Consider the following 72089-nt stretch of genomic DNA (forward strand, 5'->3'; position numbering starts at 1 on the left):
GAGTTTTGTGAGAATTTGTTGCTCTCTTGATTCTTCTCTATATACAGTCTCCTCCTTCGAAATATGCGCTTCAGTTTCCACATTTTTATATCCTCTATAATCAATGGTTGCACGAAAACAATAATTTTTTAGCAACAAAAGTAAATGCTTTTATAATCAAATTTACCTTCAGAAAAGCGTAAAAGAAGTCAAGGATATGTTTTCTTAAAGAATGCCTTTTCTCCCAATGGCCTTTGCGCACTTGAGCTATTCCGAACTTGGTCGATTCGAATGTTATTAGTTTCCCTTGTGTTTCTTATTCAATTTAATATTAAAATTACCTTTTTGCTTCGATCTTTTTTCCTCGTGTTTTGGACAATTCAAAGTTGGTTTCAGATGAGTCATTCGTAAAAAGTCTATTTTCTCAGAATTTCTGGCTAATTTGAGTCATCCTTTCTTTCAAACCGGGCACAACTGCGGTCTATCACCATGGGCAATTTACTGCCGATAGATTTGTGCCTCCTTTCTTTATTCCATAGTTTCCTCATCTTTTGAAGAATATAACATGTAGCCAACACTGAAAAATTTAAAATCAACAAAATACAGTATAAACATTTTTGTTGCGGCTCCAAATAAGTTTCAAGCAATGTTTCCTTTATCAATTTGACACACTAGCTTTTCTCTTTCCTTGGGCAGCTGGAGCTTTACCTGCGCTTGGGTGACTTCATTAATACCTGCAAAGAGTAGATGCAAATGCCACTACTCAGGAAATACGAAGGTTTGCATGAGTGGCATTCTCTACATGGACGGAACGTTTAAAAGGTGGAGGGCTGAAAACCCTGTCACTTGTCTAATAAAATGTGTTGGAGATTCACGTTTCTCTATAACTTTATTGTTTACTAATTTTAAATACTCATGTAGCTTAGCACCATTTTGCCATGTTCAACCAAGGCCCATGCGCTTACTGAACTCTGACATAAAAAAATTTGTGGTTGCCTTACGGATGCGGACATTAGTGAAGAAGTATATAATAAAGACACACACACACACACACACATATATATATATATAATTATAAAAAAACTATCCCGACATATGGGCCCCTAACTATCATACCATTCACAGCAACTGAATGAAATTTTGGCATAAGGTATTTTGAGGTATGCGCTCAAGAATGATATGGAAAACAACAGTGTCACTCTAACAGTTACGGTTACAGTGAGAAAATATCAATTGGCAACACCAAGTTTTTTGTATTGGAATGCGATCTCCATACTGAAAAACACTAAATAGCGTTGGAATGGCACCTGTAGCACGAAAATCCCCGGAGCTAGGCAAGGAAAAAGTAAAAAGGACTTTGCCGTGCACCAGAGCATTAATGTTCGTTTCATTCGTCACACCGTTCCTTTGGCTGAGATCCCAGCCTGATTAGTCCTCCACAAGGTCATGTGGAAAACACAATAAAATGCTTTATTTTATGCTGCTTCTCTGTCCTTATTGGTTGTCCTCACTTTTAGCCTATCTACCGCCGGTGATTTTCATGCTACAGTTGCCGTTCGAACGCTATTTAGGGTTTTTCACAATGGAGATCACATTCCAATACAAAAAAACTTGGTGTTGCCATTTGATATTTTCGAAATTTTCTCACTGTAACCGTAACTGTTAGAGTGACACTGTTGTTTTCCATATCATTCTTGAGCGCATACATCAAAATACCTTATACCAAAATTTCATTCAGTTTCTGTGAATGGTATGATAGTTAGGGGCCCATATGTCGGGACAGTTTTTTTATAATCACCCTGTATATACATATATACTGAATCTTCCATGAAAGGGACGAAAACGAGTATGAGAAAGCAACAGAGGTTCCTACTCCAACACACGCAGAAGCTACGGACATTTTACAAAGAATAACCCTATTAAAGGTCAAAAACTGTATCTTTAATTTTCGAAATCAACTTGAAGATTTTGTGAAATGATTAAGAGCATCCAAAAAAATAAAATTTACAAATGAAATAGTTTGTGTGAGCATTCACGGTATATAGGAAGAGTAAATGTCGTTCAGTACATTTTTGTAATTATTGAAATTGAGAGGGTTTTTTTTGGTTTTTTGTGAATGTATAGTTATCCTATATTGATAAACTGGATAATTCGAACTTTTTTGCTGTTTGTCCCCTTGAGCTTTGAATTTTGGCAAATACATGGTCAGAACAGCCATTATACCAATTTCTTCTGTCAGTTATTATTATTATTATTACGACCATTTTTTTTTTTTTTTTTTTTTTTTTTTGGTATTTTAGAAAGTACATCTTTGCTAGCATTTCAGTAAAAAAAAAGTTTCTATGGGGGTGAACCTTAAAGGGTTAACTTATAAGAATATATGTATACAGCGATACTTCGGCTAACGAAGATAATTCATTCTGTAATGTGGTTCGTTATCCGAAACTTGATTTTCCCTAGATTTATTTGTATGGAAAATCGCTTAATTGGTTCCATCGAAACTGCCAAAAATTGGAAGATAAGTTTTTCAAAACATCAATTAAATGCTATATAAAAAAGACAAAAACTGGCAGAAGAATAAAATGAAGTTTTGCAGAATTACATAATTGTATATGAGAGAATTTATAGGAAGATGATTTATACTCAAGATCTTATTTAACAAATACAAATACCACAACAGACAAAATGCCCAACGAGGTGGCTGAAAAAAGATGCCCATGAAAAATATGGATGTGGAATATATATATCAAACTGTATCGAAAATACAACAACCCAATAAGAGCAGTAAAAAAACCAATAACTATGATAAAATATAAATATACAGCCCATAATAAATTATGCTTGCCTGATTTGAGAATGGACAGCTCCCCGATTTATCCCGATTTGTTGTTCATCGTATTTCTTCTTAAACGTGTCAATTATGTTGGAATTTGTCCCTCACAGGAATAAGCTATTAAATTTATATTTACAATCTTATTAGAGAAGAACTCCCTGCGACACCACACAACCTAAAATTATCCCTAACCAATTGATATTGGTGTCCCCTTGTCAAAGCAGTTGATTGACGGTGTATTAATAAATCATGGTCCATTTTATCCATCACGTGAAAAATTTTAAACACTTCAATCATATCCCCCTGATACCTGCGCTCTTCCAATGTGAGCATTTTCAAAAAATTAAGTCTCCCTTCACAGCTTGAGCTCGTGTGCCATCAAGAGCACGCGTGGCTCTTCTCCGCACCCCCTAGACCAAGTCAATGTCCTAAGTGTCAATTATTTTACGTTATGTATACAACCAACACCAGCTTTAGTCTGCTATAACTCAATACAGTCTACTTCCTACAACCCAGTTGAGCTCGTAAGTGTCCCCCAATCTGTTTATGGTTTAGTCAGCTCATTTCTATGTCTGATACATGGAGATAAAAAAGGTAAGCTCTTATAATGTCCAGATTGTTCAGTTTGTTGCTGAGAGTGCTGCACTGGAAGAATGCAGGCAACTTTTTCTCCACCTTTAATGCATTTTCTATTGGCAAAATCTTTCATTTCTTACATGAATTGATTCAAAAAAATTCAGAAACAGAAGTGAAGATACATCTGGAAAAAGATACCGAAGTGGACATATTAAGTGTTAATCGGGCTCAAGTGGCAATAATTGTAATGATGATTGTGTGGTGCCAAAATTGAGCACACGTCGTGGCTATTTAATGCCAACGCGTGCATCCGTATCATTAAAAAATTTTGTTGCCGAATCCGTTATTGTTACTCGAGGCAGAAAAACCTCAGCAAAAAAAAAAATTTGTTAGTCAAAAACTCGTAATCCGGGGCGTTCGTCAACTGAGGTATCACTGTGCATAGAAATGTTACATGGTGTATGCACGATGTCCTAAAATAGACCGTCGGTTTATAAGAAGCAATATCAGCAAAACGCTCGTTACGTTATTCTATCAACAGATTTGTGCAACAAGCCACAAATGTTATTGAGGCAGGCGCGTTCATGTAGATAGTTCAGAATGTTATTGGCAGATGGTGACACTGTCTGATGGCGATGACGGCAACATTACTATACGGATTTGCACCGGTGCAATTTCTTTCGTTGGGACCACTTGCTCTCTGCACCAGAAAAGTTCTTAAACGTCGACGAACTTGAATGATATAACCATATATTAATCGTCACTTCAACAGTGAATTTACAGAAATTATCAAAGCTCGTTCATCAATACCCGCCGTCAAACCGCTACACGGTCGTGTGGGCATGTGTTCAACTCTTACCGTGAGAATCCAGGGTTCGAACCCGATGACATGCGGTTTTCCTACTTCAAGACGCGAATGCGAACTACTCTTGTATATATGAACAAGTCTTTCTGCAGATAACAGGCTGACCTTCAACATGATACTTACATGAAATGAAAATTCAGACATTTGTCGTTTTATTTCTGTATATGAAAGCCAGATGGCAGGACCATATAACTCTTACGTTATAAATAGGTTAGACCACGCCTTATGCACACACACACACACACTGCATGTGCAAATTCCCCGCATGCGATATTGAACGAAAAGCGTATAGGATAGATGTTATATGGAAACGTTTGGAACTTATCGTACCCGTCTTTGTAACGGAATGGTCACTATAGCAAGAGTTCGTTATAACGACAGTCAACTATATAACTGAAACAATAATACACTTTTTTAATAATCGAATGATTTCCTGGTATTGTTTTTTTTTTATAGCCGCCAGTTCATTTAACTCAAAGAATACCTTCTTAATGTCTTAGATTGAAAAATGTACACGAAGATAACAAGAAATTATTTATAATATTTTATGAGATTTTGAAGCAAAGAAGTTTCCAGGGCAGAGTAAAAAGTTTCAGTCCACTTTTTTTTTCTTTTTTTTTTTTTTTTTCAATCGCTTTCTTTAAGGTTAAGATTCCAGAGTACGATTTATGGTTCTTTAGAGCTCTGGAATTTTACTCTTCTTCCTCACGATTTTTATTTATATCCGGGGAATGTTGGCTGGAGCATGAAGATGAAGCGGAATTTCGCTCTGTGAGCTCGAAATAAAAAAAAACGGAAGAGTCTCTTTGTATACGAATATATATATAAAAATAATATGTGGTGCACAGTATGTACCACATATTATTTTCCCACTTCTAGTTTATTGCCTTTCTTCTGTTCTGGAATTATTCAGAAATACTGAGCAATCAAAACATTGAAGTCATGTTTTTCTTTCGTAAAAAATTATTTTCCGTGTTTGATCTTTTCTATTCTCTTTTCTTTCTTTTTGAAGCCTATTTCTTGGTTGTAACTTTAAATAGCACCATGAAGCCAATTGTCCACTGAAAGCAACTTGAAGCGATAAAAAAATTGCGCGCAGCTGTCTGTATTCGATAGTCTTATCCCATTGCAGAGAAACAACTAGACCGTCGCCCGTTAGCAGCGGTCTTAAGCTAGTGATTTCCTTCTACAACGGAAGACGACGAATATTTTCGATCCGAATGGGATTTTGCGCCTCTTGCCGTATCTGCGCAGGCGCAGTATAGTTGTTCACTCTTTCTTTCTTCCTCCTTTCCAGCGGGAACATGGATGCTGAAAAATTTTGGAATTGCTGTTCATGGGCTGTGATTGTAAGTAGTAACCGATTATAAATGTAATTATTCACCTATTTCCAACAAGACCGCCTTCTCCGAGTTTGCGTCAGATGTCTCATTAAGTATGGACAATAAATTTTCTCGTAAATTTTAATTTTGAATTATTTTTTGAAAATCATTTGACGAACACGCTCGTCTGTGCATGGAGTGCAGTCGTGAACTGAGCAGCGTGTAAAGATGGTTTTCAGTGAACGACGTCAGACGCCCTTTGTCGTCGGACTCAATGTCGGTTGTTGCCGCTTGTAGTAGTCCTGTGCAAACGCACGTCTTGTTTACGCTCGTAGTAGCTCCCAGTGGACGAACGGCCTAAAAATGCCAAGCAGCAAATACTCAACTATACGATTTGCTAATTTATTCATCAGTCTATCCTCATTACACACACAGCCCACTTAATGCCATCGTACGACTGGTATAACGTATACAATTGCAGTCGGCTCCGCTTAAACTAATATCAATGGTTCCGGCGTGCAATATCCGATAAAGCAGTGTATTCGAATTCGTGGAAAACAATTTAGTTGCTATTTAACACCATTAGTACAGTCGAATCCCGTTTTAACGAATTTCGTTATAGCGAAAAAATCTCATTTTAACAAACACTTTTCTAATCCATTAGAAAAATTTATATGGGAACAATGTGAAAACTTGAAATTCCTTTATAACGAATTTTCGTTAAAACGAAGTGATTTCTCCGGTCTCTTGTAGTTCGTTATAACGGGATTCGACTGTATATTTTGTATATTGGGAACTGATGAAGGATCAATCTCAATAAAGCTTCTGGAATTACCCAACACCAAAATGAAAAAAAATATATATTGAATTACATCACTATAGGCTAAACAAAGAACAATTATATCAAATTTACATACTGAAGACAACTTGAATTTCGTGACAACTTGAACAACTTTTTAATTTCGGTAATTTAAAATTTATTAGCTAGTTTTGATAATGTCCCTATGGGAGGAAATTTAAGGATATACTGAACCAAATCATCATCACACTTTGGTAGCATGGCCCACTTTTGTAAGACTTGCCAACATACAATGTAGAGAAATGTTAAATGTACCTAAACAGGTTTCCCCACCCCACTTACGTGTTTTGCGTTTCAGAAGCTGTAAATTTCTTTTTGTTGTTATTAGAATAAGTTATCTATGGGAAAAAAGATAATGCTTGTTTGGGTTTTTTAGAACCCAAAAATCTGCGACAACTAAAGGGTTGGAAATTTCTGCCATAGAGGCACAGTGACGCATGAATTTTGGTGACCTCAAATCTTAATTCTGAACTGTTTGACTTACCAAAACATAGCCCTGAGCAGTTTCAGTTACACAGGGTGTTCCATAAATTCGTAAAATATTTAAAAATTCATAAAAATTGAAAAAAAATGGTAATGTTCGAATGTTGTTTGAGAAAAAGATACTCTCATGAAAGAGGACTTTTTTTGGTACGGGAAAAAACAAATTCGTTAAAATTTCTGTCGATAGACGGCGCTACATGAAAGCAATTCACTGGAAATATGCAAATTAGAGTCCTTTAAAATACAGGGCGTACGATTAACAGCTCATTCCTGAAATTTCCTGTTACTGCCGCCAACATAAGGTGTTCATTGTGATGTTTGACATTGGTGGATAAGTGAAGATATTTTACCTCAGCCACGACTCACTGACAGAAGCTTTACAAAAGTTTCCGACATACAAGAGATTGAAGAAAAGTGCTGGTCCAATCAGGTCAATACGAGACACTGCATCGACAAAAATTCGAACTAATTACGGTTTGTTTGTTACCAGAAACAAAATCCCCTTTCTTGAGAATAAGTTTTTCATAAACCGCATTCAAATACACCAATTTCTTCAATTTTCACAAACGTTTAAACTATTTACGAATTCATGAGACACCGCTGTATATCTAAAAACGAACCAGTGACCTTCATTTTTCACCTCTAACGCTGCTATGGAAAAATTCTTGGATCAAAGGAGTAATTTCATTGCGCAGTTGCTGTATACAAGCGTATGGTTAAACTGTAAATATGTCCGATTAGCAATTAATTTTCATCCAAGAATGATGTCACGAAGGTTTTTAACAGCTGTCTGATGTGAAGGTGAATTCCGTTAAGAAGAAAAATTCAACTACCTTTGCGAAGAATCGAACCCATATCCCCTCACTTGTCTGGTGAGCGCCCTTCCCCGGGGTACAATTCACAGCAAAAAAGGCAGTTTTGAATTCACCTTCTTTCCTAAATTCATCTTCGCATCAGCCAGCTGTTAAAAACCGTAGTAATTAATTTTTCCGCAAAAAATTCTGGAAATATAACTGTCTAGTTGGGTTTCGAAATGGCTTAAATTTTAAGAACTTTAAGAAATTTTGTGTGGATAGAACTTTTTTCCTAAATAATTATTATTTAAATTTAAAAAGAAAACTTGTGGCATGTAATATTATTTCTTATAATGCAAACCACATTTTGTAAGAGAGAGAAATATAACTTCTCCATTCAAAATACATGCATAAGTTAAAACTTTTCAAGATTTCAGAACATTGGAATCTTGAGAGTTTTCCTATTTCTTGAAACCTAACTTTTCTGAGGGAAAGGCGGATATTTTTGGTGCCACAAAACGTGCCTTTTAAAAGGGTAGAGTAATTGTATGTGTTGGAAACAGGGAGGTGGATCCTTTCCATGGAAATAATAGCAGCATCTGCCAATGTTTGATCATTCCACAATCTATAAAATACTTCAGTGGTCTCTCTCTGTTCAGTATTTTAAGGAGGAGGGGAAAAATTTTCCATCGCTTCAAATACATAATGGCGGCTGCTGCTCTATTTAAAGAAGAGCGGTTCTCTTAAAAATCGATTCGGAACTTTTGGCTTCTGAATCTTTTAACAGAAAACTTTCCGGGATTTTGGTGGAGAGGAGCGAGCAATTTTCTCTCTCTCTCTCTCGTCACACAAAAGACTTTTCTGTGTGGAGCCTACCCACAACCTTCCTTTTTAAGGAATTCGTCTCCATGAAATCGACAATGACAAACGCTTGAGTTCCTAGGGCTTCCCAACCGAGCCACTCATTTCCTATGCTTACATACATATATATTGGATGCTATTTCTCTTGTGAATAATTAAGAAATTTCTTGATTCTACAGTTCGATACTTCCGTGTCGTCGCTCGCTTTTACGGTTGGGCTTTTTGGTCTTCATTTAAATGTTTGAATGAGGCATTGATAAAGATGCTTCGCGATTCATCACCATAAATGTCTAATCGCAAATTGTTCGAGAAGCGACTTTTGCAGTTTAAAAATTCTTTGGAAAATTCCCTTATTTTATCGGAAAAGTTATTGACTCATTGCCTTTTGAAGATTTTGAAATTTTCAAAAATTTGGAAATGATCATTCCTCTAGTAGGAAACATTATTGAGCGTGAGATACAGTATTATCGATATACTATTTACGTGAGTACGTTCAACTCTTTACAAGGGTAATACGAGCTTTGATCTGTTTGCTTTTCCGAATGTGGTAGCACCTGAAATATCTCGAGAATCAGAAATCTAAAAGGGGTTATTGTAAGCTAAAGATACTTGTATGATTTAAAGATATACATGGTGTCCCGAATTCTCAGCTCATATTTGTAAAAACGTTGACTTTAGAAACATGCATTTAATTACAAAAAGTTTTCAAACGACCTGCAGTTACTCAAAATGTCTTAAGTTTCTCAAGGAGGTCATGCATAAAAATTAGAAAAATTAACTTTTCATGTAGACCCTGTGTGCTGAAACTTCCAATTAAGGGAAATGTGAATGCGGTTCTGAAAAGTCATTTACAAACAAAATCATATTTTTAAATGTCATATTAACGGAGATATTTCGCTTTAAAGTTTCCAGTAGATATCGCAAATGATTGAGGTTAAGATTCACAAATTGCGAAACGTAAATTAAATTCAAAGTTGTAAAAATTCGGTTACTGTCAAAATAATTGTCAAGAAGCACAATTGTTATTCATTGTGATTAAAATTTGGTTGAGTCCATATTCTATTTGTATATACACTGCTGGCCACCGTAAATGCAACACCCTGAAGGAAGCATGCAAATAATATGAAATTTACAACATGCATTAGCGGAGGTGAGATATGCAAATGATTATAATTTCAGCGCAGACGCACATCACGCGCGCATGTGGCGCCACTTCAAAGTGCTACTTAAGGCTTGGAGATTTGGACGATTTGAAGTACGGCAATTGTGTTTTTCTTGTGGTTTTTTCAAAAAAACGATCAATTATGCCTCGTAGAAAACAGCGATCATCTTTTGATCAAGTATCCGAGTTCGACAGAGGAAGGATAGTGGCCTACCGAGATTGTGGATTATCTTTCAGGGAAATCGGTAGTCGTGTTGGACGAAACCAAACAACTGTAATGCGGATATGTGATCGTTGGATGCAGGAGGGTACGACGGACCGACGTGTTCGATCGCATCCACCTCAGTGCACCACTTCACGTGATGACGGGCGTATTGTGCGTATGGCAGTGACGGATCGCTCAGCCACATCACGAACCATAGCACAGCACATTCAGTCTGTACCGCATCATCCAGTGTCTGCGCGTACCATTCGACGCCGTCTACAGCAGAGTGGTCTGTCCGCAAGACGTCCATTGCTTCGTCTACCCTTGACGCAGAACCACAGACGTCTCCGCCGCCAATGGTGCGATGAAAGAAGGATGTGGACGGCACAATGGAATGAAATTGTCTTTACTGACGAGTCACGCTTCTGTCTGCAACAACACGATGGTCGGATTCCTGTCTGGAGACACCGTGGAGAGAGGATGCTGACCAGCTGCGTTATGCACCGCCACACTGGTCCTGCACCGGGTATTATGGTATGGGGCGGTATTGGATATCACTAGAGCCCGGATAATATGCAAATGCATATGTGCATATGCATTTGCATATTTTGGCCCTTTCCAGCATTAATGCATATAAATGCATAAAATCAAAGAATTTTCAGAATAAGTGCATATTTGTGAAGGTTTATTGAAGCTAAATCACTTTTTCGTAGTTTTCAAATGAATGTTGCTCAGAATATTTTCATAACATCGGGGTTTTTTCCTGCAGGTAGGATTTTTTTTTCCAAATATCAACTGTTTCAGCGTAAGCGTCAAAAATGTTCAATTCTTTTAGAAATTCTTTTTTTACGGTTATTTCGTTACTGAACAGCCACGACAATCCAGAAATTGAAAATGCTTAAATAAAAAGTATTTAGAAGTTATTTATACATACGTAGTATATGCTTATGTGAGGAGGTGAATGAATATGCACTAACAAATAGAAAATATGCATTTTAAAAACACGCCTACTCTTTTTTTTGCATAGTAATTTTTTTAGCGCATATTTTCCCATTTTTGGTACATATTTTCGAATTTTTAACTTTTTTCACGATTTTTCAAATACAAATACAAAGGACACAACAGGCAAATTGCGTATAACGAGGTGGCAGAAAAATATATGGATGTGTGTGTAAAGATGGCATATATTTGGCATTTTTAATGCATATTTTAGCCTTTTTAAGTGCATATTTTAGCCTCTTTAAGTGCATATTTTAGCCTTTTTAAGTGCATATTTGCATATTTTTAGAGCATATTTTGCCAGTTTTTAAGTGCATATAATCCGAGCTCTAGATATCACTCTCGCACTCCTCTAGTACGCATTGCCGGTACTTTAAAAAGCCAGCGCTACATCTCCGAGGTGTTGGAGCCAGTTGTCCTTCCTTACCTTCAGGGCATGCCCACAGCCATATTTCAACAGGATAATGCGCGACCACACGTGGCACGCATTGTCCAAAGGTTCTTCGTCAATCGCCAGATTGAATTGCTTCCCTGGCCAGCTCGCTCTCCGGATCTTTCGCCGATAGAAAACATGTGGTCCATGGTTGCTCAACGATTGACCCAGATTACATCCCCAGCTGCCACACCAGATCAACTTTGGCAACGCGTGGAAGCTGCTTGGTCTGCTGTACCCCAAGAACACATCCAAAGTCTCTTTGAATCAATGCCGAGGCGTGTGGCAGCGGTGATCTCCAACAATGGCGGCTACTCTGGCTACTGATTTTGGCAGGAACCACACTTCACAGAAGTCTATAAATTTAATCATTTGATGCTTGGTCAACATGTTATCTACAAAATAAATATTGTTGCGATATCTCTTGTCTTTCTTGGTGTTGCAATTTGGGTGGCCAGCAGTGTAGTTCCAAACTTTTGAGCCAATAAAAACTTGCCAACACAGTGATGAGTTACCAAAAGGTAGTAGTTTTGTATATATAATATCTCGATATATATTGCACTTAAAAAATATGAAAACTTTTTGAAATGACTTTTTGAGTCTACATTTCAATACAGTAAAACTCCTCTTAACGGACACCCCTCGCTTACGGCCATATAAAAAGTTCCCCTTATATAATAAAAGTATGCATTTTAAATCCATGATTAACTGCCACCCCTCTTTTATTCACGAAATTTTTTTTTTCAAGAGAGGTTTTACCGAGATTGGAAATTTTAGCAATTTTAGCACATGGAGACGGTATGAAAAGTTAATTTCTCTATTTTTTTCCTGTATAAGAGCCCTCATAGTTTGAGATTTCAAGTTACTACACATATCATTCGAAAACTTTTTGTAACTGAGAGTGTTTCTGAAGTCAACAATTGCAAATATATCTGCTGTGCAAACAATTTGGCACAGCCTGTAGTTTCAAATTATTTTTAACATCGATTCTTCATCTTTGGGCATTTTTAATTCATTTCTTCATCTTTGAGGATCATCATTTTACATTACTTTCAACTAAGAAATCCGTATACCATATGTGTTGAATTTTTTTCTTATAATCAAATTTTAATGAAACAAGAAGAAATTATCTCTGTTTATCGAACAGATTAATAAATGTTAAAACGACCAATTTAACATTTTTTGCCTATATGTATATATATCCGTCATTTTTTTTAATAATCATTACACAAATACAAACATATAATGCAGTAAAACCTTTCTTTTGCGGTCACAGGCGGGACAAAAAAATCAATCCTTAAAAGAGGAGTGACCGTTAATCAAGGATTTTTAAATGCGTACTTTTATTATGCAAGGGAAAATATCATTTGGCAGTAAAAGAGGGGTGACCGCACCTGAGGGGTGTCTGTTAAGAGGGGTTTTACTGTACCATCATAGGATACACACATGTAATTCAAACAGATACTTTGTGATCCCGAGCCACTGTGAAACCCTTCCAGCAACCCTGCTGTCGGTGTTACACTATAAAAGTTTCATAAAAGAACTTTCATAAAACTTAAATAGAGTAATACCAGCCTACAGGAATTAATTATTCAATATTTTTTGGCAACAGCTGTTATATTTATTCGATATGTTTTACTGCATTTCTGTTTATATATTTTTGAATGAAAGTTTAGTATAAAATTATTTAATACATCAATGTATACTCGTCAAGTTAATATGCTTAAATTAAATTACTTATTAGACACTCCACCGTAACGTACGACAATCGCTGTCGACTTCGATTTTTTTCTTCTGTACAAGCTTCTATGCGTGGGATGTTTTTCTTCTTTCTCGTTTCATACTCGTAAGTCAAAACGAATTTCACAATCTCAATGTAAACGAATACATCCTGCTGGTAATTCGAAACAGTTGGAAACCGAGACACTGGGAGCACTGATTTACTAGTTGAGAATAATACATATAAACGAATAACCCGTCTTGTGCGATGATTAAATATGCATTATACTTGCATCGCAGTTATTTTTCTTTAGATGATTGTTTTTAAAAATGTGATAAAATACGTACACCTACGTGATTTTCAAATAAATTTAAAAAGGCTTTGCGCAGAGAAAGGAATTGTAAAAAAGATTGGCTTTTTGAAATAAGACACACATACTTTTGTGTTCTTCAGTTATTTAAAGCTTGAAAAGAAGTATAATTATCGCTGACTGTTTAAAGAATTCCGTATCCATAGTAGTTAATTGAAACAAGACCGTTCACACTCGATTTTTACTCGGACAATTCGAGCTTAACTAACAAGTATATTGAATTAAGGAGAGAGATTTCAACCGATTTTATTTGAATTGATTACACTTCATCAAGAGAAACCTTATAATTAAAAATTAGGAGCCACTAATCGCTATTTTTGATTTTTTTGTAGCAATTATAGTAATTTAATGTACTGATTTTATTTTAATTTCTTTACTCTTATTATTTATTCCGCGCCAATGGAATATATATCATTTGCTGGGAAAAGAAGGGGAATAACTGGAATTCTTAGAAGTGAAGAGGAAAAGGATTTTAGTGAGCGAATGATTAGCTTTTCTCGGTGATGGAATTTATCGTTACTTGTTCAAACATGATGAAAATCTCACCTCCGGAAAAGAGAATAAGAAGATAAAAGACAATCTTTTACTCTGTATATAAGGCTTCTCCTTTCTCTGAAGATAAATATTTACACTATGATGACTTATCTAATTAATTAACCAGAGGAAGTGGTTTTTGGTAGACCAGATGTTTGGTTAGCCTTAGCCCCTGTCTCAGCCTTCTTCCTTCACTCTTTAAGTGACAGCAGTTCTTATAAGTGAAAGGATTGCTGGGGAAGGGGGGTGCCTTCACTAATACCGTCACGTTATCTGTAAACAGCTTCAATAAAGCATCCGTGTAGTTTTCTGGTAGAAGAATATTCAGCATACGAGGGAATTCTTGCAGATACTAGTATCGATGTACATTTAAATATAATATAGGATAGGAGAATTCAAGTAGTTGTCAAGAAATAAAAAAGTCTATGAAAACTTATATTTGCTGGATAATAGTTAGATCGCTGACTACATGTTTTTTTGTTAGAAAAATATTGTGAAACCGTCATGGCTTTCTTAGATCTGTATCGTATGTGAAATTAAGCTGAATTCGAGTTAGATTGTGATGTAACGTCAAATGTAAGTATTAAAATTTACAACTAGTTAGTATATTTTTAAGGTATTTAAATATATGAATGAGAAAAACAAGACTAATTTGTAATAAGTCTACTAATTTCATTCCTAAGTGGTTTATGATAATCCAAATGTTCAGTAAGTCTCAGCCTTCTTCCTTTGCTTTTTAAGTGACAGAAGTTCTTATAGGTGCAAGGGTTGGTCCCTTCAGTTCACTAATACCCCAATCCGTAAACAAATTTAATAAATCGTCCGCGTAGTTTTCTAGTAGAAGAATATTCCTCATACGAGAGAATTATTACAGATTATTACAGATTCTAGAATTATTCTAGATTCTTTCTCTATTACAGATGTGCATTTAAATATGATATAGGAGGGATATATGGAAGTAGTTGCTAAGAAATACACAAGTCTGCGAAATATAATACTTTCTGGGTATTGATTAAATCAGACTACGTGGACTACATGGTTTTTGTTAGATAATATTGTGAAGCAAAGGGGTATAGTTTTGTTAGGTTTTTAAAACAATCAGAAATCGATCTGAATTTGATGTGGAATGAAATGTGAAGTCCCCTAAATGAAAATATTAAAATTCACAGCTACTTAGTTTGTTTTTAAGGTATTTAGATACAGTGACGCCTGCGCTAACGAAAAAATTTTGAGGCTTTTCTTCCTCGGTTAACGAATACGGATTCTGCAACGAAATTTTCTTTGATATGGATGCACGCGCTAATATTAAATAGCCGTATCGTAAGCTGAATTTTCACGCCCCAATCATCGTCAGAAATACTGCCATTTGAGTCCGGTTAATTCATGTCTACCCCGGAATCTTTTTCCAGAGATGTACTTACACGTCTCTTTCTGAAAGTTTTTGAACCATTCCATGTAAAATGAAAGATTCGGCTAAAATATAAAATGCGTTAAAAACACGTGAAGACGCCTATGTTTTCGGAGCATGTTTTTTCGTTCTTTCAGTGCACTCTTAAGTATAAAATAAACAGTTTGGGCATTCTAGAAACTTATCTTTTCTATCTACATGTATCAGACAGAAAAATTATATGACCAAATCACAAATGAATGGGACACCTACGAACTCGATTGGGTTGTGTTGGTAGTGTGTGCGTGCGTACATTAGTGTACAGTAAAAAAATGATCTTATCTTCAATATCTCTCATCTTCCTGCGGATTCTCAATTTTGAAGTTATTCATCTAATACTTCAGTCAATTTTTGTCTTTTTTATAGCTCTTTCCTTCGGTGTTTGAAAAAAAAATTTATATTTAAGTTTTGGGCAGAACTTGGAACGAATAATACGATTTACCATAGAAACCCATGGGAAATCCCGTTTCGGCCTAAGAAGATTTCGGCTAACAAACGTTATTCCGGAACGAATCATCTTTGTCAGTCGAGGTATCACTATATATGAAAAAAAAACGACTCATTGGCACTTCTTGCTTCAGGCAAGAGTACTACTTTAAAACACAAATTTCTTTAAATGTGATTTCTGGTAGACCACATATTTGGTCAGCCTTAGCCGCCTCTGTCTCAGCCACCTTCCTTTCAGTTAATGATTTTGTCTTCCCCGAACGTCTGTATCAGGAATGCCTTGACCGGTGTAGCAGTGTGACTAGTTGCTCCATCTTGCATAAACGTGACGGCAGAAAGTGCATCTCTTTCACGCAAACATGGCGCGACCTTATCGCGCAGAAGTGTTAAATATCAACGCTGCGCATTCACCGTAGCTGTTTTCCACCCATTTACTGGACACTGCGTTTCAAAGAAGAAGGGTCCTAAGATGAACGAACCTATGAACTCACACCACACTGTCATTTTTGGGGAATGCAATGGTTTCTGCTTGTACTCACGTGGATTAGACGTCGCCCAGATGCGACAGTTATGGGTATTAACGTCACCATGAAACGAAAAATTAGCTTAATCTGTCCACAAGATGTTAAAGACCCAGGTGGGATTCTGTTCGATTTGGGTGAAAGCCCAACTCGCAAATGCTTCCCTCTATACTGTACCCGCTGGTAAAAGTTCATGTCACGACTGCAATCTGTATGGGTACAGATCAAGGATTCCATGAAGAATATTTCGTATCGAGGATGGCGGTAAACCCAAGCGTCTGGCAGCTTCACGAGCACTGCTGGTCTCTGCAGCTGATTCGGACGCTAACGCTACCATTTTGGCTGCAACACTCTGCGAACGTGCCTTCCTTAAACATGGTCGTCCGGCTCTTACACGATCCTCCAGGGTTTCAGTTTCTTCAAACCGCTGAACAAGCTTTATGAGGCTGTCGGTGTTAAAGGCCCCCCTTTTCCAGTCCTCACATTCTTCTGAACGCGGAATTTACGAAAGGCAATGGTCGCTGATTCCTGATTCACGTAAAACAACTTCACCAACAAAGCTTTATCCTTCGCACTCATCATCCTTGTTCATAAACACGGTTTACAACGGTGAAATGGTTGTAGATTAAGAACACAAGTTCTTATAACCGTCTCATTTGCATATTTCCAGCAAAGTCGCACGTATCAGTGCCATCTATCGGCTGTTTTTTGTTATTTTTTTCCTGACTGGAAAAAATTCCCGTGACCTAGCGATACTAACCATGCAAACCGTTTTTATTTCTGTTATTTTTCGGCTTTTATTCATGTTTAAAGTTTATACGGACTTTTTGACCACCCTGTACATATTGTTCAAGCTACATTCAGACATGTCTCATTGCTAGTTGATTGGACGTCACAATAAGACAGAGTTCTTTTAATGACTAAACTTTTACTGTCACAATGGTTATATTTGCAACCGACAGGCAATACTGTGATGGTTCACAACTTGAACGCTATCTGTCAGTGTAAAACATATAATCATTCTTACAATAATAAGAAATATCAGTTATTTAGATCCTACGTGTTTTCAGAATTTTTGTGTCAGCTCCCCCGTCTATGCTTTTCGAAATTTTGGATTATATCTCCGTTACTTTTGGATTACGATGACAGTGGTAAAGCAGTGATTCCCGTAGTGATCGAGAAACGTAAAAAATCGCATTGTTTCGGGAGCATGGACTTTAGATATTTTTCTTACTCTGTGTTCGGAAGAATCAAATCACTGATTGTTAGAACTACTACATGTTCATCGGTGAGAAGTAAAATTTAAGAAAATTGGTTGGTTTTCCATTTCTAAAACAAATTACATGATCGTGACAACTTTGAATGAAAATCATCAGCATAACACGAATAATACCAGTAAAATCAATTAAATTAAAAAAAACAAGTATACGTATTCTATCAGTAGTATGTGCTGAATTTTCTCGGGGGGGAGGGGTCATATTTTTTTCTTCCCATGGGAGGACACTTTTTTTACTGAAAAAATGCATTATAATCTCAGTTCAAGGGGGACTTAACACCGATTCCTATTATTTTATGTACGTCAATGTGTTCTGTATATCCTGAATGAAGTTCCGAAATTCCTGAGAATATATCCGAAATAAGTGCATTTACGCTTTAGTAAATTTCAATTACGAGCTGTATGAGCTCATTTTGTCCACGACAATCTCAATAATGCATTTTATATATACATGCATTTGCTATGTAAGTTAGTTTCAAGGCTTTGGTGAAACATGCAATTTCGAAATCTCCGGAGGCGGGGGTATTTTATAAACGAGCTCGAACCTCATAAAAGCATATGAAATTTTTACGAATCCCTGCCACTGCGTATATCAGCATATACAGTGTACAGCCGCGAAAGGTGGTTTCAAGCCTAACTAACTCTACGGGTCCTATGTCGAGATGGACTCTGCATAGGGCGACGTCAGAAAATTACGGTAGTTGACTGTTACAACTGTCCCTTACTATAATAGGAAGGCCCTTGTGAATTTGGCTTCTCAGCAAAAATTATGAGCTATACAGAAAACAAAAAGAGACAAACATCCAGAGGCCTTCCTCACATCATTGCAGGGAAGGCACTATAGAGTATACCAATTGTACGAAAAAAGTGCCGAAAAAAACCTCTCGACCGCAAAAGGCGTTCACTTGAATTGTCGACGTTCCTGTACTCTAATAAAGCATTCTATACCCTCACCCTTCTCCTAACCAGATCATGGCCCGTCGCTCTGTCTCAATGAAGAGATATATGCACTGCAGGTTGTGGAAGACCTGAGATATGTTGCAAGATGTACGTGTTATGAACCTAACGTGAGGTTTGCCTCTTTGTAATGTTTGTTATAGTGCTTCTAACTGTCATCCATTTTCGAACTATGAGTGAAGTGTAATCATAGGCGGAGATAGACTTGGAAATCTGGAGGGGGGCAATGCCCCCCACCCCCACCCCCGTATTTCCGCCCATGAATGCAATGATTGAAAATTGTACCCTTGTAGTCATGTTGTTCGCTGCATATAGAAACGTCCTCTCCACTTGTCAATACAAGATTCATCGAAAGACTGGTTATTTGTGGAGATGAAGATTACAAGGAAGAAAATTCATCACTGCCCCTCGGGGACTCGAACCCCGGTCTCTCGCTTGCCAGACGAGCGCTCTACCATCTAAGCTATGGAAGCAGATAGAATATTCCAACCTTGGAGCGTATATAGTTTGTATTTACACATTTGTAAATAGTTTAAAAATTCATAAAAACTGAAGGAATTGGTATATTTGAATGCGGTTTGAGGGAAAGTTATTCTCACACGAACGAAGATTTCTTTTTTTGTACAGAAACATTTTTTAAATGAAATTTTTGTCGATAAAGGGCGTTGTGGAAAATCAAGTCACTGGAAATTTGTAAGTCAGAATCCTATACAATACTGGATATACGATTAACAGCTCATTTCTGCATTTTCCTCAAAATACTACAACAACTTCACCCACCATTAACTCCTGTTATATCGCCAAACTGCAGTTTACTACCGATCGAGTCGGGTCGGAAATTATGACGCTATCTATCTGTGGTTGCATCAGTTTCGGAAGGGAAAAAAACCTTGTCTTTCCTGGGGACTGAACGTGCGGATCCAATGGCAACCTCCATGGGGGTAGACGGGCATCTTACCACCACGCCACTCGGACAGGCAATTAATGATTTTCCTGTTACTGGCGCTAACATAAGGTTTTACATAAGGTAGATAGTAAGATTGGTGGATGAAAATGTGACGAAATTGTTTTACCTCAGCCACGAATCACCCGGTGATTCTTTACAAACGTTTCGGCGATAGAAGGAATTGAAGGAACTTTTTATGAAGCAATTATGTTATTTGATTTCATTTAGCACCCTCTATCAATAAAAATTTGTATTCGATTTTTTTTCTGTCGCCATAAATATTTCCCCTTCGTGAGAATAATTTTTCCACAAACCACATTCAAATATGCCGATTCCTTTAATTTTCATGAACTTTTTAAACAATTTACTACAAAATTTATGGGACACCTTGTACTCAAAGCTTAAACACTAACTAAAAATCGAACGTGTCTGAAAATAACTTTAACAACAACATTGCTTTGACGTGACGGTAAACAAAATGTAGCATCATTCGTAAAGAGACAGATTTCACTCTTTGAGCAAGTCCTAAGAGAATATTTAGTTTACACTTGAATCATTGAAATTTATATTTGAATAACGAAAGATGCGCTGGTGACGTCGCCAATTCGGAGATATTGCGATATTCTCCATTGGAGCGTTACAATGACTCGAAACATCCACTTCACCGAAATCATCGACGCAATTGATTTCACGAATTCCGGTTGAAAGAGTCGTTTATCAATCTCAAACACACTTGAAGTATTAACTCGCGATGGGGTTTGTATTGCTCGAGTCATGTCCGTATTTGAATAATACTGAATGACACAATGAGCTAGCCGTTCTTCTCTCCTGTGTTATATTATTCGTGCTTTTCCATCCTCCTTCAGATCCGTCTTTCGTACATTTCAACAAAAAAACAGCCATTGATATACATCTTACACTACACCATGATATTTAATTTTCCATTTTTGGTAAAACCGAAGGGATTGGTTACGGTCATTATTTATTTCAGCCTGAAAGATTCCCAGATCTGTTGAATGATGTGATAAAATTATATGAATGAGTAATGTGTGTGTATGAACTGGTCATTTTAACTCACAAAGGTCCTATACATATTCGAATACACGTGGCAAATAAATGGCCAAAAACCCATTATACCAATTTCTTTTCATTATTTGAATGCTATTTTAGAAACTACGTACAGTCAAACTCGGTTATAACAACATCGAATATTCCATGAAATTTTACCATTATAACCGAGGTGTCGTTGCAACCGACACCTCTTTTCAAAACCTTTTCCTGACGAAAAATATAATCAGAGACAATCAAATACTTTGCATGAAGTTTTTATTTCTTTTAATGTACAATATTTTATTTCTTAATTTCTTCTACAGGGTGCCTTTTTCTTTCTTTCTTTCAATCCGAAAACACAAAACCAGTATATTATCATCGGCAATTACTACCTATTGAGTTGTGCCGGAAGTTTGAGTGTGTATAACCATCAGTCTGAGTGTGTATTGTGTTGCATGAATTAGTGTTGTCATGCATATTTCAAATTATGAGTGAAGTGTAAATATTGAACATTAGTAGCGTTGTAGGGCTGTTGCTCTCTGTGGCAAGAGTTTTTAACGGGGAGATCATCTCCCATTCGCCCCTTGAAGTTGGGACTACAGAAAACCAACTTCCGGTGACCATCCTTGTGGTGGTGGTGAGGTTCGGACATGGGTCCCCCCAATGCGAGTCCGTCACTATGACCACTCGACCACCGTAACGGCTACTGGGTGCCTCATCGAGGCCTCCTGAAGACAAAGTCGGACCTTAAACATAGCAAGGGTTCGACCCATTTCAACTATTCAATACATCTTTGAACAAGTCCTACACCAGGCGATTTTGAATTTCAGTTCTAAAATTACCGAGACAAGCACGAATTTACTATTTACCACGTGTAAATTCATGTTTATCCGAAAATACAAATATTTCGCTGAGAGAAAAACATTACAATCAATCATTATAGCTGATATTTATCTCTTTTAGAATAAGAACAACTTAAAAATCGTAAATATAAGGCATAAACCAGTTATTTTCTCCAAAAAAAAATTCCTCAACGTTTGAGATACTTTGAATAAAAATCATAAAAATTTTAAGAAGAATTTTTTTTTTTTTTAATTTCTGGGATGTGTGTATGTTTTAGAACATCCTCCATTTATTATAACATAACATTCAGCTTTTACAAACTAACTTTCAAAAAAAGTAATAATTAGCGAAATATTTCCAAAACGTTGCGAGATTTATATTTAGTGCTGAAGAAAAATAAATAAGTAAATAAAATGAAGAAGAAGGTAATCAGGTGATAAAGTATAAAGAAGTTTTACGGATGACTTATGGCAACCAGCAAGTGTTTTGGAGTGCGTTAAAGTTTTAGAAATATAACTTTTTTTTTGGCATTTTTTTCCATTAAATTTTTTTTTATAATTATTCTTCAAAGTCACCGAAATAAGAGAAGAAAAGCGCGTATTTTTAATAACCATTTAACAGGAAAAGAAGATCCTTGTTATAACTCTGAAAGAAAAATCATTTATGAGACTCTCTTCTTAATACCATGGTGTGAAGAAGAATATATAAATAAAAAGTGTTATTTTTTTAATTATTGATTAATTCTTATTTCTCTTAGAATAAAGTGTGTTTTTTTTCCTCGTAGCGCCCAACATCAGCAGCAGATATGCGTAATTTATTTCGAAGATTTTAATTGGTTATACACTTAGATAACTGTTTGTTTTATCCCGACTTTTATTATTTTCTCATCGTTACTGAACGTTATTTTGCGTAAAAATTTGAAGCATTTGTCATTATAATTTACGTATATTTGTTTTTTTTCAAAAATAAATATACATTTAAGTTGATCTAGTATACATATTTTTAAATTTTGTCTATAAAGAATTTAGTTTTAATAAATTAATTCGAACGTAACATTTAGTGTGCACTGACTCATGAGAGCGTCCCATGATATCCTTGAGATGTAGTTTCGAAAGATCAAAGTAAAAAGTGGGGCTTTTTTTGGTATATCAGTTACAGTCAAACTTCGGTAAGACGATATTCTCCGGACCAAGAAAAAAAATACCGTTGTAAAGGGGTTGTTGTATCGAGACGCAGCATTATTATCACGCACCACCAGGTTCAAGTGGTTTTTGACATCTCTTATAAATTGCCGTTGTTAATAGCACTAGAAAATTTACTGTATTAGTTGATTAATGAAATTCACTAAGATCTCTTCACCCTCTAAACTAATTTATTGTACCAAACTTTTGTGTGCTTCACAGAAAGCAGCAACACCGTCAACTCATTAACCCGTTTTATCCCAATTTATTTATTTTGCTCAAATTTGAGAATAATTGTATTTTCTGAGGTATATCAAACCTAAATAGACTAAATATACAAAATTTGAATTTTTTTTAATTTTTTATACATGAAATCTGACCCGTCCTCTAAATAGGACACTGGGATAAAGGGGATAAAATTTGCACTTACAGGTTTTAGTGCTCTCTTCATTGGGGAAAGCAATTTCCGACTAAAAATTTTCACGGTATCCGAATAATACTTCATTATTTACATTAGAGTTCAATTTTCAGTTGAATATGACACTAAACTTGGTGGAAAGGCCCAAAGCAAGCCTGACAAATGGTTTTATCGCATTTCCCACAGTAAGTTTTGGGTTTTGCTTTGCAGCCCTCTCTTTGACAACGGCGCTGTTTTTCCCTCTTCAGTAGAAAATGGCCTACACCATCTTTGTAGATGTCTTCTTTTGCAGTTGGAGGTACACAAGAGATCCTGGATCTACCTCTTGTTCTGCTTACAGACTTTTTTAGATATACCATTGTTATTGCTCGTCGGAACTCCTTCAAGTTTAGGGCGTCGCTTTTGTTGAGAGCTTTGTGGATTATCCATGCATTTACCACTGCCATGTCCAGTGTACGAATGAAAAGTGGCCAGTACCACTTTTTTCCACGAATCTTAACGGCATATATTCCAGCCAACCAGTCGTGGTGATCCACCCCACCCATATTTTTGTTGTAAGAATTTATCAAATTAGGCATCTTCACGTTAACTTTATCTTTGTGTCCCTTTACTCGTCTTTTCACATCAATACATGGTTCTAAAGTGCTGCAATTTGTAGCAACAGTGACAGTACTATTGTCATTCCATCGCACCAGGAAAATCTCGGAATTCTTGTCAAATGCAAAATCATACGTGCCTCTTTCCTTCTTCCGCATAGACTTAGATCCTTCTAAGGGACACTCATGGTTTATCCGATTTTCTCTTACGGTTCCTGTAGCTCGATAACCTTGTTCACCAAGACTTTTCAAAAGATCAATGCTGGTAAAAAAATTATCAAAATATAAAGTGTAGCTTGAAGGATTCAGAATGTTCTCTGTCAGTTTCATCACAACACGTGTAACAAGTGGAGTATCCTTTCCTGCACCAGATTCTTTACCGCAGTAGAGGAAAAAGTTGTAACAATATCCTTCACTTCCACAGAGAGCCCAGAATTTATAGCCAAAACGTATTGGCTTGCCTCGGATGAATTGTTTCAGACTATTCCTACCATAGTACATGATTATCATTTCATCAATGCTTAGATTAGCTGAGAAGTGTCCAAACTTCATAAAATTATTATTGAGCATGTCAAACAAAGGTTTTACCTTGAAAGATCTATCCTCGAGATACTGATTCACTGTTCCATTATCCACAAAGTGTAAATAAGATTTCAACTTTTGGAAACGGTTTCGTGGCATGGCAGTTTTCACCAGGGTAATGCCAAGGTCTTCAGCATCTGACCAGTAGTCACGTTCACAGGTATTTGAATGATAACCAGTTAGAAGCAAAATTCCAAGAAAAACACGTATTTCATCAGCTGTGGTCAAGAAATCGTGTTTGTTTTTTACATCTGTTGCATATCGCACAGTTTCTTTAACTATATGATCGTAAACTTCGTTGGAATAAAACTGTTCAAATAGCTCTGATGGAGTTTTTCCTCCCAATGTAGTTTCCATCTTCTCGAGCAAGTCATTTGCAATTGAATCATCCTGTGTTTTCCATTTTGTATATTGTGGTGATTTCATCTTTACCCAAGAAGACTGATGCTTCTTAGCTTTTCGTCTGCGCTTTGTTGTCGAAACACCAGAGCTTGTGGAAGCTTCGGGCTCAAAACTGTCTCCAATTCTAACCTCCAGAGTTCCAGGAACGTCGTTTACAATAATCTCACCAGCATTTACTTCATTGTCATCCCCTTCATCTTCGTCAGTTAGTTCACTGGCATCTGGCGGTACAACATCAATTTCAAAATCACTCTCATCTGAATCTACACGATTTAGTAGTTCCAATGCTTCCTCCAACTTCAGGAACCTCTGCCTAGACATGACTATGCAGGGGGGAAAAGCTAGGGAGAAAAAAAAAGTTTTTTTCACTCTTAGCTATAAGGGGAGAAATAAGCGACAATTGCAAGCTCATCGTCCCACTGTCCTATTTAGAGGACAGTTATAAAATAATGTGCTACAACTTACCTAATAACAATAAAGCTTTAATTAACCATCAGGATGATAAGGAAAGAGTACTCTTACATAAAAAATGCCTAGCCACGTATCCAAAGTACACTGAGAAGGAATTCTGCAACTGCAAAGAGAAGATACAAACAGCGCCCCCTAAAGCGGGGGATAACCAAAGTTTCCAGATGGAGGAGGGGGGGAACAGACACATAACTCACGCTGGCAGAAGCTTATACATACCCCTACATGTTCCAACTGAAAAAATATTCGCAACAAAAAAATACTGATTTACACATGTTATTTTTTAGCTGTCCTCTAAATAGGACAGTGGGATAAAATGGGTTAACTTGTTTCTTCATTATTTGTATTTATTTAGTTTTTAGTTTATTAATCTTTATTCATTCGTTTTTATTTCTTTATTAATTCATTTTTGTCATAAGGTGGTGCAATATACCGATCCTATTAGACGCCCACGTAAGAACAAAAACAAGTGACGAGTTCAAAACTTACCGAGGGTGAGTTTGAGCAACATAAAATAAAAAAAAGCTAAAGTGGTTTCAAAAAACTCTTTAAAATATATCGTTATAGAAGGATTTGTCGTAATCAAGGATATCGTTCTATCGAGAGGGGGTTAACATTAGACTATAAACGATTCCAAACAAGATTTGAAAAAAAAAAATATCGTTGTATGGAGATTTATCGTTATATCAAGTGTAACTGTAACGCGAATTCACTTGATTTTAGAAATTATAGAAGACCACCAAAGAGAAATAGAGAAAAATTGATTTCATTGCCTTCTAATACAATGGAGTTTGTGATTTTTTTTAAATACAGGATGATTCAAAAATAATCATCGGATTCCCAAGTAATATATTTCAAACGTATTACAGAAAGCAAGGTAAAAAAACTTCGTAAGCAGCAGAGACATATGTCAAGGTTTTTTCCCCACTACTTATAAGGTCCTTCTATATGTCATTTTTTCTATGTGTCCTTCTACTGTGTAGACAGGTAGTCCAATTCATCCCCGGTACAGTATGTCAGTAGCCTATTGGCGTTCGTAAAAAGCATTGGTAATATTTGGTTCTTTAACTCATTCAACGGGACTGGCTGGGGAACCACATGCACAACGAAAAAGTCACAAACAGTAAAAGATCAGGAGAGCTTCAAAATGGCTCGTCTGATGGGACGGCGACTGCGCTCCATATTTTCTGTGATACGCTCGTTGCACTGAAACAAGCAATAAAGATGTCACATATTCCAAAACATAAAACGCTTATGGAATGTTGAATATGTGGAAGTTAAACTACTTTCGCACTTCTTCATACCACGTTTACTATTAAACAGTACAATTTATGCGTTATCAAGTTATATGTTTTTAGAACCCGCTGAGATTATTTTTGAATCATCCTGTATATTAGAGATTGCATTCAACTAGTTTTGCTTTTGAACAGAATTTTTTTTTCAAACTGTAGGCAGAAAACTTCATTGTAGGAAAGACACTGAAAAAAACCTACTTGTGATATTGTCTTTTCTTTGTAAATAAATCCAAAAATATTCGAGATGGAAAAATTCCTTCATTTCTAAGAAATACCACGAAATAATATTGCTAATGAGAATTCTCATCGATGAAAGAGCTTTCAAATAATTGATAAATCTCAAAAGGGAAAAAAATATCGATAAATGTACAGAAAAAAAAACCGAACTAAAGAAACAAACATCTCTATTCTCAAAAATTCTGAAATTAAGCAAACTTAGTGCATAAAGGAATGCGTCGCAATGCATGTTGCTAGTTTAGCGAGATGTTTTATTTTATCTCCAACCAACCACACACACACACACATTTAAGTCTAAGTAAAGCTCTATCATTTTTATTATTTATGGGATTTTTTATGGGATATTTACTTTTATGTCTGGTAAAACGAAACCTTAGGAACTTAAATGGCGTGTATCATTTAAACATACTCGTAAAACATCAGTCCCTTTTGAACCATACCTATACACCGGAGACACGCTCACGGGATTTTTAAAACACAAATCGCCATCTTTTTTTGATGGATAAACTCTTTGGAATCAGGAAATTTCACCTCCGACGTTTTGTCCCTGGAAAAATTTACCCCTGATATTTCGCCTGTACTGACTGTACGAGTCACCATACAAATACAATGCCACAACAGGCAAATTGCCCAACGAGGTGGCTGACTTAAGAACATCATGGATCCCCGAGAATCCCATGGATCCCCCACCATGTAAGTGACTGACTGTGTACTCACATAGTTAGTGACTAAGTGAATGACCAAATGATTGGGTGAGTGACCGTATGAGTGAGTGAATGATTGTATGAGTAGGTGAGTGACGATATGAGTGAGTGAATGATTGCATGAGTAGGTGAGTGACGATATGAGTGAGTGAGTAACTGTATGAGTGTATTGTGTGAATGAGCGAGTGAGTGACTGTATGAGTTTGTGATAGGCTGCATGAGTGACCAAGTGAGTGAGCGATTGACAGTTTGAGTGAACAAGTGAGTTATCATATGAGTGACCGAGTGAGTGAGCGATTGACTGTATGAGTGAACAAGTGAGTTATCGTATGAGTGACCAAGTGAGTTATCGTATGAGTGACCAAGTGAATGAGTGATTGACTGTATGAGTGAACAAGTGAGTTATCGTATGAGTGACCAAATGAGTGGCCGTGTGAGGAAGTGCGAGTGACTGTATGGCTAAGTAAATGACGATATGAATGATCAAGGGGGTGACTGTATGAGTCAGTGAATGACCAATGCATAGCCGTATGAGCAACCAATTGAGTAACAGTATGAGTGATCAAGTTGGTAACTGAACGATTGACCACACTCACTTCGTCTTTCATACGCTCACATACTGTCACTCACTCACACGGTCACCCACCCACTTACTTGTTTACTCATACGGTCAACCACCCCTTCAATTGGCCACTCATACGGTCACGCACTCACTCATCTGATCACTCATTCACTCACTTGTCCACTCATAAAGTCACTCGCCCCCTTCAATTGGTCACTCACGCATTCACTTGGTCGCTCATCCACTCACTTCGCCACTCTCACAGTCAGAGCAAGCGAAATAGCCAGGGCGAAATTTTCGTAAACCAAACTCTATTACGGATAAACCGTTTTACCCGCATTTAATGCTGTTTTTTCCAACTTTCCTCCATTTTGCAGATTCGAATATCTCAGTGAATATTGCACTCGGAAACGTATAATTTTTTTAGTTCGCATCAGCAGAGAGACAGGGCAAAACTTTCTAATCGGGATTTTAGGCACACAGTGTCCGTATATTCAGTAAAATGTTTTATTTTTGCAATTGCAAATTTTAATTTTTCTCTAAGTAATATGCAGTTATAGCACAATATACATATATTTTTTTCCGAATTTGAAGAAAATAAATATTAATGAAACTACATTGAATGAAATTAAATACTTAATGTGTTTGTAATACAGGACGATTATCCTTGAAGTTGCAATTTAAAAACGCTGTAAAGTAATAACAACTGATCAGAATGACTTAAACATTTGTATGACTACTGAAGCATCGGAGTTTTTTTTGGCGAAGCAAAAAAACTTGACTAAACTTAAAACTTAACTAAAAAAGTTACGGATACATAAACTTTTACTCATGGAAACACGGAAGTTCGCTCCATCCTGCGAATTCCCTGTTTCACGAACACGGTGTCATCTATCGGTAAATTTCAAATCGATAAGTTTATTTTCTGCACCAAAAAAAAGTCCATTCTTTAAGAGTTCATGCGAATCTTCAAATTATTCTGACTAATTGTTCATAATTTACAGCGTTCAGGAGAGAATCACAACTTTAATTATAATCATTCTACATGTTTCTAAGTTTTCGAAAGTAATATTAAAATCATCTAATGACAATTACAAATTTCTTGTTCTTCTGTTCGTCCAATAAGAGCCTCGGTTCCCCAAGGATCAGTTCTTGGGCCTCAGCTCTTCTCCATCTACATCAATGACTTTCCTGCCCCCCAAATGGGCATACTGTTTGCGGATGATGCAATTATGATCACAAACAACAGAAAATCTGATAAATGCAGAGAAAATCTGCAGGAGACTCTGGAGGAGGTTGAAGACTGGTGTGAGGATAATGCTGTCGAGCTTAATCATGCCAAGTGTCAGTTCATCTGGCTAACAAGAAGAACCAAATTCACTGGAGCACCAATCTACCTGGGCAGAGAAGCCATAAGACCTGTGAAGGAAGTGAAATGCTTGAGATGTATTCTAAACCAATCATTATCCTTCGTTCCTCAAATAAATCACGTAAGAACTAAGGCTACCCAAACAATGGGAATGATGTCACGCATTACATTTCAAGAATGACTCTTAAAACAAAGTCATATTGTTTAAATCAATCATTAGACCTATCATGACCTACGCCACCCCAGTATGGGCTCATGTTTCAAAAACCAACATGCAGCGTCTGCAAAGTCAACAGAATAAAATACTGAGAACTCTTGTGCGTACCCCAAAGTACATCGGAGGGGCTGACATTAGAAAAGACCTGAAGATTCCAACCATCCTCAGCTACATCCAACAAATCTCAGAGGATCACTTCGAAAGGATGAGGAACTCAGAATACGAACATCTGAGAGAGCTGGTCGATTACAACCCACGTCAAAGACTAAACTTTCTCAGGCCTCAAAACGTGCTGCACGTGCCATGGTCGGTGCGTTAGGGTCTGAACTACTGAGCTGTATAGTCTTTGTCTATCTATCATAATATTTTTGTACTTTTAATTTGCTATCGAAATAATCGATCAACTGTATTGCATAGAGTGGCATTGTGGTTTGATGTACATGACTGATCTTGCACTGCACCAATTTGTATAATTTCGGCTAACACACTTGTTTTTCTATGACTTCTTTTGTATGTTAGATTTATTTTTTATTATTATTTTCTCATTAGTGCATTATGTAGCATTTTGGTGAATTGTACATAAGTGATTTCATTTTTGTGTCCATTATAATACACATTTATCGCATAATATGTATGTGTATGTATATGTGTGTATGTATGTGTATATATATGTATGTATATATATGTGTATATGTATATATATATATATATATATTTTTTTTTTTTACTACTATTGATTTTACTGATCAACTGCTCTATTACATAGAGTAACATTTTGATGAAGTTTGGTTGTTCTTTGTGCATTTTACTATTCTGATGGTAGCATTTATCGGACTGTATGTGTTTTTTTTCTATTAACTTACAAGCACTTCACATCTACACAAACACGCACAAACTTGTCTATAACCCCCTTCATAGCTAGCAAGAGCAGTCTGTTTGTCGCCAGGCAGCCCCTTTGGGCTGGGCAGCGACGAGAAAAATTAAATTCTGTCTGTCTGTCAATTACAAATTTCGTGCAGACTTCTTTATTAGCCTTATAATGATATTGCTTCCGAAGGAATGGTGTATGGCAGTTCTACAAGAAAACAGTAAATGAAATTATTTACTTAGAAATGGTCCGTAAGCAAAACACCGCCCAGTCAAAACAACACCGACTCTTCTTTATGCTCCTCCGAAACGGCTCGTTTCCATGAGCACATTGAAATTTAAAATCCCTGGATGACTGACTATCTGAATCATTGTTGGATGTGACTGCCGCATTTATATGTCACTGACAATTTGGCTACAACTTACGGCTGTTCATTTTTATGCATACATGTGTATCTAAGACAGGGTTTTTACCGTGAGATTAATTGAAATTAAACACGTGATCATATACTGGGCGCGTAGGTAGCAGCACGCATGGAATTTTACTGGCGATTATTTTAGAGGCAAACTTCCAATTATAAAAACAGTATCCACATAATGTGGATACGTCATTAATGTTTCAACGGGGTTGCACATTAAGTTATTCATTAATTTTGCTTTCAGGATTCCAAATCGATTTTCATACCACAACCATTTCCCATAATTTAATTTCTTGCAGCGTTAATATCTTCTTGTAATCATATACATCAAACAACAAAGAAATACTCGTATCGTATCTCATACTATAGCCTTTCGAGTCCAAAAGATGGAAATTGAAAGATATTGGAAGTCAAAACCATGTATAAATACTGCAGACACGTGTTTTTGAATAATATATATGTCAATAACTGTATTGAATTCGGAGAAGTATCTGAAGGAAGTCCTCGTGAAATGCAATTCCTTTCGCTATTTTCCCTTTCGTATTCTGCGAGCTATAAATAGATAGATTGAAATTGGTTGCTTGAGTAAAAAAGATTGATGCAGCTTTTCACACAGCCGTGAACAAGAAGATGTTCAATACCGTATACGTACAAATAACATGTACCGTGTTTCTACTATTATTTTGCGTAGATTTTTTTTTGAATTTCATTCCAAATCAATCGGGAGGAACCGTTAAGGAAGTGAAATATTTCAGCCGTCCACTAAAATGTTTGGAAAAATGTGCTACGTGGACCATCTAGCTCTGGAAACCGGAATTCAAGACAAGATAAATATTTAAAACTGTTGCCATAATTCATCGTGATGATTCATTGTGTCGTTAAAAACCGAGGTATTGATTTTTTTGCAAGAAACAAATATGAAATGCATAGTCAGATGTTATTTGGATGCTTTTTATAATATTAGAATTCAAGCATTGTGAATTCTTTACTTCAAAATACGAAAGTGAGATGGCAACCAGCAAGAACGTGAAACAAGCATTATACTGAAATCAACAATCCCGATCCGTGGGGAGATGCTTTTGCTTATGACGAAAGACGTCACTCTCCCTTGTTAATACGACAGATACAGGAAACTGGCTAAGTGAGGAGATATGGATGTTTCAGGAAAGGAAAATTCATCTCTGCCCTCACGAGGATGGCCCCGTGAGGGCCCCGTGCCTTTGCTTGCTGTAGATATGAAGAAGTAGAAATATCATTGAGGGGTATCCGTTGTTTCGGGGGGGGGGGGGGAATTCGATGTAACTATTTCAATCTACAATGCATAGGATATTGGTTACATCGATTTTGCCGGTCATAATTATTAATAGGAGAGGCACACATACCATCAATTTCTTGAGCTCAAATTCTAATAATTTCCAAGAAATACGTGCCGCGTGGCGGTCGAGTGGTTAGGGATCTGATCTCTAACAGTGCATGTCTGGGTTCGACTCCCGACTTGGATGTTTACTAACGCTAGCGAATTTCCTGGACAGATTGCGCGGATTTCTTGGAAGTACATGAGGATCGCGTCCAAAAAAAAAAATTGCTAAAAATGTATTTTTACATTCTGAATCAGTGTTGCGCAACATCCTAGTAGCTTTCGACTTGTTAAAATTAGTTCTGTAGACCGGCGGTATTCGTGAGACGTAATATGCTAACCGAGAAACAAAATGAATATACTGTATACGAGAAATAATTTGTGAACCAAAAAATAATTATTTTCTATTATTTAGAAAAACATTATTGCCGACACAAAAATAAATGAATAGGAGAAATACCTTTGCAGACTGAGAAACTATAAATAAATGGGCGAAATAATTTAACGCCCGACAAAAAGTTTAATAAATAGGAGAAATAATTTGCGACCGATAAAAACAAATAGTTATTAGAAGAAATATTTCGCCGACCTGCAATAAATGAGTAAGTGGGAAAATAATTTTTGGACAGACAAATAATAAATAAACCAGGGGAATAATTTGCGAACGGGAAAATACAATTCGTAGACCTGCTGAAGGCTAAGAAAGTAATAAAAACAATTGTAGGAATGGTATAATTGTACCTGAAAATTATGAAACGAATAATGAATATTATTCTTTATTTAATGGGTGAAAAATTTAGAGGACCGGTAAGAAATTTTCACGGAGATGCACCGGTCAGAAGACCAGCAGTTAAAGAACACTGTCCTTAATCACTGCACTGTCGTTTGATGTTAAAAAGAAATCTTCAATACTATCATTCTATTTGACGTACTGCCGGAACCTCCACGTCATTATAATCGTATTTAATTGTAATTCTTAAAAATCCCAAAAGACATATGACACTTCTTTTTTAATTTATCATCATTTAATTGGTCGAGTGGTCATTGTGACAGACTCGCACCGCGGAGTACCCGGATTCTAGCCCAACCGTCACCTCAGTAATGGTCGGCTGAAGTTGGTTTTCTGTGATTCCTAACTTCAAGGCGCAAATGTGAGCCGATCTCCCCTTTAAAAAGTCTCGCCACAGAGAGCAACCGGCTTGCAAACAGTACAGATATTCAATTATTACACTTCACTTCTGAAATGGCAGCACTGAAAAATCAGACACAACACTAGATACGCACTCAGATTGTTAGGTACAAACACTTACACTTCTGGCACAACTTGCTAGGTAGTAAATTGCCCATGGCGATAGACCTGATTCGTTCTCGGTTGGGAAGAAGAAACATTTCTCTTATAGTAGTCTACGTACAGGATGGCTATAAAATAACTTTCCCTGTTTGAAGGCATCCGAAGCTAAAGCTAACGAATCAAATGACAATAAATTTCTCTCTGGAAAGCTTTTGGAGATGAATTCCGCAAAAGCAAAGCACCAAAAGTCACCGATAGGGAAGATTTTGGTGCTGCTGTCACGTAAGCACTAGGAGATTTTCATATCTAGAGATTATGCCAGTGGTTCCAAAGTGTGGGTCGCGACCCCTGCGCGGTCACGTCAGCGAAATGGGGGGGGGGGGGGGGTCGCGAGAAATTCTCCAAAATTAAAACGTCCAAATAAGAAATTCGTTTTTATTTTAAAAATATGTCAAAACTAAAAAAAGTCTTTATTCAGCTGAGCTAGTTATCATGCATGCATCATACAATGTAATTTTATCGAATTCTACTCGTACAATAATCAGTACATCAAGTTAATACTTTCATACCTATTTTCTAACATTTTTTGTAAAAATGTCTTCTTTTTTTTTAATTTTTCTTTCCGTAAATTCCTATTTCGATACTGTTATACGTTTATTCGTGAATTCTAGAGGCCATATTCTGTAGAACTAAAATGTTTTTAATATTGAGAATTTTTAATTCTTAACCTTTAGTATTAAAGGGATCGTTCGATTGTCTTACAGCAGCGGTTCTCAACCTTTTTTGACATGCGCGGAGCCCTTACAAGTAAAAACATTCTATGGGGGAGCCCCGTAGGCCAATTTTTTAATTATTCATCAAGTTAGTGATTTATTTTTACACTTTAAAAATATTTATAATTGTTTCTTTTTTTATTTTACTGTTTCTTTTAATTTTCCTCGAGCTTCCACGGAGCACCTGGAGAGCACACAAGAAGCCCCCAAGGGCTCCACGGAGCACCGATTGAGAACCGCTGTCCTACAGATACAAGGGTTTGAATTTTAAACGTGTTCCCGCACAAAAGTCAATTGCCCCAGTCTGTTTTTTCGTCATTGTAGGTGATAAGATACTGGTTTAAGTAACCTGTGATCGCATGTTAAAATTATGTGCAATTTTGTTACGAAATTGAAAGACGGCGATCTGCCAGAAAAAAAACGGTTTTCACTAGCGTCATCTGCTGTCGACTTGAAACTTTATTTTTTTAATTAATGATTATTATAAGGGTTTTTATATACAGGTTTTCAATTTTGTATGCGCCTGAGTAAATTCGTTTTGTTTTTTAGCGTCCTCTATCATTGACTTTTGAATATTACTTTCTGTTATAGTTTACTTTATAGTTTTACAAGTATAAATTTTTATCCTATTGTTTCAGATTCTATATATTTTCTTTTTTTTTCTATCCGAGAAATCAATTTCTCAATAATTTCCAAAATAATTGATTATTTTCATATGTTGTGCCCACCTATAAAATAATCGGATACAGTGAAATATCGGTTAATACTATGTTTCTTCTGCTTTCATAACTCGGTGGGGTTCGAACCCCACCGGCGCCACAGTGATGGTCGGCTGAAGTTGATTTTCTGTGGTTCCCAACTTCAAGGCGTGAATGCGAGCCGATTTCCCCGTTAAAAAGTCTCGCCACAGAGAGCAACAGCCCTACAACGTTACAAATATTCAATCATTACACTTCACTCACAATGTGAAGCATAGATGGCAGCACTGAAACATCAGACACAACACTAGCTACACACTCAGACTGTTGGGTGCACTCACTTTGTTCCAGACTCTGCCATGAAGCTGGACTGGAAGAGATCTCGGCAACGGGATAAGTCCGGTGGCAGAGACCCTGGCGTTCATTCATTCATGCTTTCATAAGCCGGAACCATTAAAATAACGTTAAAAAACGTGACGCTTATCGTAATGTATCTCTAGAGTTTTATTTATTATGTTTTGAATGTAGGAAACAGGGATGGAAAAATTGTCTGACACGCCCAGGGCACGTAAAATTTTTGACCGAGCATACATTTAATATATATGCCTATACATTCGCTTCCTTTGAGATACATAAATTTCCCAAAAACACTGTTTATTCCCAATCTAACGATGATATTTTCGCAATGACGAGAGGTACTGATTTCAGCTTGGATTATTGTCCAAAAAGAATTCTCCCGCTTTTCTTTTGGTGTCATTTTTGTCCAGTGGATCCCGCTTATAAAGTTCCAACTGTACGTGTTCGTTCGACTTATTTTCGTGATCCGAACTTTCATTAATACTCATTGTACTTAATACTCTTCTCGTTTCAAACGTTTTCTCGCTTAAAATACTTTTTCGTGATTCTTTTTTTTTTTTTTTTTTTGAGAAACAATACAAGCCGGATCGAGTCCATTATTTATCTCGATATTATCTTCCGGCGTTAGATTATGAACTAATTCCGAATTTAAATTTCTTGTACCATTTCCATCGGCATGGACCTCCTTCCTGTGTGTGTGTGTGTGTGTGTGTGTGTGTGTGTGTGTGTGTGTATTATTTTTCCATGCGTATTTTCTACAATTTTTTTATTGTCTATTTCCACACCAATTATTATAACCTATCATTGAAAAGCAGATTCAATAGGTGCAATCATTTTTTGGAAAGTTTTCGGACCTTTAATATCACAGCTTTTAGTTATTTTTCTTTTTTACATTAATTATAAACTTTTTTTAATGCCTATTTTTAGCTCCGTTTTTAGTGCCTAAATTTCTGGGCTATAGTAATAAATATTATATGTGAATATAAGGGAGAAATGTGTGTACGTTTTTTGAACAATTTTTGTAGTAGAATTATTTTTAAATCAGACGATTCTTTCTTAATCACCCCTGTATACGAAAATCAAGGGCCCATCTCGCTACAACTCCATCTTGCATAAGAAACACTTAGTACATGAAAAAGCAAATTAAATGTTTATATAATATTTAAACAAAATTGAATATCGTTAAAAGTCAATGCATCGTTTAATTAAAACCGCAACAAGTGTTCCGAAAAGTAGCACATATACTAGTGAAAACCGGATGTACCGGAAAATCGGGGCATATGGTCAGCCTATGTAATGGGGTCCCGATAACTTTTTTGGTCAAAAGGGGGATTGCGCTTCAAAAAGGTTTTGTACCACTAGATTATGTGAATTGCTTAGTGACAGCAGCGCCACTTTCTCCTTTTTTAAAAAAGGGAAGATCGAATTTTCAGTCAGTTCTTTGATTGACTGTTGATTTGTGCTTAATATACAAAATTCTGTCTTTCCTGAATTGCAGCAAAGACAATATTTGACGCAGTTCGAGATCACTCATGAAGTTTACGGTACATTTATAGATCCCTTAAGAGACCCACGGTGCATTTACAGATGACTAAGGTTACCTGCGGCACAGTCTCATATGATTTGAGCGGCCCTCCGTTCAGTTCCGCTTTGCTTATGTTACCTGCCACCCAATTCCAAATCACTTAAGTGGCCCTTTGCTTATTTCCGGATCACTTAAGTTGCTCGCGACACGTTTTCAAACCGTTGAGGTAGCCCCCACTAACGATTGAGCACCCTTGTCGTACAATATTTTGTAGTCAGGGAAGATCAATACATTGAAAATGTTGCACATTGTCCAGGGGGAACCCTAATGTTGATGAATGAGAATATTAGTTTCTGTCATTCATAACTGTATGGTACGTTCAGCTTTTTTTATTACTAAAACATTATTGAAAGTTTGCATACTCCATTGTTCGAGTGTTGATTGTAATTGCTCACTCGTTCTCTTCTCCGACAGTGCCAAAATCTTCCCTTTTGCCACTATGGTTTTTTTTCTCGTTTTTTTGGAGGCTTATCACTCCTCTATCCATCCACAGTCTGTTTATGGAACTAGCCGCAGATGCCTCCAAACAAGGAAGCTTATTTCAAGGCCACCCTGTATAAGTACAGTTGAAAACATGCTTTTCAATCACGATCACATCGTTTTCCAAACTGGCATATTCACTAGTCTATGAAAGAACAAAATGAATCGAAACGAAGAAAACGTGAAAAATGGGAATCGAATGACTAATGAATGATAAGCATACACCACCCAAATTCATCATAAATCTCACATAAGGAACAAAAAAAAAGGCAAGATATCAGATCAATTTCGAAGTATACGAATGTGGTACTCAAGATGAATCATCTTATTCCGGATTGTATTCACCGGAGATATTTTTAGTATCATTATGTAAGACATTCGAGACAGCGTGCTTTCCAAAAAAAAAATCCATTGAATGCGTTTTATTATTAATATTATCATCACTACAACTGCTATTCTAGTTTCTAAATGGAGCCGTATCCAATTTGTTCGCATTAATATCATTGAGGAATATGGAAGAGTTGATCAACTTTGCCCAAGAATATTACGAAGACACCAACGAATAACTAAATACACAAAAAATCCTAATGCATTTCGAAATCAATGGGTGTCCTCTTAGAGGAAAAAAAAGAACCTTCCTTTTTCCTCTGAAGACGACACCCATTGGTGTCGAATTGCATTAGAATTTTTTGTGTTTTTTGTGTATTTGCCTTATTCGTTGTGGTGTCTTCTTAAAATTGCTGAATATGCTGGGAAAACGAGACATGTTGAATTTTTTTGCCATGGATCGTATAAATTTTTAATACCAGGGCAAGTATCGAATAGATTTTCGAAATTTGTGATACGAGTAAATATATATGTAACCAAATATTGATAAAACTTCTATAGAATTTCATCCTTTTTGCATACACGGAAGAGCAAAACCAATATTTCAAATGATGAGCTCATGAAAATTTTTCAAGAACTATGTAAAATATTTGGTAACAGAAAAACTGTTTGTTCCCGCTCCATGGGATGCAGTTGTAGGGTCCTTTATTATTTAATGCATACCGCAAGGAAATGATAAATATAGAAAATATTTTTTTTCCGCATGAAACTTCTTCTGTAGAAAGTGATCGTAAGATCCTGTAACGCAAAGCAGTCGACGCTCGTTATAATGGCCATTCGTAATTGTGACTTTTCCATTATAACGACCGGTACCAAATTTCACAAATTCTCAACTATTCATCTTGGTCTTTTTCATCTGATATAACTGTAACGGTAAATAAGACAAATCCGGTTATTATGCATATTCAGCTAACCATTTTGGTAAGTTTAATAAATTTCACTAAATTTATCACTTTCATCGCTGATTGTACGTGATACCCAAACGTCGTTGGTAAATTTCATAAATGTTGCAAAAATATACCTTTTACCAGTGATTATGCATAAGGTGATATATAAACATGATAAATTTTATTAAATTCAGCATATTTTCTGGTTATTATGCAAGGTCATAGGGTGCAGCCAAAAATTAAAAGTTGTATTAAAACTTCAAACGCACTGCTTCGCAAAAGTTGCACATTGACACATAATATTTCACTCATGAATTTTTCGAAAATTTTTCACTTCATCTTCATTTCCTGCAAGACACTTGAAATTCACAATTTTTACATTAAATTTAAATATTATTGGATGATATTTCAATATGTTATTTTACATAATGACATTATAGGTCTGTACTGTAGCAGCACCTCCTACGGATAGAAGGCCTCTGCACCGTTTGCCATAAACGTCATTCAGACTACCTAGCAAGTTTGCCACATTTTTGAACCACATCATCCTGTTTCGGTTCTTCTTATTTTTCGTAGAATTTTCCTGATTGGCTCACAAATACCGCATAATGATTGGATTTGGGGCATAGAAATCGTCAATTCTAAGCACGATCATTTCTGTTCCTCACAACGATGATACTGGCACGAGCAAGACATAATTTTTTTCCCTGAATATTCTGAGTGAAAATGGACTACTTACTGACGTCACAAGCAGACTGCGGAGGCCTTCTATCTCTAGGAGGTGCTGATTGTTGACATACCCCTTTCAAGCTAACAAAACTGTAAAATGTTTCTGCATGTGTTCAAAGGAAATCAATATTCACTTAAAAAATGAATCATATTATTTTAATTTCCACCATAATTATAATAATTACAACTATCATCGTAAACAGACGTAAAGTTTAAAAGGAGCGAAGAAAACTGCGACAAATCTGCAGAGCCAAGTAGACGGAGAAGAAACCAAGCTTCAAGCTCTGTACTGTAATGGGAGAAAAGATAAGGCATAGACCACATGGAGAAGATGGAGTTCCATCGCAGATCTTGACTCAATCATATTAAAAATTGAATTTTAAATAAAAAAATTTTTGAAAGTTAGATTTTAAGATTTTATTTTAAACTAGCTATAATACTGAACAGTTTCCTTTATTTTGAATCAATTATTATTCAATTACATTGATGTCATGGTACTTTTTCCTGCATGCAAGCTGTTCTCAATTACTGTTTTTTTCTTTTCTAAATTTACAAAAACTCACGTATCCGAGATATATATGTCAAACTTTTTACCAGCATATATATAACTACTATTTCAATGATATTTCTGCTAGAGCATAGTGTTTCGTTATGTTAAAGGTATAAGTTCCTTTAACATGAACCTTCTGAATGGAAGATCGCTTAACGTAAAAGGATTTGTCACCCTGAATAAAAAAAATATGTCGAAAAAATCCGGGACGGTAAGGGTTGGGTGAATGTGTCGTTAATGAGGTAGGCAATGATTGAATGCTTCTGGTATGTGGATTTTTGGAAACTCGTGATCAATTCAGTATATTACATTTGTAGAAATTTACACTGTATTAAATTTGACACTAACGCAAATAGGGATTTGTCAGAAATTCTTTTTCCGCCATACTAAAGAGCCCCCCCCCCCCCCCCAGCCGCACACCCGCGACCCAGTCTCAGAATTCCCCGGGTTGATTTATTTATTTGCAGCAAAAAATATTTGCAACGAAAAAGGGGAAAATTATTTCTTGCCCGCAAACACAACGACATGTGCCTGTACGGGGAGCGCGACTTCTGTATTTATCTACCATTCCCCCTCGCGAGTTTCCCACTTCGGGGAGCGGGGAGCCACTAATTCACTCTGGTGAGCCTTCTTTGTTTCCGTCCTGTGGCCAGCCCAGGCGCTGAGCCACTTTCACTGTGGCTAGTTGGTTCTGGTGAGCCTAAATTGTCTCCGTCTGATCTTAATACTAGTTAAATTAACATAAATCACTATTTCAAGAAATATTCTTTCAGCCTACAAAAAATATGCAAAATATAAATAATTGTTGTTGACAACTATTTTTTGCCATAAAATAAGAAAAGTAATCGAACATAATTAATCACTTAATCGATATATGTCGGATTCTTTAAAAAACAAATGTCCCATTCAATTAAAAAAACTTTGGATTTCAATTAATCATTTATATGACAAGTTTCATTCGCAATTTTTCTAAAAATAAATGAAACACTGTTTGTATGATGGACTCTTTTTTTCCCTCTCCAATTCTTTTCATTTTCCCATAATCGTCGATGATATCCAGTCCATGAATACAGTCTATGTCCGTGACATGAACACCATTTTGTGAGTGGGATGAAAACTGATTAGTTCATAATTGATTCTTTTTTATTAGTAATAAAATTATTAGTTTTTCCTAAATCATATTCCGGTTCCCGGATTCGAACAAAAGGCTTCAAGTCGATCTTTCCCCTCCCCCTCCCCCTTCCCTCATAGAACAGTTACAACCGAGTGAAATCGCCATTATTTCCAATGTAAAATAAAAACTTTTCTCTCCCGCTTTGTTTCCACGCCCTTGTCACACGGAGCCGGATGACAAGCGGAACATCCATCATACTCGATACAAACTAAGGATAAGGCACACAAAAGTGTGGATAGGCGATGGACGGATGTATGGCCACCGTCATCCTAACGCTCCGGAGCAATTTTTCTTTTATGATGTAATTTGCACGTCGTTTAATAAAGAGCCGCCATTAACAATCGGAAACAAATTACTTTAACGTCAGTGAATTTGAACCCGGTGCAATTTTCTCTTCACCCCTTCTGCACCTTTTGCTCGCGCGACACATTCCCCTCACTCATCGGTATGAGCGACTCTAATCTGCCCAGACGTGTAATCCATCAAATCCTCTACATGGCATGCAAACACGCACAAGCGAAATTAACCCAGATATTGCGCGATTCTGCGAAAGAATCTCTTTCTCTGTGTGTCTGTGTCTCTGATTGTATTCCTTGTACTCCTTTTTTTTTTTCTTCTTTTTGTCTGTGAATCCACTTTCCTTTATTTTTATATTTGCTGCATGACTTCGATATACCATCTCAGAGCTTACTGATGGTCCAAACAAGGCACACATCAAGCAATAATCTACCTGTCAGGGTAACTTCTTAGCTGTTACACGTGACATTAAAACAGCCTCATTATTTCATGTAATACTGGTTCAACATGCATCATTGTTATCATTTTTCATCACTAATGGACATTTTTATCGTGATTTTGCTGCTTCGGCTAACGAATATGGATTCGGCAAAAGAACATTTTCGTTGATATCGATGAACTCACTAACGTAATGCAGCCGCGTCGTGAGCTGAATTTTACCGCCAATCATCATCAGAATAACTTTCACTCGAGCCCGACTAACTCATGCGCATCTTTCAACCTTTCTTTAGATGTGTACATCCACTTCTTTTCTGAATTTTTTTGAGTCATTTCATGTAAAATAAAAGATTCGACTAAAAACAATTGCATTGGAAAAAAAGATAAAGGAGCTTATGTTTTCAGAGCATTATGTTGTCAGTGCAAGATTCTGGGTATTAAACTGAACAGTCTGACCAATCTAGGAGCTTATCTTTTAAATATGCGTGTACGAGACACAGAAATGAGCTGACCAAACAAAAATTAATGCGGACACCTACGATATGGCCGGGTTGTGTCAACACCATCAGCTTTGTTAGACTAAAGCTAGCCTTGATTGCGTGCATAGTGCAAAATAAAAAGATCTTAAGTATCTCATCTTCCTATATATGTTCATTTATTCAATTTCAAAGCCGCTTCGGTGAATGTTTTTACACCACTTCTTGGTATTTTAAGAACTTATCTTTAAATTTGTGCAGTAACTGGAAATAAACGATTTTCCATAGGAAATTCCTATGGGAAATCGCATTTCGGTTAACGAGTAAGATTTTGGAACGAATTATCTTCGTTAGCCCAGGTATAACTTCTTTATGTGATTTTTGGAATTTATTTCTTCTTACGAATGTCAGTTTCTTCATGTCCTGAGGTTAGTGAAAATTATTTACTTTTAAGTAAAAATTTTTATTTTTTCAATCATATTGCTGTCTATAGTGTTCATTACACGAGATTTTTTCCCCTCTAGAAAGAATTGGAAAAAGACTTTTCGTCTTTTTTTCGTTTGTTACATCGACCACAACCTGAAATGTAAATAAAGTTTTCTAAGGGAAATTACAAGAGTTTCCGCCAACGGATGCATCAATGGCAGGTAAAACCATCCACGAGTACATACACAATCATTCTAATCCACGGAATCTACGGAAGTTTAGGAATGCACCCAACCATTAGTCAGTGTCGAGTGCAACCAGGACATTGAAGAGATAGTGCTTCCTGACCCAAAATACCGGTTGGACGAAGTTTCTGGATAGCGGTGGAACATTTGTATGTGTGGTGTGTGCACGAATAGTGTACGGTGTGCAAAAGAGAGAGATTATACAAGAAGAGAGGAAATCATCCTCCTACTTCACCAACGAGAGGATTTTACACCGCGATGCTAAGAGTTTTATCGGGAAGGATAGGGAAAACTGTCGGAAAAGACTCATTCTTACAGCTTCCAGGAAATTCTGTCGAGCAATTTAATCAGGAAAGGCCTTTCGGTATGTGTTAAAGGATGAATATAGTTGGAAAGAGCGAGAGATTTCATTGCATATGTATCCTCTTCGATCCACCAGAGCAAGATTCCTTCCTTCCTTCCTTCCTGTCATCTTTCACAAATTTTAAGCGATAAATTACTCCACTAACTGTCGAATGTCCGATCTTGTTCCTTGTCCAATGAAAATTCTAAAATATGATCATAAGCATTTCCTCCACGTCTAAAACCTGATTTATACTGCTTTAAACTTTTAAATGTGAAAACTTACTTTGAAAAAAAAATTAGAGATAACCTTGAAATATTATTACATTTTTTTTATTTTGCTTCGGTACTGATTTAAGTCAAAATAAAGTACATATAGAACAACCGAGTGCAGTGTGTGGGTGAATTTTTAAAATCCTTCTCAGGCCTTATGGAAGGACTTTTCAGTGCCTTGGTGTCACAGAGTCTGCGTATTACATATATATATAAGTAAATTGCGTTCATATGTATAGGCATAAAAAAGGAACAAAACTTGGTATCGCGAACCAAGTTTAGTCGCTGAAGATTGAACTGTGCTGCACAGGCGGTGTTGTTATCAAGTAAAGGGGGGTTTTTGTACTTATTTATTTCACTTTTTATACTTATTATTCTACTTTATTTTGTCCACTACAGGCTCTGTTGTAATCATGCTCTGTGAAACAAATGTTCTTCAACTTATTATTGATCATTTTGTCCCACTCGGCATCACACCCTTCATTAATATTTTTGCGATTTTCACCGACTAAACGTGGTTTGCGATACCATGTTCTATAGCAATTTTTATTCTTCTATATGCCTAAAATCAACCCTCTGAGATTCTTGCCACTTCAAGGCAACATCGTGTATATGCACTCATACCACCCCCTGTCTAAGTTAAGTTTGCCGTCACTTCAAGGCAATGCTCTGTACGTATTTTGTGATTTGTTCACATATAACCCTTACAGCGACAATAACGAAATATCTAGCCAAACTTGGCGCCTTGTATTTCTTCAATTTCTGAGACATCTCGCTTCCTTAACCCCTCAACGGTCAGGCACGAGATGTCATACAAACAGAAATGAAAGAAATTAATTCCAGATCTCATTGTTTCTTTTTTGATCCTTTCTCATCATCGTGAAGCTTTATTGTAACCTTATGAACAACAGGTTGTTGTTTTTTTTTTCTCGTACTTTCTACACTCCTGTTTAGCGATCCCCCCCCCCCACATAATATATTTTTCTGATATATATTAATAAGAGAGAGAGAGAGAACTATTATATAGGAAAAGGGTGAGAAAGAGAAGGTGAGAGCGAAAACATAATCTACTACTGAATTCCGCTGGAATTGACTTTAAACTTTTCTTTTTCCCCCTAATGTTTTATTTGAACGAGAAACCTGTTTCATCACCGATACTTCAAATACAGTTCAAACAAATTTGTTGCCAAAAGCCTGTAGGAGTTAGAACCCTCTTATTTCGGTAATGCTCAGCTAGCTCTGTTCACAAACATGTTTCTAACCAAGCCCCAACCTGGCAAATCAACTGTCAGTGGAGTTGATTTGCCAATCAAACGCAGGGTGAAGTCAGCTTTTACATAAAATTATAGACAGACTGTGAGAGACAGTGTTTCTTTTTCATCCCAGAATTTGCGTACAGTAAAAACAATAGGAAGAAGGTAGAATAGTTCTCTTCCTTGGGTTGTTTTTTCCCTGTTATTATTATTTGAGTTGGTGGGGGTGGGGGGGAAGCATTTCCCACACACACTTACATGAAATCGGTAGAAAGTAAACTTCCTGGAAAAGGCGTAAAACTTTGCAGAAGGTTTAGTGATTTCCACTGTGAGAGTTATGATCCGGATCAGAAAATTTAAAAAAACCCCTAAATACGTTGTTTTAGAAAACTATTAATTTTGCTGTATTCCTGTCTGTGTATTTTAATTACAAAATTTTATCTCCACATTGTATTCAGTACGTAATTGTTACGATTATTGTAATAAATCAGTAATAATGCATAACTCTCAATCGTCTCAGTAAAGTTTCCTACATTCAAAACTTTTACCGGCAATAACTACGCATAATTGTCAAAGAAGTTGGTATATATAAGGAAAAACCATATGGAAACATCACATAAATCCAACCACTTACGAGTTTTTTGATGTATGCACACATTTACCATTAAAATGGAATTAATGGTCTCTCCCACTTCAACATGCCGACTTCTTCTTATTTGTCCCACAAGACTTTTCCACACTTCTTTTGAAATCCCAGGCAGCGGTCTCCGGGCCTTATGGGCCACTGGGCGCTCGTGCAATTCTTCTCTCTAGTCACTGGGTTCAGCTGTCCATTTTAGTCAAATGGCTTGTAAGTTACGTCGCGTTGATAGCTGTCTTCATGGGAACAACGACGCGAGTGATTTGATACTTGCGAGCACATTGCTGGGGGGGGGGGGGCACAGCTATAAATCTTCGCTAACTTTTTCCGACACAACCCTAACTCTTTTGAGGTAACAGAAGTAAGTTGCTTGACATCAGTCCGGGGTTGTGAGCGGTTCTATCTATCTATCTATGACACCACCCCTTTATGTGCATAAAATTCTGATGAAATACGGAGGTGGTAAAAGCTCCACTTTTTAGGTGAGACGTTTCACCAGCCCTTTCCTTTATAGAACAGTAAAACCTTTTCCCCTTTTCCGTTATAATATTACAGAATCACTTGGAATACCTTTTTGTAGCAATCTTGTTCCTACAAAAAAAACAAAAAAACACAGCATTTTCTGTACGAGAAACACATGAATCCCGTAGGCGATGCAAAGTTTTCGCTTACAGAGTTGCAGCTACAGCCACAGTTTTTCGAATTTCAGATTCCTTTTTCTTGATATATCTTACTGTAGATTAGTTGATTCCGTAATGGCGGGCCATAGCATAGCAATTGACTTACTTTTGCCAAGCATAATCAATATATCCAATTTTTCTCGTAAAGTTTTCACTTTTTTTGGCCTTTTCGAATCATTATCAGTAGCACTAGAAAAATGAGCCCGCACAACTCAAATTTTGTAAGGAAAACACGTGAATGACTGAGTGTTGCCAAAAAAAAATGTCCAGTAAAGGAAAAAAACCGCGAATACGGGGGCCGACTGTAGTCATGCTTTCACACAGCTGCTTGGCCATAATACGCTGATTTCCAATACAGTAATTACAAATGTGTTTCGGCCATGCCAATGCCACCCTAACAGAATATGATCTTAATATAAAATTAGCAATATAAAAATAATTTAACCCTTTATCTACTGACGGAAAATCAGTCAGTACATAACCAGGTTAAATGATTATATACAGGGTGACCTGTAAGCGCTAGTGCTTCTTCTAAACTGAAGAGCCAAAAAAACTGGTACAGGCATGCGTATGCAAATAAAGAGATATGGAACCAATCAGAGTACGGCGCTGCGGTCGGCAACGCGTATATAACACAAAAAGTGTCTGGCATAATTGTTAAATCGGTTACTGCTGCTCCAATGGCAGGTTATCGAGATTTAAGTGAGTTTGAACGTGGTGTTATAGCCGGCGCACGAGAGATGGGACATAGCATCTCCGAGGTAGCGATGAAATTTGGATTTTCGCGTACGACAATTTCACGAGTGTACCGTGAATATCGGGAATCCGGTAAAAAATTAAATCTACGACATCCGGGAAAAGATCATGCAAGAACGGGACCAACGACGACTGACGAGAATCATTAAACGTGACAGACGTGCAACCCTTCCGCAAATTGCTGCAGATTTAAATGCTGGGCCATCAACAAGTGTGATGTACCCTTGTGCCCACTCGTGTACCCTTGATGACTGCACGACACAAAGCTTTAAGCCTCGCCTGGGCCCGACAACACCGACATTGGATTGTTGAGGACTGGAAACACGTTGCCTGGTCTGACGAGTCTCGGTTCCAATTGCTTCGAGCTGATGGACGTGTACGGGTATGGAGACAACCTCATGAATCCTTGGACCCTACATGTCAACAGGGGACTGTTCAAGCTAGTGGAGGCTCTGTGGTGGTATGGGGCGTGTGCAGTTGGCGTGATATGGGGCATGTGCAGTTGGCGTGATATGGGACCCCCCTGATACGTCTAGATACGACTCTGACAGGTGACAGGTACGTAACCATCCTGTCTGATCACCCATTCATGTCCATTGTGAATTCCGACGGACTTGGACAATTTCAGCAGGACAATGCGACACCCCACACGTCCAGAATTGCTACAAAGTGGCTCCAGGAACACTCTTCTGACTTTAGACACTTCCGCTGGACAGCAAAATCCCCAGACATGAACATTATTGGACATATCTGGGTTGCCTTGCAACGTGCTGTTCAGAAGAGATCTCCACCCCCTCTTACTCCTACGGATTTATGGACAGCCCTGCAGGATTCATGGTGTCAATTACCTCCAGCACTACTTCAGACATTAGTCGAGTCCATGCCACGTCGTGTTGCGGCACTTCTGCGTGCTCGCTGGGGCCCTACACGATACTAGGCAGGTGACCAGTTTTTTTGGCTCTTCAGTGTATCTCATCAGCCGTCCATCGCAGAGGTATGGTTCTATTTTAAAAAATGCTCAAAAGGCGCTCAAAGTTACCCTATACCAGTTTTAAGAGTGAAAATAAAGTGTAGCACAAAATAAAAAAATATAAAATTTTTTACGGCCCCTTGTTCTCTAACTTCCAATTGGAAAGTTGTTGGCATGTTCCTGTAGCCAACAGAAAATTTCCATGTTTCTATAAGTGCAATATTCGCTAAAATATATTAATTCAAATATCGGAGAATTGTTATGAAAGAGCAGCAAAAACTTACGAACAACGCTCCTTTCTCTCATTTTTATAATGTCCTTTCCCAACATTCCCCGATTTTTGAAGTCGATGAAGTAAATAAATTTTAAATCTCAGTGTATGTTCCATTTAGAAACTTGGAATTTTTTTGTTCGGCTAGCATCAAGAGAGACAGGGCAACAGCTTTTTAATTGTAAATTAGAGGGCAGGGGCCGTGTAAAAATTTACACTTTTTATTTTAGTACACACTATTTTCACTCTCAAAACTGGTACAGGGTGATTTTTAAACGAGCATTTTATTTTTAATTAAAGCTATGCCTCTATATGACGGACTGTTGACGAGATAACGGCAGCATTGGTACTTAAAGGACATAAATGACGTAATAATAATTAACATAATGATTACTTATTATTATGTTAGTAATAAATAAATAATTACTTATTAGCGTCACATTATGTTATTATTTATTAATTTTTTTCATGAGCCGATTGATAAAAGTAAAAACACTATACACCACTAGATTTATCATGAAAAAACGTCTGATTTCTATGCAATTTATGCAGTTAATTACCGGCTCACCACACTGCGCTATTGAAATATAAATCTTATATTTTCTGTGCCATCTAATTTCCAAACAGAAAATTACTGATGTACGATTGGGATGGAAATCCTTATTTTTTCGACTCGTCTTTTGTTTCGGTCACAAATCATCACTACTATTCACTAAGAGAAAATAAAAACCAAGAAGTAGTTTATATAATTTTTGTTATTCCGATGTCATTATACGTTCACTGTCAAATGACGTTTATAACATTGGACATAAATTTCAGAAATATTTATAAATATGAATTCTATGTATTTTAATATCTCATTTTCTTCGTAATATTTCAAAAGTATTGCTTTTTTTTTCAAATTCAAAAGCAGCTAGGCAATATGAGAAAAAAAATCTAATATAATTTTCCGAACATTTACCTCGATTCAGTTTTTTCGCCCCATCCACAGTCGTCTTCCTACTTAAACTTTGTTGCAATTACGTGAAAAACGATAACAGAAATTTCATAAATAGAAAATTACAACTGAAATTTCCGACAAATATATAAAAAAACCATCCGTAATAAAGAAAGTAAAGCAATAAAAAATATAATAATACAATGTACATCTTGATTCAGTTTCTGGATTTATTTTTTCTAAGGGTGGACGAGATGGAAATTCTGGAAGTGAGGTTTTCTTTCACAGTAAACGCTAACTCCCATTTGCATAATTCAATAACACCAGAAGCAGCAGCAGCAGCAACAACAACAACGACGAACACGCCAACTAAGAATAATAGTATGAAAAGAAAGAGGCCATTTTGCTTTCATTCAAATAGATAACGCCGTTCGGAAACGTTATTTCATCCATTTATTTATTTATTTTTATTGAATATTTTATTCGAGTTGACTTCTCTTCGAAGAATTCGTGTAACGCTTTTTACCACGAATTCCTAGTCGCATCCTAAGCAATAAAAAAACATTTCTTTATTTCCCTTCTTCTATCATCCAAGGCATAAGCCAATAAACATTAGCGTCTTTCAGAACTAATGCGAACTGAAGTTAAAACTTTTCGCCTACGAGACCTAGACCGAAACAAGAATAAGAAAAATCCGTCAGTATTGAGAGCGGTTTTTTCTGTAAAAATATCGGGTGTTCTTTGTTTTTAACGAGGTTATATTTCTTTCTTATGTTCTGCAGTAATTTTATATGTAAAAGTTTTTATATGTCATTTTATAAATGACGTCTTTGAATTCGGGAAAAGAACTGAATGAGGACTGGGTCACGTGAAGATTCGTGTTTGGAATCCGTGTTTATAACATCGGGGAGAGAGAAAAAAGTTGTGGGAAGTTATACTATTTTTGCGCATTTTTCCCCCTAGCCAAGATCCAACTAGTTCATTTACAGGGTGTCCCATCAAGACCGCCCGGACTCTGCACAGCCAGATTCCTCGCTTGGAATACATAAAAAATGTTCAAAGAACTGTACCTATACGACCCATAGTTTTCGGGAAAAATGCGAAAGAAAAGTATTACGTCATATCCGGTGCAAAAAAAAACTTTATTGGAAACATGAACATTCGGAATTTGCGTATGTTTACATTGGAAGATGTTCAAAATGTCCACCGCGCATATCGGGACATACATATGCGCGCAGTGGAATGACGTCAAGCCGTCGTTTGATATAGCACCGGATAAGACTTTTCTTTCTCATTTTTCTCGAAAACTATGGGTCGTACAGGTACAGTTCTTTGGGAATTTTTTATGTATTCCAAGCGAGGAATCTGGCTTTGCAGAGTTTGGGCGGTCTTGATGGGACACCCTGTCTACGCACATTGTTTTTCTTCGAGTAGATTCGTATCAAGAATGAAAAACAATTTTGAATATTTTCACGTTGTTCTTATTTCCGCAAAATGGTGATCTCGATCATTTCCTAAGCAGTTAAAGGTATAATAAAATCTCTGCCAGTTTGGACACCTTTTTATCCCGGACACCTCGCTACACTGGACGGTTTTGAATAAAATCAAGCATGATCTTTTCACACAGAATATTCACGATACTTCTATGTCTCGATGCCTCTCTAACTTAGACAGATTTTAATGGAACCGTAGATGTTTAATTTAGGTTTTACTGCATTTACTTCAACACAGGAAGAGATGATGATGTCCACTCTCCGATACAAAATACAGATTCGTGGGTACTATGCGAAGGTGAATTTCTGAAATCAAATTCTACAGGGTGCGGCAGCCCAGGTCGATAAGATACTCGCCTAAAGTACCAAAGGATGTTTAGAGGTGTCACGAGTTTCGATACCCGATTCGTGTTTATCAGAAACTTTCTTCACATGGAGATACAACAGAAACGGCGATAACATGACCGCTGGAAAAGATTGCTACCACAGGGAGTTCCGCACCAAGCGGACCAACCTCTCGGTGAGTAGAAAGGTGAAGACCAATAATATATTAGCACAAAGTTCAAAAAATTAAGCGGCAGACAGCTGTTTCGAGGCTATATTAGACATCTTATCATATCATATTTCGGGTCAATATTAAACCCTTCGACAATGGAAATAGTCTGTTATAGCGCAGCACAATCGCTGATCCGACCATGTGCTTTGATTTCAGTTAATGGCTTGCGCTACATATATGAGGGGCTATTTCCACTGACGAAAGAGCTATGGCGGCCTTGAAATTTTTGTAGTTCGAGGAAATATCGTTGGTCTTCATCTTTCTACCCTCTATGCTCAAAAGGTATTTCCATTATACCTCGATAAATATAAAAAGGCAAAAGGTCGAACGCTGCAATTCGGAATCAGCAATGTTTTAGGTCTAATTTGCCTTTGTGTGTAGAACATTCCCTTGGTGCGACAAAAATTATCAATGAAATTCTACATGCCTCTGGAGGAAAACGAAGGACCGTCCCGTCCCGTCCCCGCAATATCCGTGTGAGTGCGCTAGAGCACTACTCAACAGAAGCACTGATATTTTCTTCCTTTAGAGGATATATGAACGCTGAATGGGCCTCTCCAATATAACCAGCTATCTTTCTCTCTGTACGTTGTCATCTGGAAGCTATTGTCATCATGAGTCATTAGCTGAGTTGGGAAGCTGTCAGAGTTGCGGCCGCAGACTTTCTAAGCACGTTGCGTTGACTGCTGCTGCTGGTCGTGGTGCAGGTTGGAACCCTTCTCGGCACAGTGGTGGTCGGCAGAAGTTGGTTTCCTGCTGTTGGTTAAACCATAGTAAGATGATGAATATGTTTACCCCTTTGAGTAATCCTATGATGAGCTCCTCTTTCACTCATCGTGTATCCGCAACCTGTCTGTTTTAGGAACAGAACCTCTGCCAAACTGCAGGGGCCATGTGGAAAAAGAAACGCGTATTTTCATAATTGTGTTAGCGTCCTATTGGCATATGGATGAACTTCAAACTTTGGGGGAAAAAATGAATTTCTTTTTACCAGCTACTATTACATGTGTGTACACTTTACTGTACATGCACCTCATAAACATTCCTCAGGGAATCTCTAACGAACGCTGTTGGTACGTGCTAGAACATGTGTTCTGAGTGTATGCGTGCCTTTAAGCATTTATGTTGCCAGCGTTATGCGTATTTCATGCTCTAGTCATGCTGCCATTTTAATTCCATATCTTGAAGTGGGTAAATGTGTAAATTTTCATGTTATGTAATAATCGTGAGGAACAGATCTGCCTGCTCTCTGCAGAGGGCCTTTTTAAAATGGAAATTTTTTTCTGATGGTTCTGCCATCTAACTTCCATACTTTGAAGTGAAATTTGTAAATGCTTGAACATTACTGGTTGAATCCCGAGGCCATAAAAATCTTAATACGCGAATTAACACTCCCACTGCGGCTTTTCCTCTGCAACGCCGGGTATTTTCACTGGTAAAAATTTCAACCATAAAAGAATCGGAAGGTGTATATTTTTCTCCATACAACACTTCTAGGAACAAAGTAGGCATTTCACAATATGGAAATGAGTATGTACTGATACTTCGAATTTCAGTATGTGTCGCATGTCTCAGAAAGCTATAATTGCTATCTCCTCCAACTAAGTACGAGGGTACAATCTTAGAAAATGATAGGGCATTGGTTTGATACCCTTGAGAAACTGGGCATTGATACATTCATTAGTATCCACAATCGTAGTCAATTTCTCTCATTATATGAACCAAGAGAGCAAATATGTGACGAAATTTTTGCGAAAACTTATGTTACAGGGTTAATGGACGTGACGTGCTTTCATCTCCGACGCTTTACTTTGACATGAACATGGCAAACAGTCCTCGCTGGCATCACCGGCAGCAGCAGCATTAGCACGAGAAGAAAATGCTCTCAATCGCTCTCGTGTATGTGAAAGAAGTAATTCGGGTTGTTTCAGGTGGAGGAAATTTCGGTCTCTTAGTCTCTTTAGAAGCTGAGTTTTGGTAGATGGATAGATCTCTCGTCTTCTATTATTGTTTTTGTTCTCTCTCTCTCTCTCTGTCTGTCTTGGAATCTCTCCAAGTAAATGCAGTTAGGCTTATGCTCCTTCAACCAACTCCAAATCCTTCCTTTTGTTTTTTCCCACCCCCCTTTTTCCAAAAGAATACAAAAGAGCGAAACCAAGAAAACCACAAAAGAACAGAAAAAAATACGAGAAAACAATATAAGAGATCATCACTGAGAGCAACAGGAACAAGAACGAAAAGAGCTTGAAGAAAGATAGAGAACTTTTTTTTTTGGACTCTACCATCTCTTCCTTTGAGGCTTAATACTCTAACGAGAAAGAATACAGAGAGGGTTCCCGTCTCTTCCCAAGAAGTACAGTACTGTACCTCTGGAGTAAACTCTTTATTTATTTTTTTGTCTGGGTTTCGTTCTTCCATCTGTTATGGAGAGATCATCTTTCGAGTCCGAAATCCAAATGTTACTTTAGATCTGTTTGGTAATGCTTATATCGCTGCTATGGGCGAAATATTTATTCCTTGGTTTTACTTTCAGGCAGATATGAATTCGGACTCGAACCTTAGGAATATTTCATTCCTATTTTTTTCTTCTTTTTTTATCGAAAATATAGGGTCTAACGCAGGTCCAGTGAAATTTCCAAAAATTGACACGCCTGGTCGGGTACGTGACTTAAAATAGATGCCCGAATCAATATTTTATAGTATATTCGTGTGATATGGAATACCACTTTTATTTTAGATTAATCCGAAACATGGTAGAGAGAACTCAGAAACCTGTATAAAATTCGATATCTTGTCTATTCATTCACAAGTGTGTGTGTGTACTGTATTTAAAAATAAATCCATAACTAAGAAAAAGAAGCATTTATAAAATTCATTTTCGTGTTGTAATATTGAATAATGGGTTCGAAATGAAGAAAACTAATTTGAATTGATCAAAAAACGAGATTTAATGAAATTTTTACGATGATGAAAAACGAAAGTTTCATCATTTGTTCTTGCGGTTGATGATACGGTGGTGTGACAGTCTATTTACAAGAGTCACAAATGCAACATTCCTTCTCTGCCTCAAAACAGTCAAGGTGGCTCTATAGAGAACAAGACACACATTATTTCTCTAGAGCCTTTCCTCTAATAACTAACTGAACTTTCCATTTCGAAGATATATTCTAGCACAACTCAGATAATACTTATTGTATTTCATTTAACCGGACACACCATCTGTGAAAAAATAGCATTCCATCCAACCGGAGAGAATCGCTAGCTGAAAAATGAGCAGAGTACAACACCATGCAACACTTGTGATGTACATTGTGCTTAATTTGAATTTATTGGGCAGATTTTCAATAATAATTAAGCAACTTTGTGAAAACTTACCTCAGTGAATTTCTGGAAGAGAAAAAAAATATATCCACCTATATAGAAGCCGTGATGATAGGGACTGACGACTGACACTGGCTCTACATTATCATGGTGTCATTTTTAAGTACTTTACCACTGCTTTATTTGGCGGCCATACCTGAAGGCATAGAAAAACTGGTGCATTCCCCCCGCCCCCCCCCCATATTACCCGAATGTACTTTACGTGCCCGAAAAATAATATCTCGGGATTCGCTTACTTCAAAAATTCAAAAAACAAAAAGACGATATATTTAAATAATAATATCAAATACAAATAGAAAATATCGAAAGTGATGTAAAAAAATTGAAAAGGAATATTTTTTTTTTTTAAATATGGAAATTCAAAAGCAATGCAAATGAAAATATCAATGAAAATCTAGAAACTGAAAAACCTCTAATTACCACCAATAATCACCACTAATAAACCACGTGTGTATAGGAACGCTCGCATCATTACCGATGAAAAAAATTTAAAGTAAAAAAGCTTCAAATTTTTCGGTTTTCTTTCATGGCCGCGTTGGGCATGTAGTCGAAAAAACTACATGCTCGGGTTAAAATTTCACATCTCCTGTATGTATTGGACAATAGATTTTTCCAGCCCTGGTGTATCACATACGTCAACACTGTTTGATACGCGTTGCCATCCATTGTGTGTGAATTATTCAATACTCATTTCTAACTTGAATGTTCAAAACATAGGTTAACTATGTGTGTGTGTGTGTGTGTGTGAGTAATGGTACTTTTTTCTCTGCCTATATGATACATCAAATGAATAGACTTTCTGGATATTGTGCCGAGTAGAAATTCAGAAAACAGTTCAGTTGTCTCTACTGGGAATCGAACCCTGGACCTTTTTAAACTGGGAAAGCGCACTCCCTAGTATATCATCATTAACTACGTGTGGAAAGCAAATTGCAAAAATAAAATTGGCTCATATTCAAGTCTTGCTAGAGTTTAAATGTTTTAATTGCATAGAGAAAAAAACTCAATAGCATATGGTTATAGGGAAATATGTATAATGCAGAGGAATTTTGTCAAGTGTTATTGAAGAAATACTCTCACAGCTATTTGAGATACTATCATAATAAACCATGCCAAATATATATGTATATAATCTCCATAAATCCTGCCAGAGCCGCAAAGTTGTCATGATGAAAAAACATAGAATAAAAATCAAGAGATACCGGAATTGTATATTCACTCGTGAGTGATCTGCCCTAACTTAGATAGGGGATTTCGAATTCTGAATACTAAGCACAGAACGGTTTCCCAACATTGACGGACAACATAGTTTAGTTGGGTTTATTCATTTTGCGGCAAAGGCCGCTGGTGTGTTGTTTTGAGATCTCCGTAAGCATTGAATTCGGCTCAGTTTTCACACGTCAAAGTATGCAAATCAAGCCAATGCTTTATTTCACAAAATAAAACATTTCCCAAAAAAAAAGCAAAAATATTTTTTGCAAGAAAAATTTGTCATAAAAAAACAACTTTAGTTAGAAATTTGAGAAGCATTTTTCAGCACAGCATGTTTCAAAATTGCTTGCACAAACTTGTAGGAGAGTGCACGGCGACAGATAGGAATCGTATGAAGACTGCAGGGTCACCAATGCAATCTTTAAGCGCTCGTGTAGAAAAAAGACAATTTTACAATTATTTGCACCTCTCTAATGCCCCAAGTACAAAGTAAATTCTGATGGCAAAACTGTACAAGTGTATTTTTAAAATTATAATCATTCGGATACACACCCGGTGCGTGTGGTTATCCTTAAAGTTTTTTGAATGTATGTCGAATAACTGCCAGCCACAAGACGGCCTTTTTCATTCTCTTCTTATTTATTTTCATCATTCTTTAAAAAAGCATGAATTTTCCCTTCACGGATATTGCATGTGTCAGAGCAAATATTGCAAATATTCGAAGATTTTCTGACGTCATATGGATTTGTGCAACCGCTTGTGGACGCAGTTTTCTTCATCGACCCGTCTCGAGAGTGGAGTCGCTCAACGACGTCAATCAATTCCGTTAAGAGACAGAACCCCTAGCAGCTACATTTCATCACTATCTTCCTAGCTTCCTTTTTACTCTTTTATTGATATTTCAATCGATTTGAATTTCTCGAATTCTGTGAAATCTTTAACCCTACAGAGTGCATACTGTTGCCAATTGGCAACATATTATTTCCTCCGTTTACATTTCGTTGCCAATTGGCAACTTCACGTTTGAGCCATTTATTATTCCCATCTTCCCATTTTCGTTCGAAAACGTTCATAGATGACAGAAAAACTCCCTAATTAAAAAATGAAATGGGGATCTGTAACCAGTTGAAAAAAAAAATGCCGATTTAAAATGTTTTGCTTGCATTTGTTTGCTGTTGTTTTTTTTGCCTTCAAGCTTGCAGCCCGAATTGTTTTTTCTTGCTATAGTTAGAATCACAAAGAAGGCAGTTGTAAATTTGTACAGCCCCATATTGCTTGAATACATTTATTTTACATGCGATTTTTAAAGTCCTGTATAAGCAGTGCAATTCGAATATATCTTTTCAAATGATTTTTCTTTCTTTCTTCACTTGTCGGCACCTGTGAAAAAAAATTATCAGCTCAAAAAAAATCATGCATTGTAGGGTTAATATTTCTTTCTCTCTCGTAATGTATATGTTACTGCCGAAGCCAGAAGTGCGGCCGATTCGCGACGGGGCTAGTCACTTCGCTTCCCTGGCCAAAGCTCGATTTGCTAATGCAAGGTGGCCCAGTATGAGCCAAATCCCGTTTTATGTAATCGCCAACGTGTGATACATGTCTATATAAAGAAACTATATTGGATTAGTTCCACGAAACGAGAGAGGAAAAAAAGTGAAATTTGAGAAAAAAACTATAAAAATAATTATATAAACATAGTTTTTTTTCTGCCAAATTTTGGAGGAAAAAAACGATTACCGCATCGTGACTGCTATTTGTTGGGTTCCACAGCTAACGTGGACATAATTATCGTGATAAAATACGCCAACTTGACAACGAATTCGTATCATGTCTTTCGCTATCGGACTTTGGCCTGAAATCACTGACCACGAACTGGCCGACCGATGTCCAAGGGGCCGGGTCAATATTTAACTAAATTGGTCATTTCGTAAATTGGCCGACCCCGTCGTAAATGGCCCAATTTTGGGCTTTGGGAGTAACATATATTTTCAAAGATTTATATTTTCTGTATTTGTGAATTCCCATCTCTTTGGGGAAGAGGCCAAACCCCCCCCCCCCAAGATTGTCTGTCTTGGCAGTCATGTCTGTCTGTATTTAAATTATGTTTTCATATAAAATGGGTCTAAAATAAATTCACAGATCATTCTGCAGTTTTAGCTAATGGTCGTATCAACTCCAAAATTTGTTAACATTCTAATCAAAGGATGCACTTGCCGATTCGGCAATATAAAAACTGTGATAGTAAAATCCCTTGGCTCATATAGGATATTCTATGCAAGTGAGGAGTGTAATCCCCATTTATAGAAATTTTAAATGTTATTTTAGTAATATATGACATCCATATTTCTTATGGGCATGGCGATAGATCGGAGCTGTTCTCAGTTTGAAAAAAAAAAGGAAAGAAAAGAGTGCACGGCGATAACCTTGGTCACACAAAGTACGTCATGCCATCACTCACAGTATTTAGCCCACTCTACAGATACGTCCATGAATCGCTCTAAGTGCCACATTTCTGGAGCTCAGAAAACGGATGAGATTTTTTTCACATTCAGCGGGCCATTCGATATTCTTACACACTTCGCACAACACAAAATCCATATTTTGCCAACGTGATTAAACTGATGTCTCTCCTTGTGCAGTTGGTGAAGGTTCTAATAGGGAATACAGACGGCAATATTTTTTGCACACGAAGCCCGCATAACTACGACACACACACACATCATTCCGTAATCTCCCTCTATTTATTCACGGTAGCGTAAAATGCACATGCGCAACTTTAACTCATCTCTAATTGAAATCTTAAAGGAATAGTAAGAGTTTCTCACGTGTTTCTGTAGAGAAAAAGAATGTAGATTTTTTTTTTCTTTTCAGATCTATACGTGAGCTCCAACTCTTCGAAATTATTTTCTGTTTTCATTTATTAATTTTCAAGTTATTCCCTTCAATTCAAATGTTTAGAAAAAAAATCTGCACATAAGACGCACCGGTATATGTAATCCGTTCTAAGAAATTTCGATGCTTTTTAACGTATAAATCCGGGGATTATACGCAGTTAAAATACGATAAACACGTTAGGACCGCGCATATACACAAGCAACATCGTCTGGCATGCGCACTTTGTTACAAATCCTCCAGAGGAATGTTTACGATGCGCATGTAGCAATTGTACTAGTAGTTGTACTATTCACATGCAAATTTCTCCCGTTTCGAACAGCTATTGCTGAACGATCCAGACATGAAACTTAGTCCCGGCTGGTACATCCAAGCAACCTTGTTGAATCAATTACCTCTCGAAATTTATATTACCCACAACAATTTTCATCGCGGATTCGACTTTTTTGGAAGTAATTTTATTAGACCTTAACCTCGATATATGCATTAAAATAACACTGTTCAATTCAACGTAAGTTTGTAATAGGTTTATATGGCTTTTAAAAGCGCTTTTTTTTTCAGAGGGAAAAATTCACCGATAATCTCTTGAAAATGTATTTATTTATATATAAAATGACTGAATTTTGCTACATTCGTTCCAAGTAGTAGAAGAAGTGGAGCAGCACACACACATTATTCTCTACGAAGCGATCGTAACGCTAAAGGAACATGCCTCGAAGGGTCCGTCTGTAAAATGTCATTCGGAAATGGAAAACATCTCCTGCTGATGATCAGGTAAAGCCCTAGAAGACTTCGAGTATCGACTCGATCAACTTAATGGCCGAACGATCAACTTTTCTTTTTTCCGTCGTTTCTTGGGAAATATTCTTCAGAAGCTATTGTAAGGGCATTTCTCTCGTTCGAAATGGGCCCTCCTTTTCCTCCACGTCATCCTTCGATAAGTATGATGCTTCATAAATGTGTTCCTCTGACGAATAACGTGGTGTTTCGAAATAAAGCTGAGATTTGGTCTTTCATCACACAACTACTCATCTGGCTCACACAACTACTGCCCGCACCTATTTTTATCGACGAGGAATGTAGAGGCTTATGTTCATCAAAGCCAATTTCTCGTCTTTTCTATTGTTGCATTTGATTACATGATGGTCGTGGTAACAGCAAGATATATAGAAAACGGGCTGTTATAGAAAGATGCTGATTTTCAGAAACAAATTTCACCTCTGCCACTACGGGGACTCGAACTCACGCCCTCTAACCACTACGCTATACAACAGACAAATGATTTCTTCCTTGGGAACTTGTATATGCTGAAAGGTGCCGTGCAATTGACGGTAACTACAGTCAGCTAATAACTCGTAAATGAGATCACACCACCAGATGCGATATATATGAAGAGAAAAACGTCTTCTCCAGTTTTTAATATAAAGCATACGAAAAACTGGCTTCTCAATAACTATGTAGAAAATTCACCTCTCCCTCTACTGGGATTCTAACCCACTTCCTATCCTAGTCCGGACGGTTGCGCTACCACTACGCTATAGAAGCAAATGAAATATTTCTTCCTTGAAGTATATATGCTGACCATTACAGTGCAATGGACGCATAAGGATCAGTTAATGGCTCGTAATTCGATGTCATTTCCGAGCCATTAGGGGCCATTCAAGTATTACGTAAGCAGTTTTTCACCCATTTTTGACCTCCTTCCCCCCCCCCTCCGTCAGCAAAACAGTGACCCCCTCCCCCCCCCCCCGTCAGCAAAATTTCGTCAGCAGCTTAGAATATTTCATATCTTCAAAAAGGGGTGGTTGATGACGTAAGCAACCTTCAAACCACCCCCCCCCCACTTTTCATCAAAAGTCAGCAAATCCGAAACCCCCTTCCCTCGATGCTGACGTAATACTTGAATGACCCCTTAGCTGATTACTATCATAGTCCATCATGTGGTAGCACGGTACAGTGTAGTGGTAGCGCACTTATCCCGGATGCGTGAGTGCGTGGATTCGAGTCCCCATAGAGGCAAAATATTTTTTTTATCAACATCTCTTCATAACAGTCTGTTTTCTAAAAAATTGTGATTATAAATAATTTATTACATGAAAATTTGTATTATATTTTATCATGTATAAGCCTATTTAGTCCATTGGGGTTTGTTGTATTTCAGAAATATATGACATCCATATTTGTATTAAGGACATCTTTTTCTCAGCCACCTCGTTGGGCAGTTTGTCTGTTCTGGCCTTGTATTTGTATTTGTATATGAAGGATCAAATTCAAATTGGGGTAAGCGATATATATGCAGAAAACTTTTTTGGTATAGGAATTGTGTTTTCCTGTTAGTTTTAGTTTTTACATATACCAGATAACATTTCTATAGCAACAGAATTATTTGTAAAGTGAATATTTGAGAAAAACTTCGTTGTTTTGTTTCAAAAGGTACGCTTTTTTGTTAGTTTCCATTTCATATATCGAATGAAAATAACATCTATTTATGTAAAATATACAAATGAACTGATGGGAGAAGAATCACGAGTCATCTCTTCTTCTTCTGACCAAATGCATCTTGAGTGCATTACTCTTCGAGAGTTTCCTGATGTGAAAGATATTGTCTTTTATGACTCGCTTTCCGGGCCGCGCATTTACCGACACGAAATGCATCTCCTCTCGGAACTCCGCCTTAACGATGTATCCGCTTTGCATTGACGAAAGAATAGTTGCAATAGAAAAAAGAAATGCGTATTACGCAAACATTGGCATCAGCGAATGTCTCTTATGGCACAGTTTTGTTGTTTTTTGTTATTTGAACGTTGCATTTGTCCCGAAGGAAAACTCGTTTTCTAACCTATGATAAGTAAGTAATATTTATGGAAAAACCACTTGCTAATGACTCGAACTAGTGCATGAGAATTTCCCTACGAAAGAATGGTGAAACATAGATGATGCTTCTTCAACCCTTAAGGAATATTTTCAAAGGTATCATATCGTACCGACGAATTTTCATTATTTTTCCTCGGCTGTGGAGAGTCGCTTATTTCCATTTCAGTGAACATCTGTTTCCGATGATTTATCAATATGTATTTATTACCTTTTACTATTTGCTGAATGTGATTATATATTAATATAATATATCGTGGACATTGAACCTTCAGGCAATGCGAAGCTAATTTACAACCAAAAATAAGATGACCGTTCAGGTATAAATAGCGCTTGGAATTGCTTGTTTCGACTTTTATCCTCTGATAAATACGCTATACGATTGAGATCTGTTATACAAGGTGAGGTGAGCGAAAAGTCCTGCACACATTTTAAAAATTAATAAAAAAAATCAGCCATTTAAAAGTGAAAAAAAACTGGCATAAAAAATGTGATTTGAACTAACATATTAATCATGGGCTTCATTTTTTCTTTTTTTGAAAAATAGATCAAATTTATACTAGCAGATAGTGTTATATCATGAAAAACTCGAGATAAGATACAATATGAACACACAGTGCATCGAATGTTATGATTTCAGTTACGTAAAACTACCGCATTCAACTTGAGCACCTCTTTCACGGGATCAGATGTAGCCCGAGCTACAAAGGGTGCTACGCAAATCGTTATAAACATTCGTGATACACTGTTTTTGTTGTATGTGTCGAGTTTCTGATGATACAGCGCCATCTGTGCGTGCGTGAAAATTTGAACTTTTTTTTCTTATATATAGGAAATGAAACGTCTAGGGCATTATAAGTATTTAAGTGCAAACCACACCTTTTTATGCCAACACATCGGTTGATTTTTCATTAATTTTTAAAATGTGTCTTGGAACTTTTCATCCACCCTGTACAAATAATCCCCGAGCCATTTTTTGGAGGCCCTACCTACTACTGCTACCCTACACATGCTATCCAGCATGTGCTGGATAGGTGCTGCTATCCAGCTTCTATGTTGGTAGTGAATATCTGATTTTTCGTGTTAATGTAAGTATCGTGTTGAAGGCCTGCCTGCTCTTTGCGGAGAGACTTTTGGTAAAGCAAACCTTATATGCTCTTTCTTGGAAAACCGCAGAAAAAATTTCAGTCAAATGTATACATGTGTATACATGAATGTGTGAGATGTGCATGTTCGAAGTGGTGTCATCTTTGTTTTTTTTAACACGGAACAGAAAATGCACGTGTATTTGCAGTATTTCACTAGGTTTGTTGCTACTCTCTGTGAGAAAACTTCATTCAAATGGAAAAACGGTTTACATTCGTGCCTCTCGAAGTTGTTGGTAAATTTCAGAAATCCAACTATTGACCAAAACTGTGCGACCGTCAGGAACAGACCCGTACGAATTCCCTCACTAAAAAGCCGTTTTAAACCCTAACCCTCACTTCCCTTTTCAAAACTCGACAATACAGGGTGGGGGGTCATCGATTCGATTATATTTTCGTGGTAACATTTTTTTTCGCACTTTTTACACGCATGTGTTAATCTTGTTTGTGCACAGCCGAAAGCGATTCCATAACCCGTTTGAGAAAATCGATTCCTTTAAATGCTTTCACTTGCTCTTTTGAAATTGTTAACACTGTCTTAATCCTTTTTATACTGTGTGTTATATTTCAACAGTATATTTTTTTTTATTGAATAGAATTAATTTCAAAACATTTTTTCCAAAATTCTTTTTAGTAACTTCTTGGATCATTAGGTATCAGATGTTGTTAGGCATTTGATGTCAGAAGGATCTGTAAGGTCAAGTCTATTACATTGTCATTAAATCATAACATGAGGATAATATTTTTCGTCTTTCTTGGTTAGAGAGAAATATAACTGATAATATGGACTTTAGCCCATTTATTCTGCATTTGACCCACATGGGGTCGTTTAAGGCATGTTTACCTGAATTAATCGCCAAACGTGGTGTTATTTATTTCCCCGGTAGTTTTTTATTTTCTTTATCTTTCTTTTTTTGGAATTTTCTTAGTAAAATGGGGTTTGATCTCAATCCAAATCAGTTTTCTTTTTCTGTGCATGTTCCAACTGTTAATTAATGATTAGGTAAAAGCGCAAGTGAAGTGAAATTGGACTCGTGTACCTTTCAGATAGTCGCTATAGTGAACGGCGGCCCAGTTATTCATACCAGGGCAACATAAATAATAGTCACTGGAACTATCTTATTGAACAAGCTAGTGTTGTTAAAAAATCCACTTCACCAAAGACGGACAGTATGCAGTGGAACTTCCCTTAACGAACACTCCCCGTTAGCGGACATCTCCCGTTAACACAATTTTCTGATCCCCAGCTCCGTAGAATAGGGCTTTAATGTATTTCACACCCCGTTAGCGGGCACTCTCGATAGCGGACAGTAATATCAGACAAACTCTGATTTTTTCAAAACTCTAATTTATTGATTTTGTCCATTAATCGAGAATTTATCATATTCAACGGTGATTATGTATAATCCCAAGCTCGTATTGGCAATATGATAATCCTTCAACCAATTACTTGATTAACTGACCATAATTATGGTCCAGGATGTTGCCGAATGGTAATGTTAGTTTTGTTTGCACATGATGATACATGTGAAGAAAGCCAACATATAATTAATAATGTTGTTACGAACGTTGATTTCTCCTTCACACTTAATTTAATTTTCATTTAGTTTTTTATCGCAAAATACGGGTAGTGCACGTATCATGTACGGGTAAAAATAATTAATTGGTTTAATGAAGAGAAGAAAGGTTATAAATTTTTCTATATTTATCAGACTTTTCAACTTTTTTGATAAATTATTCATAATCGCCGGTAAAAGTGATGAATATAGTGAAATTTAATTAAACGTTCTCTATCGAGACAATTAATGATTATGGATACCACCTGGTATCAGTTTTACACACAGTAACATATAGGAACCGATTGCGACCGAAGCCAAAAGCCGTGTAAATCTGAAAATCGTATGAACAAGGTTCTGTTGTAAATCGCACCTCCCCAACAGCAGACACTCCCCGTTAGCGGACAAAAGTTTTGGTCCCATTGGTGTCCGTTATCGAGAGATTCTACTGTAATTTTAATCGCAACATACTTCCCGAAAGACTAATAATTATTCTTCTTAAAAAATAACAACAACCCAAGAACTTCGGCATATTTCAAAGCTATCGACACCAGCATAATCAGACTGGAAACAGAATAAAGTAACTATTTTCAGCGTCTTTCACATTGCTGATAACAATGTGAAGCTAATACTTGTTGAGATAAACGTCCTGATTCACTGAAATTCAAATTAATGAAGTCATCATATAATTACTATATGAAATTCATGCAGATTGAACTATGCTAATAACACCCATTGCAATAATGCTATCCATAGATATTGTTGGGAATGACAAAAAAAAACTTGCTTGCTACTACGCAGCGGGGGGAAAAATGATGATACACAGATGTGATATTCAAATCAACTTCACACCTTAAAGAAAAAGTATTAACCTTCATATAGGATATAGTAGATTTTCTTATTTCTAAGTTGAATGGCAAGTTGCGCCACATCTTGTTCTCACACATCATCCCAAGCCACTATATAAAGGCAGCAACAGTCCGATTCCCCCGTCTCTTAACAATAGTGTGAACGTGAAAATTTGGATCTCCTTCAGTGCAAAATTGGACCAATATGATCAAAGGAGGTTAAAACTTTCGACATGGTGAGTAAATTATACTAAAATCTTATTTGTATCTAATTTCCGACTTTTATATGATTACATTTTGCTACGAATAGTATTTTTCTCGTGTGTGGGCAACGCAACGTGGCAGCTATTGTTTCTTTCAGATTAATTCTGACAGGTTCGTATATTCAAAAACCGTTACATATGTATTTCTTTCTAGTAACTAATATATTCAATTCTTGAAAGTTCACTTACAAGGGCAGTCGAACAGCACCGGCTTAACTGGGACCGAGAGTAAGAAAATCCAGTTTAGGGGAGACATTCAAACCCGTGCAAAATCAGTTGCGTGTGTATTGCATTTCGAATCAGTGATCGTGTGACAGATAAACACTGCATTCGCTAATAATAGCTTCCAGTAGACGACCAGCTTTATGGTACCCCAAAATCACCTCGAGATTAAGCAGAGATGCCACAAGATTGCCAGTAGCATAATTACACTAACAATATCATGTAAAGAACGCGGTATTTCGTTTCCGATGTACGGAGAGTTCCGATTGAAATTGAGAGCTGATTAAGAGAGGTTCTACTGTAGCCCTTTTCAATCCAGTAAAGCGGTGCTTTAAGAGTGGGAGGAGTTCGACTCTATTTATTTGAACTAAAATTTGCTTCTTCAGGGAAGTGATGGCTTCATACCAAACCTTATAGCAGAGGAGAAGCAAAGGGGGCCCGTACCCCCTCCAAAGTAGTCAGGACTTACGAAAAAAAAATTTTAATATCTTTGTAAAATGATTAAGACATCGAAAGAAACATTTGTACGCGATTTCAATCAGTTTCTGTTGATTCAAAATGCTTTTTTGAAGGCAACCGAGAATTCTCTGGAAGATATTCACTGTCCCCACTTCCAAACCCAGTGTGCGCCCCTCCAAAAAATCAAACGTGCGTACACTCTTGATAATCAATGCATATTCCTGACGTTGATATTAAATGAAATGAGATTCCTGTCATTATACAGGATGCCCCATAACTCAAGTGGCCCACTGCTCAGTTCAGAGAGCTGTAATTCACATCGAGACAAACAATTTTTCCAGTGGAATCAATGAGTGTTTCAGTCTCCATGAGATCAATGTTTGATCCAATCACAAATAATTGTTTTTTAAAATGCATTTTAACATGCGATTTGGGACGATGGCGCAAAAAAAAGACGAGAAATAAAGGTTCTAAAGTCACCTTTAGGGAGGAGGGAGGAAAATAATTTCCTCCACATACATATTATCTTCAGAGAGAAAAAGGGACCAAATTTTTTCTCCTCCTGCCTTTGACTGAATGTAAAAAATTTTCTTCAACTCTCACAGTATGCATCAATTTCCCTGTATCTCCTCAAACGAGAGCAAGGTTTCCATACTTTGTCGACTGCTGAGGTAGTACGCATGTATCCTTCGAACACGTGGGTTGTGCTCCCGTGTTGAATTGCAAAAATTGTTTGCCTTGGTATGCACTACGCTCCCCCCCCCCCCTTCCTCCTACACTTTCCATTTTAGCGATAGAGATTTGGGAACTGCAAAACACTTTTTCGGAAAATGCCACTTCTTAAACCATTTGTTACAAGCATGTTCATGGAATTAGGTTCAACCTTATGCTGGCATTATAGATGCGAATTAAATAAATTACAGTGATTACGTTTTGACCATGACATCGGAAAACAGCATGCTGTATGCATTTTTTATAAGATTTCCTTTAAATTCAAAAATCACAAGAAAATTCTGCCTTTCCTTTTAATTTTATGCATGACAGTATGATTACAGTAGGAGTTAATCTTGGGGAATATACTTCACTAAAAACATAGAAATACGGACTTCAATCAAACTGAATAAAATACATCGAGTGTTCTTTGACATTAATTTTCCTCTGAGAATTATGGATAATGAGTTTAGTTATAGATTTCATTGATAATCCTCATACTCAATCAATTTTCATGTCTTTCTTTTTCCTCGTTCTTCGTCCTAATCCAGGGAATTTGGAAGTTTTTTGTCGTCTTCTTATTCGTTTTGATAGAATGCTTAACCATGCCCATAGAACAAGACGAATTCAGAGAAAGTCTCGAGCCGCCACTAAATGCTCCACAGATTTCGCCAAGTGTGATGTTACCTAGAAACTCACCGAAAATAGAAGAATTCGACTCCCACAGAATAGAGCCGCGGGACAGTGATTACGCCGTAATCGAATCTATCGGTGGACAAGAAGAGCCTCGTCAAATGGCCGAAACCAGAAACGTTGTCGAACTGGGGGTCGGTCAAAACATGCAACCGAGTATCACAAGAACGAAGCTGTCTCTAGCAAAAGTTCCCGTAGGCGAGACATGGCGTCGCGAATATGGTGATGAAGCAGAAAGCGACGTCGACAGTTCGCAAGTTAAAGTCGAAAAGTACGGCAGAAATTTACCGGTCGAAGCTGGCTGTAGGGAAAACGTGCCAAAGTTCAAACGAAAGTTCATACCGAACATCAACGTGGTGCGTTTGGCGAACGGTCACATATCTCGACAAGCAAGACATGAGGACATCGATAAATATAGAAGAAATAAGAACAGGAGGAACACCGAGGATCTGGAGGAGAATCGATCTAAAGACACTCGCTCCGTTCCTGCTGCTGCAAAGCACAACACGGTCATCGGAAGAGAATCCTCGGAAAGTAATGATTATGAGACTGAGACGGTGCCACCCGAATACCTGGCACCGGCAGATTACGGCCAATCTCCCGCAATGAACTCCGTGGATTTTCAGCCTCCGAACATGCCGAATTTAGCTCCTCCACAACAAGGTGTGAATTATCCAGCTACTCCATCGCCGAATCTACCAAACATGGGCCAATCACCAGTCGGTAATCCTCCAGCTGTTCCACCACCACCAAATATGCCGGATATGGACCAATCGCCAGTCGGTAATCCTCCAGCTGTTCCACCACCACCAAATATGCCGGATATGGACCAATCGCCAGTCGGTAATCCTCCAGCTGTTCCACCACCACCAAATCTGCTGGATCTGAACCAATCGCCGGTCGGTAATCCTCCAGCTCCACCACAACCAATTCTGCCGAATTTTGGCCAAATGCCTGCCCTCAACACCCCGGCTCTTCAATCCCAACAGAACGTGAACATGCCACCGAACGAGGCGGTCAGATCTCCGGCTCTAAATAAAACCGTCGAATCGGGTAGCCGGATCCAGAGGAGTCATCAAACGGATTTCGGTAAAGCGAACAGGAACCGGAAGCGTTACGCCGGTTCGGGAATGAGAATAAATAAAGAAGAGAGACGAGAGGACCCGAACTTGGCCCATATATCACACTTCGATACTAGAAATGCTCCCGGTAGGAAACACGGCAGTTCTAAGGTGATCCGAGACTTCGATGTCGTCGGGAACTTCGACAGTAGCAGAGACGATCAACAACTACGACAACGCATCAGAGACGACTACGGCAACGCATACGACTATCCCATGAACAGCAGAGCTCGCGACGTTCGTCTGAAACGCTACGGATAGTTCTACATTCCTTCACCAAGCAGTTAGATTCTAAGGTTCAAAGTTTTACGATGAAATGAAACAGATAGCTCTGTACGCAAAGATGTAATGAAGAGGATATGTGTACCCCATGTGTACTCCTTTTCTGGACGAGGTTGTCTTTCGTCAGTCTGAAGAGTACTTCGGCTTCAAAATAAGTAATAAAACTTTTTTTATACATATTTATGCGATGAAATAATTGTTTTTCCATCAAAACGGTTCTATACTCTATATACAGGGTGGAGTAGTACAAGAGGTGGTAGAAACAGACAATTTTCATCAAAGAATGTATGGTCTAAAATGAAATGCAAACGTACTACAGGGCGCAACATAGTAAAATCGATGATACGAGAAAAAAAAACCACAAGAATAACGTATACGTTAAAAAAAACAATTTTAATGAATAATTTACAATAATTATTCTGCTCTGGCAGTTCTTGTACGGCCTGCATCAGACCGGGAAGCAAGAAAAGATCCCGTTCCGCACAGCTGCCGATGCAAGCGCGCAAATGTTTTCGGATCGGGCAACAGCCTGTGGGAAAACCGCTCACCGTACATTCGTGCTGCCTCTGTGGTACTTCCGTTTGCAGCTCCGTAAATGTGTGTGTGATGTTACTAAAATGTGCCATTATCCCGTACGTTAATACTGTTAGAACAGTTGCACACTGAAATAACTTTACAGGGCTTGCGCCTTTTATTCCCTGTGACGCAGATTTGCATACGGTTTCTTCTTCCCCAGATTACGTTTGCATGCATGGTTGTTCTTTTTCTCCCGATAAATTTCAACAGGAATGCCGTTTTAACGTTTGTGGAGCGGGAGTTTCGAAACGCGGTAGCACGTTTGCGTTTGATGTTAGACCATGAATTCTTTAATGACAATTGTTTGTATTGGTATTGTGTGTTTAACCTCTTAAAGTTTTTCCCATTTTTTTTGAATTACCCTGTATTTTTTTGGAGTTGGGTTGTACAAAGAACATGACAAAACATCTAATCATGCCTGCCGATCTTCACGACACGGTAATTTCATCTTTCATACAGTGCTTAAAATTTTGAATGCTTTTGTGCGTAGTCTACCATTTTTCCCCATAAAATCTATACGTCTCGAACGCATATTTACATTTTTACATGTAAGGAGAAAATTTAGGACCCCGTGATTGGTCGAAACGAGTGGCAAAGACAGTACGTCACTATTGGCGACAGCAAAAAGGCAAATTTTTTCCCCTTTTCGCCTATCGTTCTTTTTAACCCCCTCCCGTGGTTGCAGGCACTTCCAATTACAGTAAAAATCCTACACAGTCTCGCCCCTTGATTTGCGAATTCAATTCTCTCCTGAAGTTCGTTCGTAAACCGAATTGTTCGCAAACCAAGACGTTCGGAAGCCGAGAGCTGAGTATATAAGAGTATTACTCTCTGGCCCGATGCACTTTTCATAGTGTGTGTCAATATATTCCATCTATACTAATAACTCCTTTATAACGATACGTTTCTCCTGTCCCATGTTATATAAATAAGCGTTTCACTGCAATTTTATTTATTTTGAATTGCAGTTTTTAATTTTCTAATTTATAAGAAGAAATAAATTTTAGTGCGAATCATCTTGAAGATCGCCGAGAAAGCCGTCTACAAAAATGGCTTAATGCTTTTCTTCGTTGTAATGGTTTGAATGACCGATCGTTATATTAGATAAAATTAATATAGTAGATATAGGTAAATATTTGTGACCTGTCATATTCGTCGCTATAATGGAACGATCGTTGTAACGGGTGCTCGTTAAAACGGGTTGTCGTCATAAGCTCTGTTTTTTAAGAACATCAGAGGTACGTAGAAAAAAATATTTCTATCATTTAACTCAGTAAATGGGAAATACGAGACTGGTTTTTTTGCGAGTAAGGTTTTTTATAACACCAAAGAAATAAATGAAGGATTTTTGCCGACGAATAAAATAATCAAATTCACTTCTCTCCTCTCTCTTTACAAATTTCTGGGAGTTTCTACTGGGACCTAAACTGTGTATGCAATATCCAAATTTATTGCTAAAAGTCTATAACTAGAATGATTACAGCTGTTAGATAAGCACCAGTACACTAATGACCGAAAGACAATCGTATTCCTAAAAACATCTCTCTGAGGAAACCATTTAGAAAATTTTGGATGTTCGTCGTTTATCGGACAAACACGAAACGTTTAAAAAAATGGAAAAAAAAGTCGAAAATTTCGTGTTAGTGTTAAAAACATGCACCGAAATCAAATTGCCAACCCATGGTCTGAAACTGTTTCTCGAAGTGTGCTTCCAGGCTCCTAGGGGCGTCGCGACGAGCTGGAGATATTGATTGGTGTGCCTATTTATGCTTTGAAGTGGTTATTCATATTGGAAAATATATCCACCGCACTATATATACATACGGGGTGATTATAAAAAAACTATCCCGACATATGGGCCCCTAACTATCATACCATTCACAGAAACTGAATGAAATTTTGGCATAAGGTATTTTGAGGTATGCGCTCAAGAATGATATGGAAAACAACAATGTCACTCTAACAGTTACGGTTACGGTGAGAAAATTTCGAAAATATCAAATGGCAACACCAAGTTTTTTGTATTGGAATGCGATCTCCATACTGAAAAACACTAAATAGCGTTGGAATGGCACCTGTAACACGAAAATCCCCGGAGCTAGGCAAGGAAAAAGGACTTTGCCGTGCACCAGAGCATTAATGTTCGTTTCATTCGTCACACCGTTTCTTCGGCTGAGATCCCAGCCTGATTAGTCCTCCACGAGGTCATGTGGAAAATTTGTGAAACACAATAAAATGCTTTATTTTTTGCTGCTTCTCTGTCCTTATTGGTTGTCCTCACTTTTAGCCTATCTACCGCCGGTAATTCTCATGCTACAGTTGCCGTTCGAACGCTATTTAGGGTTTTCCACAATGGAGATCACATTCCAATACAAAAAACTTGGTGTTGCCATTTGATATTTTCGAAATTTTCTCACTGTAACCGTAACTGTTAGAGTGACACTGTTGTTTTCCATATCATTCTTGAGCGCATACATCAAAATACCTTATGCCAAAATTTCATTCAGTTTCTGTGAATGGTATGATAGTTAGGGGCATATGTCGGGATAGTTTTTTTTATAATCTCCCTGTATATATATATCCTGGGAAGACGCATACCACCCATTAATTAGGCATAGAACCCGCGGTGGCAAATTTTTCAAAACTACTGGTCTAAAAAATTTTCTTCAACCTTTTTATTGGCGCGGACCCGTGAAAACAGCTATTACTTTTAACTATTCCGCAGCTGTAAAAATCT

This window comes from Pholcus phalangioides, unplaced genomic scaffold (genome assembly GCF_987345545.1).
Source record: "Pholcus phalangioides strain wild (caught in Gottingen) unplaced genomic scaffold, Ppha-v1.0 ptg000042l_1, whole genome shotgun sequence".
Classification (NCBI taxonomy): domain Eukaryota; kingdom Metazoa; phylum Arthropoda; class Arachnida; order Araneae; family Pholcidae; genus Pholcus; species Pholcus phalangioides.